Source organism: Lotus japonicus, chromosome 1 (genome assembly GCF_012489685.1).
Source record: "Lotus japonicus ecotype B-129 chromosome 1, LjGifu_v1.2".
NCBI classification, from domain to species: Eukaryota; Viridiplantae; Streptophyta; class Magnoliopsida; order Fabales; family Fabaceae; genus Lotus; species Lotus japonicus.
This window is the reverse complement of record NC_080041.1, coordinates 79,507,550-79,565,239: the sequence shown is the minus strand read 5'-3', so window position 1 is coordinate 79,565,239 and position 57,690 is coordinate 79,507,550. Positions and strand designations below refer to the sequence as shown.

The 57,690-nt window shown below is 36.4% G+C and overlaps 6 protein-coding genes and 1 long non-coding RNA gene across 13 annotated transcripts in view; 3 read left to right on the top strand and 4 right to left on the bottom strand.

The window, feature by feature from the left end:
• Positions 1-1,303: 1,303 nt before the first annotated feature.
• LOC130747526 (uncharacterized) lies at positions 1,304-2,902 on the bottom strand. The gene is made up of 2 exons (XM_057600496.1): positions 2,083-2,902; positions 1,304-1,959 (listed from the first exon to the last, which is right to left on the bottom strand). The coding sequence occupies exons 1-2, from the start codon at positions 2,900-2,902 to the stop codon at positions 1,304-1,306; spliced, it is 1,476 nt and encodes a 491-aa protein (XP_057456479.1).
• A 4,415-nt stretch (positions 2,903-7,317) lies between these two features.
• Positions 7,318-8,841, top strand: LOC130717303 (uncharacterized). The gene is made up of 2 exons (XR_009012299.1): positions 7,318-7,786; positions 8,557-8,841. It is a non-coding gene; the product is annotated as an uncharacterized LOC130717303 (long non-coding RNA).
• A 5,650-nt stretch (positions 8,842-14,491) lies between these two features.
• LOC130732089 (auxin-responsive protein SAUR32-like) lies at positions 14,492-16,141 on the bottom strand. The gene is made up of 2 exons (XM_057584211.1): positions 16,074-16,141; positions 14,492-15,126 (listed from the first exon to the last, which is right to left on the bottom strand). Exon 2 carries the CDS (start codon positions 15,107-15,109, stop codon positions 14,675-14,677), a length of 435 nt encoding a protein of 144 aa, XP_057440194.1. The 5' UTR covers positions 15,110-15,126; positions 16,074-16,141; the 3' UTR covers positions 14,492-14,674.
• Positions 16,142-18,626: 2,485 nt separating this feature from the next.
• On the bottom strand, positions 18,627-21,509 carry LOC130717267 (uncharacterized). Of its 5 annotated transcripts, XM_057567463.1 has the most exons (6): positions 21,334-21,509; positions 20,625-20,730; positions 20,190-20,275; positions 19,991-20,049; positions 19,690-19,725; positions 18,627-19,109 (listed from the first exon to the last, which is right to left on the bottom strand). In XM_057567463.1, the coding sequence occupies exons 1-5, from the start codon at positions 21,498-21,500 to the stop codon at positions 19,709-19,711; spliced, it is 435 nt and encodes a 144-aa protein (XP_057423446.1). In that variant the 5' UTR covers positions 21,501-21,509; the 3' UTR covers positions 18,627-19,109; positions 19,690-19,708. The 5 variants fall into 5 exon arrangements, 4 of the variants coding, with proteins under 4 accessions (XP_057423446.1, XP_057423442.1, XP_057423437.1 ...); XR_009012286.1 differs by having other exon boundaries at positions 19,690-20,049; XM_057567459.1 differs by having other exon boundaries at positions 18,627-19,725.
• A 12,992-nt stretch (positions 21,510-34,501) lies between these two features.
• LOC130717260 (protein TAPETUM DETERMINANT 1-like) lies at positions 34,502-36,724 on the top strand. Its single transcript, XM_057567430.1, has 4 exons — positions 34,502-34,966; positions 35,184-35,405; positions 35,519-35,617; positions 36,064-36,724. The coding sequence occupies exons 1-4, from the start codon at positions 34,933-34,935 to the stop codon at positions 36,414-36,416; spliced, it is 708 nt and encodes a 235-aa protein (XP_057423413.1). The 5' UTR covers positions 34,502-34,932; the 3' UTR covers positions 36,417-36,724.
• A 2,750-nt stretch (positions 36,725-39,474) lies between these two features.
• LOC130717242 (RNA pseudouridine synthase 7) lies at positions 39,475-49,422 on the top strand. 3 transcript variants are annotated; one of them, XR_009012285.1, is made up of 13 exons: positions 39,475-39,618; positions 39,701-39,744; positions 39,865-39,942; positions 40,333-40,433; positions 40,506-40,593; positions 40,939-41,017; positions 41,209-41,291; positions 42,206-42,271; positions 43,572-43,628; positions 44,991-45,101; positions 45,442-45,677; positions 46,456-46,659; positions 49,043-49,422. XR_009012285.1 is itself a non-coding variant. In XM_057567401.1 (12 exons), the coding sequence occupies exons 1-12, from the start codon at positions 39,519-39,521 to the stop codon at positions 46,556-46,558; spliced, it is 1,146 nt and encodes a 381-aa protein (XP_057423384.1). In that variant the 5' UTR covers positions 39,475-39,518; the 3' UTR covers positions 46,559-46,960. The 3 variants fall into 3 exon arrangements, 1 of the variants encoding a protein (XP_057423384.1); XR_009012284.1 differs by lacking the exon at positions 49,043-49,422 and adding an exon at positions 46,880-46,960; XM_057567401.1 differs by lacking the exon at positions 49,043-49,422 and having other exon boundaries at positions 46,456-46,960.
• A 7,586-nt stretch (positions 49,423-57,008) lies between these two features.
• LOC130717234 (bidirectional sugar transporter SWEET10-like) overlaps positions 57,009-57,690 on the bottom strand; it is a 2,283-nt gene continuing 1,601 nt past the window's right edge. Inside the window, exon 6 of the mRNA XM_057567390.1 lies at positions 57,009-57,569. Within this exon, the coding sequence (XP_057423373.1) occupies positions 57,333-57,569 (237 nt within the window). The 3' untranslated portion in view covers positions 57,009-57,332. The remainder of the gene's footprint in view (positions 57,570-57,690) is intronic.

Genomic DNA, 57,690 nt, shown 5'->3' with positions numbered 1-57,690 from the left:
GAAAAGAAAATAGGAAAGTGTGTGTTTTTCTACCATGTATTTTCCATTTTACTCCCTCCACTCTTAATTATAAGACCTCTTAAAAAAAATATTTGGTGTCCCTTAAAAGAAGACCAACTACTAATTTCAAAAAAAAGTTAGGCTTAATAGCACTTTTGGTCCTCCACTTATCACGATTTGACAGTTTTGGTCCCTCATAAAATTTATTAGCCTACAACGTCTCTCACGTTTACTAATTGTTGTAGTTTTGGTTTTCTGTCAACTTCTATCCAATATTTAACGGGTTTTGATTAAAAAATTAATTAAAAAAACCAAAAACAATTAAATTGTTAATCATAAAACATGAAACTGTTAAATATTGGATGAAAGTTAACGAAAAACTAAAACTCCAACAGTTAGTAAACGTGAGAGACATTGTAGACTAATAAATTTCTTGAGAGACTAAAACTGTTAAATCGTGATAAGTGAGGGACCAAAATTTTTTTTTGATCAACAAAAAGAAAGTATATTAATGTGAGAGGACTAGGTGTACTCCAAACCAACTTACAACAAAACCCGAGAAGTTGAAAGGAAAAAATATGTGCAAAAGACAGAGCTATTCACCTCTGTATGGACCAGACAATCCGAACCAAAAGAACAGCCTTGTAATATAACTAGCAATTCGACAATATTAGGCACAACTCATAAACAGTATACAATTCAGATCAGATTGAAATAACCTTCCAGTGCCTCTAAGAAGCCTACAATATTCACAAGATGCCTTAGCCCACCTGCGCCTCATCATGGTTCAAATATTCTCCAAACACATTCTTGGTTGAGAGAGCCATTCATAAAGTGAGTAAGTGAAACTATTGTTCCTCACCCTTAACCAGCTCCACGCTCTTAATTGGGCTATCTCTATTACCCTCCCTTCCTCCTTTTGCTCATTCTTGAAAAATATATTATTCCGGTGTAGCCACAATGACCAAGCTATAGCCAGCCACACTGTCTTCGCTGCCAGTTGTTGCTTCAGAGTTTTTTGATCACCTCCAAACTGCATAAAATGCATCTGTCCACAATCTGGAAGTGCTATAAGAATTCCTAACCATTTGTAACTCATTGCCCAGACCTTATGTGAAAAAGAGCAGTGAAACAGAAGATGATTTTGGCTTTCTTCTACCTCATTACAGAAAACACATGAAGTACTCTCCCGACTTTGAATGATACCCCTTTTAAACAAGTTTTCTCTAGTCTGCAACCTCCCCCAAAATAGTCGCCACCCGAATGCAAGTACATTTGATGGAGCTGCCCCTTGCCACAACATTTAGAAAACCGGAATTGGCTCCTCTAACTCAAGATTTTGCAACACAGAAAATGCAGACTTTACTGTGTACACTCCTTCATCTGCGTTCCACATCCATTTGTCCAATCTACCTTCCATTAGAGTTATATGAAGTAGGAAAGTGTGAAAATTCTGCAATGCTCCTTCCTCCCGTGGTAGGATTACCCTCCGCCATTGAAAATACCACTTCCAACTCCCATTATCCCAATACCCCATGTCAAAAACACTTGCTTGTTGCTGCATAGATAAATGATAGAATCTCACAAATTTGTCTTTGAGCCTCTCTTGCCCCACCCACACATCTTGCCAAAACTTCACTCTTCTTCTATCCCCTAATTTCAATCTCAGATTCTGGTCAAACCATGCCCCCTCGTTGTTTCCAAAGCTTGTTCGAAGGGCATCCTTCCACCACGAAGAAAACTTGCCCTCAAGACCCACCTCCTCAAGTGGTGCGGGAACAACATATTTTTCCCGTAGTACACGTACCCACAAGCACTCCGGCTCATTAAGGATCCTCCATCTCCATTTCCCTAATAGAGCTTTGTTAAACTCACCCCAATCCCTCAAACCCAATCCTCCAAGCTCCTTCGGTGTGCACACCGTCTTCCACTTAATCCAAGCAACTTTGTTTTCTCCCTCTGATCCCCCCAAAGAAAAGTCCTCATTATCTTCTTACACTTGTTTAGGACCCCTTGCGGCATCTTAAAGAAGGATAAGAAAAAAAGGGGTAAAGCGGACAAAACACTCATGATCAAAGTTACCCGGCCTCCAAAAGAGAGTCTTTTGCCTCCAAAGTGACAATCGACCTCTGAGCTTTGTGATCACTGGATCCCAGAAACTGATCCTTCTAGGGTTCCCTCCAACCGGCAATCCCAGATAAATGAATGGAATCTTCATGACCCTACAATTCAGGAATCCGGCTAATCTCCTAGTTTCATGCTTCGTAGTCTCAATGCCCACTAGCTTGCTTTTATGGAAGTTTATCTGTAGTCCCGACACCAATTCAAAACACCGTAGCGCACTCTTGATTGCCATAGCATTCTGAAAAGTCACTTCTCCTAAGAATAACGTATCATCCGCAAATTGTAAGATAGACACCCCCACTTCGTTTGAAGTTCCGAAGTTGTACCCCACAAACTGTTCAAGGCGGATTGCTTGTTGAAAAATGCCATTAAGACCTTTTGCAACTATGAGGAAAAGAAACGGAGAAAACAGATCTCCTTGTCTTAGACCCTTCTCCATAATGAATTCATCACTCGGGCTACCATTCACAAGAACTGAAACACTAGCCGATTTCAAGCAACTTTCTATCCACCCAATCCACTTATCATTGAAATTCATCCTCTTCATCATGTATGAGAGGAAGTCCCATTTCACGGAATCATAAGCTTTCTCGAAATCAACCTTAAAAATCATCGCTTTCTTCTTTTTACACTTTGCCTCATGGATCACCTCATTCGCCACTACTATGCTATCCATCATGCTTCTTCCTTCTAAAAATGCTGATTGCTCCTTACCAATTACAATTGGAAGGACCGCTCTAAGCCGGTTTGAAAGGATCTTTGCTACAATTTTATACATGCATCCCACTAGAGAAATCGGTCTATAATCATTAAGCCCTAACAGAGAGTCACACTTCGGAATTAGAGAAATAAAAGAGGAATTGCTCCCTCTAGGCCAAGTACCATGCCTAAAGAATTCCTCCACAACCCGGAAAACATCCTCTCTCCACAAGTGCTAGAAAGACTTGATAAACTGGAAATTGAAACCATCCGACCCTGGACTTTTGTCTCCATCACATTCCCATACGGCTGCTTTAACCTCCTCTAGATCCATGTTGGCACATAGCCAATCATTATCACTATTAGAGATAGTTCTAAAGGGGACACCATCAAGCTTCACCCTTGGACCTTCCACTCTCTTGAAACGTGACTCAAAGAAAGCTTTTACCTCTTGCTTCACTACAATTGGCCTTTCCTCCCAAAAACCATGAATAGAAAGACCCACCAAGTTATTTGTACGTCTACGCCAATTCACACACGAGTGAAAAAACTTGGTGTTCCTATCACCATCCTTCAACCACTTGAGCCTGGACTTTTGGTGAAGAATCGATTCATTGAGCCAAGACACTCTCCACAACTCGCCAAGCACCTCCTTTCTTTTTACACATTCCTCATCATTCAACCCAGTTTCTTCACTTCTTTTGTCAAGCATTGTCATCTCACCAATTAAAGCTTCCTTCTTCGTATTCACTTCCCCAAATGTCTCCTTATTCCACACTTTCAACTTCGCTTTCATGGCCTTTAATTTCTCTTGTAGCACATAAGCGCCCACCCTTGGAAATTCAATTCACCCCATTCTTTCTCAACATACCCTTTGAATCTAGAATCCAACAACCAGCAATTTAGTGTACGAAATGGTTTAGGGCCTCAATCTTTAACCACTATCGCAATAAGAGCGGGCAATGATCGGAGAAGGTGAGGGACCAAAATGCTATTAACTTATTACATATTTTCTTAATAAGCGTAATTGTCCCAAAGGGGTGTTATATTAGAATAGAGGAGTATCTATTTATCATTATCACATTTATTATTAAATATTTAAGGTAAAATTGTCATTTTACATAATAGCAATCCCCTATATTCATACCTTTTCTTTAACCAAACAAGCGGAAAAAGTGTCCGCATAGTTATTTCTGATCTCTTTATATCTTACCAAATAACCTATGAAATCTGTTATCTGTTTAATTTTTTTTTTCTAGCTACCCATTTTCTCTCTTCTCTCTTACTCTCATAACAATAAAACATAAATGATATGATAGATAATATAATATATAAGAAGGGAGACATAAACAAATAAAGTTAATGAAAATGAGATTGAAAAGAAGTTCAAGCAGGGACGAATATACTCTATAGAGTATGAGGGCATTTGACCCCACAAACATTTTCATATTTTCTTAATATGATGTGTTGTTTGTATTATTTGCTTTACAAAATTTTGATGTTCTTAATAATTTTTGTACTATTTTTCCCCATAACTTATTCATATATATGTGTGTTTGTATATTGTCCCCACAACTCAAGATATCTGGATCCGTCACTGAGTTGAAGTATTAATCAAAATATGCTTATAGTGGCCCTGCTACTCTTAATTTGTCCTTAATTCTTTATTTGGTTTAAGAGAGAATGAGAAACAATAATGATTCATAAACACATCAACCATCCATACATAAAAAAAAATTGTGACCTTCAACAAAAAGACATTTTTACATACAAAACAATTGTAACCTCATGAATGATTTTATATAATATTCTAACAAAAATACATTTTTATATACAAAACATTTGTGGCCTTCAACAGAGCAGCTTTTGGAATACCACCACTTTTAAGGACATGAAAGGAAAAAAGCAGGTGCAAGCTGTCTCAATTTATTTTGAAGTTGTTTTTTTTTTGGTCAGCAATATATTTTCAAGTTGTGAAGATTGCATAAAGGTGCCTGAAACAATCTTTGAACTCCCTTCTCTCTTCTCTGTATAAGTTTTCATTTACACTCTAGTAACACCTTCACCTAGAGAGTCAAGAAAGAAATAAGAAAGAAATGAGAGATAAAGTATGTGATGTGATAAAAAAATAAGAAAAGGAAAACAAAAAATAGAATACAAGTGAAAATGAGATAAAAAAAATAAGGTGTAAATGAATCAAATTCTCTTTTATAAGGTATTGACCAACCAAATGAGGTTACCCACTCCCCTCTCCCCACTTTCTCTCTCGCGAGTCCATCTGCTCAACCAAATTAATCTCATAGTAGTATAAACTTAAGTATAGAATTAATGTTTTATTTTTCTTAAATATTTTTAAAACTTCTTATACCGTACTTACCTATTGTATACTTAAAACAACTCTAAGAATAGAATTAGTAGTGGTCTTTTCTTTTTTGGTAGATGACAGCTTAAAGAAAGAAAAAAAGATAACAAAGCAAGAAACTAAGCTCTCAAGAAAGCAACACCCATATAATCAGCACCCAGCAAAGCACCAAGACCCTCCAAAGGAAGCTCATGCACCACTAGCTTCTGACCAGAACAAACACCCGCCTTATCCAGGAAATCAACCACTTGATTTCCCTCACGCAGAGTATGTTGTAGTGACACCAACCAATCCCGTCTCAGCCATCGTCGAATGGAAGCAATTATCGAGGCGTACCGGTGGAACATAGGCATGTCACCTTGCAAAAGCGCTAACGCTTGCAAGGAATCAGAGCGCACACTAACTCGACGGAAGCCGCGCTCCCAACACAACTCAAGCCCATGCAATAAGCCAAGCAGCTCGGCCTGTAAGATCTCAGAGACACCAATGAAACCAGAAAACCCGCAACACCACCCTCCAATATCGTTACGAATCACACCACCAAAACCCGTCGGACCTGGATTCCCACTCGAACTCCCATCTGCATTGAGCGCCACCCAACCCGCTGGAGGAGCAACCCAAGAAACCTGCCTCACGGTCCGAGCACCCTGCCCCCCATCCCCGGAGTCACACAAAACCGCCATCATCCCTTGGGCACGGTGGATCACAAGCTGCCACAACTCCTTCTGATCCTCAAACACACGAGCACATCGCCGACGCCACAGGAACCACAAATGGATTAAGGCTTCTGAAGCTCGATCACGAGGAATGACCTCCAGCAACCCAGCAAAATTCATGGCCGCCAACACGTCTGGCAACATCAACCCCATAGAGCTCCAAACCTGCAACGCACCCTCGCAATCCCGCACACAATGGATTTGCGTCTCAACATGACTCCCACAACACTTACAAATCAGCGGTAGACGCACCCCACGATGATGAAGCACAGCTGCCACCGGAAGGGACTCACGACAGCCCTGCCACGCAAAATCCTTCACTTTTTCTGGAACCACCAACTTCCAGATCCACACCCAAGGTACCATAGGATGAGGCAACACATCCTGCAGCAGCAACCAACTATACCCATCACGCGCTGTATGTAAGACCCAAATTTCAGAGGGATTTAAATAATTATTTTTAATTATTTTTCCAACCCAAGAGTAGAACCGGTTTAACCGTAAAAGGACCTTGTAAAGGAGAATGTTGTTTTGGATGACTTGATGAAGAATAACGTTCAGGAAATTGCTTGAGGATAGTACTGTGGTCAGTATAAGAGTTAGCACGAGCCATTTCCACACCCGACTAAGGTCGAGAGTGTCCGAAAAAGGCTATTTCCGCTCTTAAAGCACTGTTTAATCGAAATTCAAAATCCTTGGAAAAATAAGAAGTTCTCTTTATTTTCCCCTCGACCAGCGTTCCATTTCGGAACTCTAGACTGTACGCACAATAGGTTTCACTTCTCGGAAGTCCGACGACGCTAAATTCTATTCTCGAAGAACTTTAAATTTAAGCCCTGAATGAAGACTTTTTCCATTCGGAGCTTCTAACGAAGTTTCCATCCGCGTGCCTGATTTCTTTCGACGTTTCCAACCTTTCATCAGAAAGAAGTTTCTTCATCCGACGTCAAACGCAAAAAGTAGTTTTGCGGCGTATTTCGACCCATACTACGTTCAAGCTATTTTCTCACTTAAATGAACCACGAACAAGTATCGACATTTTATTGAGAGATACTTAACTCTGATGCATAATATGACAACTTCATATTTGTTCTAATCGTCTCACAAATATTCTTTAGCTCAGTTTTTACTCATTTTTTTGTCCATGGATCATTTTAATTTGCTCAAAGTGATCCAAACTTATATTTTATTATTTCATAAAGTTCCTCATAATTTTTAGGATAATAATATATCATTCTTATATTTTTCTCTTAACTCTATTAGCTAAATCATTCAGTGTCTAAATCAATCCGGTTTATGAAATATCTTCTCAAAATATCTTCTAAATATCTTCACCGGTCTTTCTCTCTCGGCACATCATCAGTTCATCACCACTCAACCTTGTTCACATAATTTATTTACTCACACAAAAAGAATCATTATCAACATTCATCATCTCAATTCTTCTTCACTGTCTCTCGACTCTCTGTTTCAAGAGACTCACAAACTCTCACCCTCGTTTCTTTCCCTCATCACCGACGATACACACACAAAATGAATATACTAAATTATCTCCACTATTTCTTCTTGCTTTAAGTACTGAAGAAAACAATCAACATTTTCTTTCAAACTCTTGTCACAAAATCAAATTCCATTCTCACTCTCTTTAACGTGTCTCTGTGGCAGCACCTACAAATTTCTCCATCAAATTTCTATTCCATATTACTTTCTCCTACCACTAGTGCAAGAGCCTTGTCTATTTAATTAAATCAAGAAGAATCAGATCTGATCTTTTTCACAATTGAAGAAGAGGGGCCGTGAGCAAGGAGGAAGTTGAGATTCCGGCACCGTTTCGTCGTTTCTTGACCGATTGTCGCACTGTCAGTTGCCACGCGTAGGAATCGAGGTATGAATACTATTTCTTACCTCTGATCGTAAATTCTGTCGCTTTTCTACATGTCTTTCTGTCCTCAAAGTTTTGAGCTTTTTGTAAAATTGTCCAAATAACTTGAATTCTCTGTCAAAACCTCTTCTCTACTAACCCAAGAGCATGATTATCCGATTATATTTCGCCGAATCGTCGCAGAGCTTCAATTCGGTGTAAATACCCATTTTCCGACTAAAGTTTCGCTCTTTTGATTAAAAACTCTCGACTGAGCTTAATGTCAGTAGGATTAGTTGTCATAAACGTCGTTAGGGACGACCCCATCCAATTTGTTTTTCAAAATTCCGACATTGAATTTCTAAGCTAAAAACCTTGACCAAATTACCCCTATTTCATTTTTCGACCCGATAATTTTTCCGAACTTAGTTTTACCCTAGTTATACCCTGAGATTGCCTAGGAATTAAATTAGATCGAAGGGAAAGTTCAGGAAATCCTGTTTCTAGTACTGGCCGAAAATTGTTGAAAATAGGACTGTGAGGAAACTTAAATCTGGGCAGTGTTGGCCCTAAGATAACTGTAGCCCTTCGAGTTGCCGAAATTTTGGTTTTGGTTTCGTGTCATTCCGAGTTCTTTAGCTCGAGTTATGCGCATTTTAGCGAACAAAGTTTATGTCGTCTATTCGTGCCTAAATGATGTACTCCGAAGCTTCTTAAGCTTTGTCTATCGTTAGTTAGTGTTTTTGTGACCGAATGGACTTGTTTTGAATGATTTTCGCTTTGTTTGCTCAAAGGTTTGTTTGGAGGATTGCTAGGCGTAGAAGGAGAAGAGTGTGAAGGAACTTTGCTGGAACACGTTGGAAGAGTTAGAGTTGTGGGCAACTTACTTTGCTAGCTAATGACTTAGGCGTCGATAACTTCGACTTGATTTATTGTTTATGCTTTTGTATGATTATGTGATATGGCAAATGTTTTCTAAGGCTTATGCCGTTGTTAATCAATAGAGACGTGTGTCTCCGATTTCTGGGGCTTCGGCCGACATATATGTTACTACTTGATTATAACTGTTGATTGATTCACATGCTACGTGCTAAGTGGTTAATCATAGGATGTGTTGATATATGTTTATGATTTGACTGTTGTTATGTTTGAATATTGAACTGAGCTATATGCCATTATTTCTGCTAAGTTTATGATGTTTTGTATATGCTCTATTGAATTGTACTGATTTGAGATAGTAGTTGATTATGTGATTTCGGAGTGTGGGAAAACGTGATGTTATGCCATGCTAATGACGAGGGTTGGGAAATGTAAGGCAGACTCTGACTTAAGGTCTAAGTCATTGCCATTTTAGGATTGAGACCTTCCCGGGGAATTACTTGGGATTATTGAGGATCTTTTGACTTATAGAGTTTTGGAACAAAAGAGAAACGAAACTTGACTTCATAAATGAAATTCATAATGCATTAACCAAAGATAGAACACCTTCAAATAGTAATAACAATCTCTTGGAAAAGACTTAGGATCCGAAATAAGTTTGAAAACGGGAAGTGTCGGCGATCCTAGCGTTGTGACTGGGACAGTCACTGAGTGCGGATGACACTCCTTGCTCCTTGAGCATTTGGTTCAGTCATCAAGAGGATGAGCTGTTGTGACGGGAAGTCACTGAATGCGAGCAGCATTCTCTCTAATCGTTGATCAGTCGTTTGGCCATCGAGATGGTGAGCCAGGGTAACTTGAAAGGTCACCGAGTGCGAGATGCATTCTTTTGCTCGTTGAGCAGTTTGGTTGGCCATCGAGACGGTGAGGCAAAGTGACTAGGAAAGTTACCAAGTGCGACTAGCACTTCTTTGTTTACCTTAGGGTATTGTAGAGACAATGTACTCTAGCTAGACACGCGTGCCTCGGTGAGGACGATTCGTTGTTTGGCTAACCATATTGCATCATGCATACATTTTCTGGGGAGCGCGAGGCTTTCCGAAGGACGATCTCAGATCGGACTTCATTGGAGCGAGATGTTTCACAGGAGCGAGATGCTTCACAGGAGCGTGCTGCTTCACATGAGCGAGATGCTTCATAAAAGCGAGATGCTTTAGCGGAGCGAGATGCTTGGCTCGTCCCATCCATCGAGATGGTGACATTTTATCCGGATCATCTTTTGAGCATGACATTGCATTGGCACGCCATGCACCTAACTATATTTGTTGATGTGTTGAAGATCCAATTGTCATTTGTGATTTGATGTTGATAAACATCGTTATATATCTTGATGATTTGATGTTGATAAATATGCTATGTATATACCTTAGGGTAGGCAATACATAAATTATGTGTATATATACAACATATATAGATACCCCCTTATTCTTCACATGTTGTTTGTATTATCTATTATATTCTGTGAGTTGACCCTCGCGCATCGGCTTTGTGTGTATGTTTGTGTTTGGGCGGTCGGCCTGCTGCCAGACGTCCAACAGATGATTTGAGATGATTCACCGCTCGGGGAGGACTCGGAGCGAAATGACTACTACTGAGCCTTCGACGTGGACCCGGACCCGGACCCGGACTTCGTGCAGGATCGGATGAGGGTCGATGTTAAGGGTGTAGTACATCGGGTGTCGTTGTCTTAGCTCTGATTTTCATTTCTTATTTTGGGGCAGGGTACGTCCCCGACTATTAGCTTGTTGTGTGGTTCTCTTCCATGAGGATCACAGGAAGTTTGTCGGACGTATGAGGTCTTTTGGAGGCCGTTTTGGGTTGACTTACTTTCTTGGAGGATTGTATTTATAAAACTTATGACCCTGACTATAGGTCGCACTTAATTGCCTGTGGGCACTACTTTCAGTTACTTGGTGATACTTTCCGTCACTTGAGGACACTCGTGACGATGTTTTTAGTTACAGCGATGACTGTACTTATATTGTATATTAGTCGCTGTTAATCGCGATTGAGTTGAGTCTTTATTTCGACAATCCTTTTTATTTAAACAAAACCAAAAAAAAATATACCTGCTTTTTCGCTTTATTTTATTTATGAGTTACTAAAGTGACACCCGGAAATCGGGGCGTTACACTGTATATCTCCCATGCAAACTCCCTCCCCACACTCTCAAGTCCTCCACGCTCTGATCAATCACATCAACGAAGTCCTACAACGCAGCTTGCACAACCGGCGTCAAAGGAGTGGCCAGCAGCCTCATATCACATGACCTTGAAGCAAAAACGTCCTTGACACATAACTTAGAATCTGAAATATGCACATGGGGCACAAGCAGGCCAAGGACACCAAGACCTCTCCAATCCTCAAACCAGAATGACATGTTGCCAGCACCAACTCTCCAAGCAAACCCCGCATCCAGCACCCTCCAAGCCTTAACAATTGCATTCCATATATGAGACCCACGCTTGGAACCAGGGCCGGCCCTGAGCCTGTGCAAGCAGGCCCACAGCCCAGGGCCTCCAAAGAGAGGGGGCCCAAAATTTTTTTTCCAAAGGCTACGGTTTCTAAACTGTTGCCTAAAATCTTTAGGCAACAGTTTAGAAACCGTAGCTTTTTATGAGATCTGGGTTCTACCACACTAAGAGGGAACCGTTGCCTTTTCAGACTTCTGGCCACAGTTTTTTGACTGGGGCACTGCGCCCGTGGCCTTTTCTCCAAAAACTACCCCACTTTGCTAAATAATTTTTTCCCACCCCTTTTTGCTAAATAAATATTTTTTTTACATTATTCAGAAAAAAAAAAACTTAAGTTTTCCCAAAAAAAAGTAGTTGCATTTAAGATCAGTTCTGTACTTCTCTGTTGAAGGTGTTCACAATTAATAAGAGAGAATTGCAGATACAAGTAACTTGATATTTGTTGGTCATATTTAAGAGCTTAATTAGCATTGGAACGTGAAGGTTTCATTGGGATCTTCTACCTTGTTCACTAGATAAGTGGATATGACGTTTTGTTTATGTTAGTCACATTTTTGAAGTTGTTAATTATATTTACAATTTAAATAGATAATGTTCTTTAAAAAAATATTGTTAGGGGTCTATTTTTATTATTTGCCCAGGGCCTCCAAAATGTCGGGACCGGCCCTGCTTGGAACATGCTTGCTTAAAATCCACCTGAGGAAGCCAATGCACCTGCATAGAATAAACTGGCAAAGCATTAAGAACAGACCGAGCCAATGTTACTTTCCCAACCTTATTTAAGAGCTTCCCTTTCCAAGAAGCCAATCTCCTAGCCAATCAATCCACCCTCTAATATACTAAAGTAACTAAGCTAAAAATGATTAAGTGTTCATAAACGTGTAATTCTTTAAAAACGTGGCATATCTACGTTTTATGAGATTTTGTTGTTTTAAGGCATGCACAGTCTAAAAATTCTTTAGTTGATGAGAAAAACTGATTGATGTATAAAATTTATAAAATATTTATGATAATTAAATAATAAAATAAGAAAAAAGTGAAGAGTTATGATTTGCAAAATATATTAGAGGGCGGATTGATATTTGATAAAATATTTCATCTGTGAATCGAGTTATATAATAATTAATTGAAAGAAATTAGGGTTTGTGGTTCTGCCATCCCCTTTAGATATGCCTATTTGTTGAAGGAGAAATGTGATTTGTTAGAGATTGCAGTGGCGATGGCGAGGGCGTTGCAGGGCAAAGCAGTGATGGGGAGCACAATGGAAACTAGGGGTGCACATGGGTTGGGTTGGATGGATTTTGGTCAAAATAAAATTTGAACCGATTAAAATTGGCTGGGTTGGGTTGGGTTGAATTTCACGAATTTCGTCTTCGGACCCGATCCGAATCAACCCGACGAAGTTTGGATTGGGTTGGATGGATTTATTGGGTCACTATATTAAAATAATAATATATCTGAAATATTAAAAAATCTTGCAAAAATTATTATAAATTCAGAAAAAGTTATAAAAAGTATTAAATATGTTATAATACTAAATAGCATGAAAAAGACACAAAAAGTTATAGAAATAATACCACATAAATGACATATAGCAAAATATCATGAAAACATAAAACTTCATTACCAAATGACATGAAACAATCTAATATAAATAGTATCTAAAAAGTGAAAAACAACACTAAATGTCATGTCATGACACTTAAAACTTAGATGTCTCCAACATGCTAAATAACTATATATAAACATGTAACAAATAACTACGAACAAATACTCTAAGTTCAAATATGACAAATAACTACAAATACTTAAGTCTCAGTTTCAAAAAGTCATCACTCCGACACTAGCACTTCAAGTATGAGTAAAATTATAAAAATTATTATTATATGTATGGATTCTGGGTTGGGTTGGATTGATTTGATCTGAATCCGAAATCCGATCCGAACTTGGTTGGGTTGTAGTAAAATCCATCCGGCTAACCCGATTGCCCGATCCAACCCGCATTTTTTCTATTGGATCGGATTGGGTTGGACGGGTTCATTGGATTTACCCGACCCATGTTCACCCCTAATGGAAACACAAAGCTTGACAACGACACAGAGCATGATAGCAATGTAGAGCGCAACTCAGTAGCATGCTTAGCTACAAAACACCCACCACCAGAAAAACAATGTTGTTGAGCACATAGTGTCAAGGAGGATGGTGGCAGATCCCAGTGGATACAGAGGAGGATGTGGGGGGAGGGGAAGGAGGGGACTTGTGAACCTTGACAACAACAAAGATCAAGAAGAAGGTGCATATAACATCATTTAAGGCAAAAGAATAGTCACTGCAACATGAAGCTTGTGCCTCTCTTTGCTGGTTATGGTTAGAGTTTTTGGGGTGGAGATTTAAGAGTCGGAGGAGGGAAGAAGGGATAGGAAATAGGAAATTAGGTTTAAGCACCCCTTGTACTTTTTGATCTGGGAATGTCGATCGAATCACCAGGGGAGGTGTTGATTGAGGAGGAAGCAGTGGAACTCTAACATAGAGGAGAGAGGGGTTGCGTCTGAAAGGAACCACGAAGGATCAAAAAGTCCGAGCACCTTTGATAAGCCCAGGAGGGGTTCCTGCAAGGCACTCCGATGCCTAAGTCAGTGGCTGAGCCATTCAAGGAAATCTCTAAGTTAAGTGGAATAGATAGTGTACTTGTACCCTTTGTGAGAGGGCCTTATATACCTGCTCGTAGGGTAGGGATAACTTCGGGGGGTGTCATGAGTGTCTAGGCTCTGGGGCCATCTGCATCGTTAGATCTCCTTGAGCCACCTGATGTATGCAGAGATCCTACGATTGAGGGTTCCTCGTTAGTGGGGACTAAATATCGAGCCTCGCACCCAACCTCTATCTGCAGCTAGCTCAGGGTCAGCGATGGGATGAGTGCAGTGATCAAGATCTCATCTCCCACTAGGGCCAGCCTGGCTTAGCCGTGTCATGCTAGGTGTAGTCGGTTGGCTTGGTCGGGCCCGAGGTCTAATGGGGGATGGCAGCTCGATAGTGGTCGGTCGGTTGTGGAGCCTCCCGAAACACTTTTGGCTTATAAAAAAAAGTAAAGAGGAGATGAGAGAGGAGGTGGCCGGGTGGCCACTTTGATGGAGTGAGAAGATGGAGGTTGGCGGCATATTCTAATCAAGGAGAGGCATAACAATGTGTGAAGAACGAGTTAGTGGCAAGTCTTGAGGTGAGCCGAAATTAAGGTGATTGAGGGTGTTGCCAGAAACATTGAAACCTGCTACCACAAGTTAAGTGAAATTTAGCGGTCTAAAGTTGCACGAAACTAGACAAATCTTAAAAATATATATGTTCCATGACCAGTATAATACTTTTTTTTACATAAGACATATATCCTCTGAAGAGACAATCTATTTCAGTCGTGAACATTCATGTTCTGATGTACCTAACTCTTCTAACAGTTTTTTTTATACAACAGACTATTGAACATATAACATTTAATTAAGTTTATTCACAGCATTTCCGAATCCATAACACTAGATGCACGATGATCCCTACTACTCATATAAGAAAGAAGACGAGCTGGGCTTTGAAGAAGAAAGAATAAAGAAGACGATCCCTTGGCCTTGGCAACAATGATAACCTTTTTGTCATATTCCTCATCAGCCAATATCTCAGCCAACACTTTGTAGAACAAATCCACGTTGCAAGGAAGCCAAATAGGACCATCACTATTAAACCCGTACTCTACTTCTGCTTCGTCCAACAACATCTTGAATAGTGGGTGGTTCACAAACTCTGTCTTCACAACAAACCTTTGTCTCTCAGCTCCAACATATACTGAAAAGCAACCATTAGGGACTCTTTGCCCTTTTGAACTAGCACCTTTCAACATCCAAGCCTTCAAAAACAAAATTTTCTTCCATTTTGTCTTCACTACACCCATTGTAATTCTGCTTAGTCCTGCAATACACAAAATTGGAACTAATTAGTGTATGTATACAGTGGCGGAACTTCAACAAAATTTATGGGGGAGCTCAAATAAATTTAAATATATAAATTTTGAAATATTTTACTAACACCAAAAAAATATTTCATAGAGAATTAAAAGTCATTAGTCTAAGTACATAAATATGTTAATTCATATATTGATATCATATACTAAAATCAAAATAACATAAAATGTTGCTAACAATAATGAAATAACTAAATTTCCTTACATAAAATATTAGTATTATATTTATTTTTATAAGCTTGTTTTGTTGGGTAAGTCCCTACTCTTTCTACTTTTTCTAGTACTGTGACTTTTTTTTAAAAAAAAAAATTGGTATTGTGACGCTGACATAAGTTTTATTAGTTTTATATTTTTTTTTGTACTAAATTGCTCTCACAATTTAAACCCTTGTGTGATGAAGGTTAAATATATTTTCAGAAATGAGGCTCCTGAGGATCAAACACTCAACATATAATTTAAACAACAACTTTTTATCATTGCAATTAACACTTGTTAGGTAATATATATGATTTTTACAGTATAATATATCCTATATACTAAAAGTTTTTTGGGCCAAATCTCTGAGGGAGCTACAGCTCCCCTATGTCCACCAAAAGGTCCGCCACTGTATGTATAGATGAATGTCCTGAGTTGGAAACTTATTTGGATTTCGATTTGATTTTCTAAATTGATTTCAATTGCTAAATGTAAGTTTTTAAGATAGGGTTAAATCACACTCACAGGTGATTTAGACAATTCATTAAATTACTAGCTAGGGCTAGAAACTCTCAAACACCAATGAGAAGATACTCTTACAAGTTTAAGGGAAAAGAAACTCATGTTTGAAGCATGTTATTCATCAAGATAGAAACTAACTAAGTGATATAAAATTCACGTTTGAAGTATGCTTGCATACCTGAAGATTTGGATTGGGGACCTTTATTAAATATGTAGATGAATATCAGACAGGACACCCAAACCCAATGTTGTGTTTTCTGAAATCTGAAGAGAACTATTTGAATTTATACTACATGCATGCCGGGATTATTCTCTGGTCTTGATGGCACGCAAGCATATAACACTCGTTTCTATTTTGGCATATATTGTCATTTGTCAGCCGCGCATTTGGAAAGAAAACTGAGACTTATTCCCTGGCCAAAGTCAATAAGTTTCTCTTTCAACCTTGTTAAATGTTCAAAGGGCTACACAAGATGCAATAATTGACTACTCCCAAAGGGCCAAAGTCAATAAGTTTCTCTTTCAACCTTGTTAAACATTCTTTTTTTATTTGAACAAGATTATAAAACATTCTTTAAGATTAAGAAAAGTAGTTATTTGTAATAAATTTGTAAAAAGTTTTATTAACTTTCCTAAATTATCCATGAATTTCTCCCTCCAATTTAAGAAATTTTCAAAATGACACTATCTCTTTCATATTAAATAATTAGAGTAAGTTTGGAAAAGAGTAATAAATTGTCATTCATATTATAAAGAGACTTATGTTTTGGGAAAAAAAATCTCCCAAAATATGACTTATAAATGAGGATGGAAGAAATATGATATATAGACCACTCTGTTCAGTGCAGACACGTTATGAAACAATTTTCCTTCTCTTTATATTTTTTTTCCGATCACATTATATATATTATATTTACTATTCATATTTTCTTTATTTCTATCTCTCTTCAGTGGTCTACACCAAAAAATTACATGCAATATTCGCATCTAATTTTAGGGCCATGCAGCATTTTTCTTAATTATAAGAGGATTGGATTTTTGAATTTCTTATTTCATTTTGTTAAATGTGAATCATAGGATTTTTGAATTTCTTATTTCATTTTGTTAAAACTTACAAGAGGGTATAGTAGTACGATAAGATGCTTGCACTTATTAGAGTTGCTATTTCGTATATAGTCCTTGAGGTGGAAAGGCAGTGTGATCGAATGCAATTTCTGGTTTCACATCTTATCCCGGAGGCGGAAATATGTGATGCAATTTGGTCTCAAATTTTTGCACGAATAGTCAAAGTTTGATAGCGAACGAGTGGGTTTGCACAAGTAGTGAGTTATTATTCATCCAAACTTCCAATTTATTTATATCTTATTTTTCTATCAATTTAATCACCTATCAAATTTTTTACTTTTTCTCTTATTTTCTTCATATCTCTCCAACTAAAATTCTCTCCAGATCAACTTGTTTTGTATTTAAGATAATATAACTAACTTCAATGTAAAACTTCTAGAAAAAAAATACCTCATCTGACAAACTAACATAGATAGTTACTTACACTAAAAAACACTATTAATTATCATTTGTTAGAAGTCGCTTGTAATCACGATAATTTAATAGCGGGATTGATGTTAAATTAGTGGAAGCTAATGTTTAGCATTGCACTTGTGGTCGACACAAAAGGTTAGTATTGACTTAGTCAACTCTAAATCAACGCTCCACAGTTGATAACATGACCAACACAATTGTTCTTCTGTTAGCATCGGTCGTATATGCCGACTCTAGTTGTAATGCGTTACATCAGACTCTAACAAGAAAAAAAGTTGTAAAAATAATCAAGTAACTATGCCACATAATTTCAAACAGATGAATTGAAATATTTATCGAAATTGTCTAACTGTTGGAAAGAGTGAAAAGACTCCTCAAAATAATTTCAAATGCATTTTCCCATGCAGAAAAAAAAAATTCAAATGCGATTGTTAATTAGGAACACAAACCTTAACAATTAGATTATTAGAATACTTTCCTAAAAAAACTCATGCTCCACCTAACTTTCAGTCATCATGAAATGCTCATGCGTGATTATAATCAACGTTTGTAATAATCATCTTATAACTCCTATTGCTAGTTTTTTATTACTTATTCACTTATTGTATGCAAATGTCGAGAATTATATTATTTGTGACTAACTATATTACAAACACTACAAGAAAAACTTATTTTAGCATAAACATTGGCATCGACCACAACATCAACGCTAATTTTCACCATTTTGTGTTAGCAAGCCAAGGCAAAACGTCAAATAAAAATATGGAGCTAATTTCAGATCCGCTAAAACCTGCCTCAGAGTGAAAGAATCTGGAGCCCGTGGACTTCCTCGCTAAAATACATCCATCTTCCATTATTTGATAGAGAGCACATACGTTGTTAATTGTCAAAGTCATGGAAAATATCCTGTTCTACAGTGTAATTTGAGTAAAGGTGCGAAGTAGTACTCCAAAAATCATCAGGTCACCGTGGGACTCCAATTTTATTTTTCTCAATAAGTTAAAATTTTCAAACATATATAGATGCCAACTTTTTATTTTCACATTATCACTTTAATTTATTACAAAGATGAATAACCTTTTAGATATTCTAGGAATTGTTTAGAAAAAATTCTTTTGGAAAGGTGACACTATAATAATATATCGAGATGACTAATGCAAGAGTTCACATTTAACAATTTTGAAGCACAAAGGAAAAGAAAAATAATCTCCACCACTTAAATCATATGGTTGACCATCAATGATAAGATTAGTATGTATTACAAAAGAGAGAATTCTCTCATGTGAATTTCCCTCATATTTTCTCATGTTAAAGTTTGAGTCTATCTCTCTCTTAATAAACATTCACATGGTTTCACTTATTTAACACTTATTTAAAACATTATACATATGAAGAGAGATAGATACAAATGAGAAACCATCACGGAATTTCAACTGAGAGGATCGTCCCCCCTATTACAAATAGTCACTACCAATGGAACAACTTTTTGCCAGCATATCACCTCTATTTCATTAGCAAATACAGCCTTCTGCTATTACCAGAGTACACAACATTATGGACAAAAGCAAAGCCTACAGCCAAATCATGAAAGGAATAAAATGCTTTCCGAAACTTGTTAACCATTGATTCTCAGGAGCTAGTGGTTTCTACAAATACTTGCGAGCAAGGGCACAGACTTTTGTGTCAAAATGTGATGACATGATCCGGGAGCCAGGCCAGTATAGGGGATTAAGAAGAGTCCGCAAATTCCCAAAAACCATGCAAATAAAATTACTTATGTCAACTTCTATAACTGATAGGAGTGTTGCCAATCATATTCTAGCACAGGAAAAATAAAAAAAATAGAATGGACTCCGCGAAACTTCTATTCACAATTTAAAACGCTTTTTTCATCATTTGAGTTGAAAATAATGTACCAGATAGTTAAGCATTCATGCAACTGAAATATTGAAAAGTAGAATATGGCAAATTCATCATCCAAAAAGTTAAGAATGGAATTCAGCAAATTAAGGAGGGAAACGTAGAACATGGTTATATAACAAAGATAGAACCAGATAAAAAAATTCCAACAGTAATTCATAATGCAGTCAGTAAAGCATGCTTTAAGAACTGGTAAAGATGAACTTTACAACAATCCCATTTCAAGAGAAGCATTCTATTGTAGAATAAGAAAAGACTACATTTGCAATTAACAAATAAAGTAAGAAAAGGCTAGATTTGAAACATGTTCTAGAGTGCGAGAAAACACAAATTACCTTTATGTAAGGCTCATGCTCATCTTGAAAGAAACTCTTAATACATCATCATTATGAAAGTCATGAAGCAACATAAATCCGGTATGTATGATAAGTCAAGGAAGATATCACAAAAAAACTAAAACACGTAAAGAAATATATGGGTTGTATGGTTAAAGAATTCTCCATAATTGACTCTTTCATTTTGTTCCCCTACCAGTGAATGGCAAGGGTGTTAAGGGAAGGGCAAGGAGAATGGTATAATCATACAATCAAATGAGCAAATTGAATCAAATGCTCCTTAAAGTTGGGGACTCAATACCAGCAGTGACATATACTGACACCATGAGTTCATGGAACCTATCTACCGATTTCAAGTACCTGCATAGAGAGTGTTAAGGAATAAGATGCTGAGAAAAAGAACAAAACAAATACAAAAAGCACAAAAATATGATAATGAGGCCAGAGTTTTATATTGAATTTTGAACTTGGAATATGTATCAAGCTAAAATGAAACTCACATAGAACTAGCAGTCCATGCAAGGTCCTGAACAACATCAAGAGCAGCATGCAAGATAAATTGGTGCAGCTGAGAAGCATCCTCCCTCTGTCACAGGGCAGCAGGAAATTGCAAAATGATGTAAATTTGACGGGTAAAACAAGAATTCCTTGTTTCCATAACCACACAAAACAAGGCAATGCAAGAGATTCAAATGAGCATTTACATGAATTAGGTGCACAAATTATAATATGTATCGAATTCCCCATAACATTTGTCAGACATCAATTAGCCAAAAATCACACAACCTACATTGATGCATGAGTGGTCAATCGATCTCAATAGTCAGAAAAACCAATATCTAGCACGAAGCAAGTTGAAATTCTAAAAAATATCCATAAATCAATAACCTTGAACTTTAAAGAACTAAACAAAATAACATAGAAAAGAATCATACTTTAGCAGCTACTTCAACTTCAGCTTCATGTATAGGAATATCATTTCTGCTAACAATGATGAAACAAGCAGTGGTTGCCATTATCGGGACCCTGCAAGAACTGCGCCTGCAAAACACAAAAGAAAACAGAAGTATGTGCATTACTACAATCAAAATCACAGAGAATAATGAGGATTTACAGGGGATTTAAACTCAAATAAAACATATAACACGAATCGAACCCTCTAATGAAAGTTGAATGCGATGAAGGGACGAGAAATCAAATAGTGTTGCCCAATACTGCAAATATCCTTTGATTTCACAAGTTAATGAAGGGAACCTGTGGAGGAACAGCGATCTTGTGGTGAATAGTTGATTAAAGTGAACCACTGGTTTTCCAAAAATATGAATAATTGGATCTAGCATGCAAGGTCACCGATGAGTTTGAATCCACAAACACAAACAGGAATCAAAGAACACGAAGATGGTTTAACGTAGGCATAAACTCCTCACATATATGATGCTTTATTATTTCAGGTGATTGAATTCAGCCACTCAAAGAATTCTTGCAACTAAAATGGGGGGCTAACAGGCATTACAATACAGTTTAAAATTTCAGATGATAAACATTGAAACATATAACTACCACATGATTATTTAGATTTATCAAGTATGGATGGGAAAATGAATCTTCTCAAACTGCAACCTTCTGAAACTACATTCAACTTACTTCACTCTGTAATAGGAATTCCTTGAATCTTCTTGAAGACTATTTTTACCTAGAATATCTGCGCTATTTATTGAGCTCTGCTCTCTAGAAGTGTTATCAAATATCCACCATGGCGGGTTTTTGGCTTTTCCGTAATCCGCTATGTTAGAAATATAATATAAAAACATTCATGTGGCTCTTACCCAATAGTTTAAGTTTTTGAGGTAATTGACTGTTTGACATCTAACACGCTATAGTCCGCCATCTGCCATCATTATTTGTCAAATATGGCAGGTCTTTGGTTTACCACCATAGTCCACCATCGGCCATTAACAACACTGGTCAATAGAATATCAACCATAGGCTGACCAGCTTTGGGGTCTTTATGCAGCAACTTGTGGAACATGTCCTAATCAATTCAACATGTTAAATGTGAAACCAAGAGTCAACGTATGATCACCTCTTCGTCAAGCAAGGAAAGTCAACAAAATTTAAACAAGCCCAATTTCTATATCAAAAGTTGACACTGCCAATAAATCTACTAGAGGCTACAATAGCACATAGAGACACAATCAGAATGGAACGGCGAAGAGTAGACGAAGATGAAACGGCGAAATTACCTCGGTGGCTGTTGGAAAGTGTCGTGTCGCAGGAAGGAGAAGACGAAGTTGAGATGAGAACAGCTTGACTTGAGATGGCAGACTCGCTGGACAGTGACACGATTAGGGGCAAAGTTATTTCACTATTAGGGTGTGTTTGGATTGCAATAATTATTTATTCACACCTCAAAATGAGGTGGAATGAGGTGGAGGAAGAGAGAGATAGAAAGAAAAGAAAAAGTAAGAGTGAGAAAGTATAAGATGTGATAGATGATAAAAGGAGAGAGATACAAATAAAAATATGTGGAAATAAAGTGTATAAAATAAGAGGTGTGTATATATCATTACCCGTTTGGATTGAGATGAATTCATCCAAAAGCACATTTTAATTGAAATTAACATAAATCTACCGTGATTTTAGGCCACACAAGAAATCATGTTTGATCATGTTTGGATGATTTTAATTAAGGGTTGTCTAAATGATCAATGATAAAGTTTTAGGTAAATAACTCATCATTTAATAACATTCTTCAATATGATTGAATGATAATTCTAACTCACTTATCTCTAATGTGATTTTAGACCACACAAGAAATCATGTTTGATCATGTTTGGATGATTTTAATCAAGGGTTGTCTAAATGATCAATGAGAAAGTTTTAGGTAAATAACTCATCATTTAATAACATTCTCCAATATGATTGGATGATAATTCCAACTCACTTATCTCCAATGTGATTGGATGATGAGTTATTTAACCCAAACTTTCTCATGGGTCATTTAGATACCCTTCTTCGTCAAACTGGAACTATAATTTTTTTTATAACCACTACATAAATTTCATTAATAAGTGGAATAAGCATCTACAAAGATAGCTTTTGCAACCTGGCGAGGGGGATTATCCCACCACACATTAGAGGGGAAATCACTCGCTAATGCAGCTAGAGCATGGGCTGAGTTATTAGCGTTTCTGTTTACATGGGAAAAAGAAAAGGAAAAACTTAGGTACAGTACACTACCTCCTGTTCATACTGTTCTCCAACCAAATTATAACACCTGGAATATATTTTTCCACATAATTTTTTTTTTACATCCTCCTCTGTTTTTAGGTTGCAGCAGCGTTCGTCCCTTCCATGGCTGTGACTTCGAGTTCCGCCGCAAGACCCCATAAGAGGTGAACTTGCTCCACACCGCCACCTTAACCGTTGTCTGAATGGCCGAAAACTCGTGAACAACCCACGACCACCACGTCGTCGTGCCACACGCACCCAGTGTCGTTGCAAGCGCCAGATCTCCGCCATGACAGCAGGATCATTGTTCCCCCTCTGCTTCTTTTCCTTCTTTCTCTCATTCCTTTTTCTTCTTCTCCTTTTATTATTAACCATGTTCTCCCCTTCCTCTTATCTTCTGTAAATTTTGTAGCATTTTACTGTTGGAGCGTTTGATTTTCATCTCTAAGAAAACCCAATTTCTCGCCTCACGCGGCTGCCGCAACGCACACCCACTCATATTTGATTGCAGTACGTCGGTACCCACCATGGAGTGTGGCCCCGAGAATTCCAATTCTGCAGCAGTCGACACTCTCTCTCACAAGCATAGTGCAGGAGTTACTAGTAGTTTTTTTTTTGGTAACACGAGTTACCAGTAGTTTACAGAGAAGAAGATGGGTTGGATGATGTGTAAAAATATATTCCAGGTGTTATAATTTGGTTGGAGAACAGTATGAACATGAGGTAGTGTATTGTACCTAAGTTTTCCCCAAAAAGAAATCCTAGTGAACATGGAAGCTCAAAATTTGCAGTCTTGTATAATTAACTCAATGTCTGGTTTACAACGAGACTCCATCATAGCCTTGTAGAGACTACCACGTCTTCCATGCTTAGCTCTTCAATTAAATTCAAGTTCCATCTCAATGCTAGTGCATCTGCCATAGTTGGGTCAAAACGAGAGGGTTCCATGTGGGAAGCAGCTGCCATCATCCTTGAGTTATGGTTGCGCACTACTAAGCCAAAACCTGTAGCCAAGTTGCCAGTCCATCCCGTGTCTATGTTAACCTTTAATGAGGTCATTGGCGGTTGCTTCCAGATTCTATTTGTGCTTTGTTCATTAGTTCTCTGTGGCTTCCCATGTGCTTCCATCCATTCCATCCAATTTGCCAATGCTTTATGAATAGTAATTGCAGGGCATGCAGACAGTTAGTAAATAGGTTCTCATTCCTTGCCTTCCATATAGCCCATAAGGCTTGAGCCAGTGTCGGCATCTCCTCTGGTTTGTAAGTTAGAAATCATGACTTAATCCAACTGGAAAATCCTTCCTCAATTGTGTCTGATCATAGCCCCATAGGATGAGATAACCATGCTACTCGAGTCCAGGAACAACCCAGGAAAAGATGGGTTAGAGATTTAGTCTTTTGCTCTCCACATAAAGCACATTCTTCCTCAGTTTTTATGCCACGTTTCATGAGGCTTTCCCTGCATGGAAGAGTACTATTGACTGCTCTATACATAAAGTGTTTCACCTTGGCGGATGTGGGTATGGACCAGAGCTTTTTCCACGGGAAATTCTGCACTGAGCTGCTTGGGAGGTGGTTTAGTCTAGTATGTTGAAGTGGATAGTATGATGATCTCACCGAGAAAGAGCCATCCATGCTCCCTGACCAATAGAAAAAATCATATATTTGTCTCCAGCTGAGAGGGATTGCTCGTACTGCACTCGCTTCTGTTGGAGAAAAAATCTCATTCATGAGTTGCAGGTTCCATCTCCTACTTTCTGGCAATATCAAGTCTACAACGAGTTGTGCACGCGGGTCAACAGGAGAAATAATCATTCCATTTCCTTGCACAGGGAGCCAACTATTTTTCCATATCCTGATTTTTCTTCCGTCTCCGACTCTCCACCTTAGGCCACTCTTCACAAGCTCTATAGAATTCCACACACTCCTCCAAGCAAAGCTTGGTTGGTGTCCTACCTTGGCCTCTAACACTGAGCATTTGGGGAAGTATTTTGCTTTCGAAATCTTGTAAAGTAGGAAATTTTCAACCGTAAGCAACCTCCAAACTTGTTTGGCTAATAGAGCTTTGTTAAAATCTTCAAGCTTTCTGAAACCAACCCCTCCTTTATCCTTCAATCTGCATAAATTGTTCCAACTAGTCCAGTGTAGTTTCTTCTCATTGCCTTTTTGACCCCACTAGAAATTTGCCATGTATAGTACCTTTCTCTATTTTGTTGCAAGTGACACTAGGAAGCTTGAAGCAACTCATCACATAGTTGGGTATAGCTTGAGCTACTGATTTCAATAAGATTTCCTCGCCTGCCCTTAATAGTGCTATTTCCTTCCACCCTTGTAACTTTCTCCATACTCTCTCTTAGATCTTGGCAAAAATATGCTTCTTCGAACTATAATTTAAAAAAAAAAGTAAAAAACACATTATCCTTATGCATTGGGTTGAATTAAAGACATTGATCCAACTCAAAATTAACAAATCAACGTGTGTATTAGGTTGAATAAAAAAAAGGAAGACGTCGAAAAAAATAAAATTAAAAAGCAACATGTATACAAATAGACATAAAAAAAATTAATAAAATGTTGGCCTAATGATAAGCAATCTAAATCTTGTAAGAATATAACATAAGTTTGAATATGCCGGCTATGATTTAATTTTAAGGGTGCTACATTCAAAAAAATAAATATGAAATATTTTTGTTGGGAGGGACATGCAACATACGACTACATGAAAAAAAGACATAAAATACGAATGGAAAATGAACAAAGAAAGGACAATCAATAGGGCAAAAAGACGAACCAATGGACGACAAAGTGTGAACGACATGGCACCGTGCACCCTCGCTAGTAAGACAATCTTTTGGGCCATTCGCCTCACGGGGGCAATGTCTCAAAAGGATTTCCCACCTCCGACAAAGAAGGAAGTGAAGGTCTTGAAGCTCATTAGCTAAGATATGGCAGCCATGCCTTCCTCCCTTAAGTGTCTTCGCTAGGTCCATACTATCGGACTCGCAATAAGCCCTCTTCATGTTTTTGTTCCATAAGAGCTGGAGTCTCATCTTCATAGCCATAATTTCAGCAGTTAAGGGATCACCACCTTGAAGACCTGCGTAGAAACCAAACACCCAAGAGCCCCGAGTGTTGCAGACCACTCTTCTCATCCCCATATGGTGGTGGGCATGTCTGTAAGCTCCATCAACTGTCAGAGACCAGAACCCGTTAGGTGGATGACTCCATCGTTGAGCAAGCAAATCTCCATAAGAATCCCCCTCACCAGCATCCAGCAAATTACAGTAGTCCATCTCCTCATGCCTTATCCAATAAAAAAAGATATTAGGCATTAATTTTTACTTCGTATTTAAATTAAAAAAATTCAGAAAAAATTCCCTATGCAGCACGGGTATGGATGTCAATGGGTACGGGTGGACATGGATAGTATATACCCACCACCCGCTCCACATGTGAAAATTTATACCCGTACCCGCTCCATACCCACATGGATATCCATTAAGTGGGTTTTAACTGAATTTTAAAATATCCGTGGATATTCATGGGCATCCGACACCCATGAATGTAAATGAATTCACATATATTTATTCAAAAGAATATTATATTATAAATAAAATTTAAGATTGAACTTTACAGTCAATCAATGTGTTGAGGAGAATACTTATTTTCTACCCTTTTTTGGGTCTAAGGGCTTCTTTTTATCATTACCATTATAAAAGTTTACTTGAAAGAGAACTATAACTCAAACACAAATTTATTAGATATTTAATATACATTTATGTATATACATATATCGGGTGGGTATCCATAGGTATGGATACATCAATATCCGTACCCACCCCATTAATAAATGGATAATGGAAATATCCATTAAATAAATCCGTGGATACCCATGAGCGTGTGTAATTTTACCCATAATGGATTTTTATCCGCAGATATCCACGGGTGTAGGTAATTTTGACATCCCTAAGCACGGGTCAATCACACTAGTTTCCGTTTTTTTTTTTTGTTAGTGAGGGAGTTTGAGATTAATTGATACTATCTTCAACTATTCCACCATAACTTTAGGTCATGTATACAACTATTCCGCCATAATTTTGGTCACGTATCACTTGCTATTGCTATTCTAGGATTTATCGGGGTTGGAGGAGGAGTTGGAGGATTATTTTCATATATCACTTGCTACATTTTTCAATTGAAGTATAGATGAAGAATCCACTAAAAATTCAATGCAAATGTAAATTATCTTCAAAAAGGATTTGCTGGTTGTGTTTGCACTTTGCACGAATGTCAATAAAGGCAAAAGGACACTCCAATTTTTTTTATTGAATAAAAAGACACTCCATTGTAATCAATTGTTTAGAAAAAGCGTATTCTTGTTGCCATTTTTCTTGATTGTATTGTATGTGGTATGCAACAGGGCCCTGAGGATTTTAATTGAGGTTCGCTATGTCACTTGAATTGGAAGCAGTGTATTGTGGAGGTCACTTTCATGTCTTCTATCAGGTTTCAGGATTTGTAAGGTGTTACCCAAGGGCCACAAATACAAATGAGATTTTTACACAGATGCAGAGTATTTACCAATTACCAGAGAGCCATAAGAGTTACCCAAGAGCCAAAATTCTAAATGAAAATTTTGGGTTCATTTAGTGTACACAAGAAAATCCTTGTGTAAGGTTGCACCACCCTAAATTTACCTGTTGTAGTAGGTTACTTTTCAGGTTAATTTTTTTTTTTAATTTTTAACTGATTATTGAATCTGGTTTAACATTATCTAATTTAGTTTCACCAAAAAACAAAAAAAAACCACCACCACCTTCTTACGATTCTTACTGGAGAGAGGAGAGGAGGAGGAGAAAGTGGCGGCCCCGGCGGTAGGAGGAGAGGCTGCGGTGGCACTTGGAGCGAGGCTCTGGTCTGAGGACCTTGCACTAGTCCTTCCTCCACCACTCCCTTCGTTCTTCTCTATCATTGTCATCATCGAAGCTTCACATCTCGCCGTACCCGCTCCGCTGATCTCTCCTTCCGCCGATCATCATCGAAGCTCTACCTTCCGTCACAAAAGCCACCACCTTTCTTCTTCAGATTTGGGTTCTTAATAACAAAGTCACCACCTTTCTTTCTTTGATTATGTTGTTGAGGGAGGAGGAGGGTTTTGCAGTGGAACAGGTGGAGAGAAAGTGGTCGGCGATGGCTTCAATGAGTTCTTCTCCGATTTTCCTCTCTCTCTCTCTCTAACTAAGTCTTTCTCTGATTCTGTTGTTGAGGGAGAAGGTATTGGGGTTGGGTCTTATCTGGGTTCGTTCTACTCTTGAGGGAGGAGAAGAATTTCTGGTCTTTATCACAGAAGCAGGAGAAAATGAAGTTTTTCAAATTGAGAAAAACTTTGCGTCAAGCTGTTCCAAAAGAGAGGAAGCATTCAATTGGTATGAGCACCCCCAATAATTCAAATCAGTTTCGTCATCATAATCTTCCAAACTCAACAACTTTTGGGTTACAGTTACACTCATTGCAAGCCACAATCAATGTTGTGCTATAGAAATAATTCACTGATTCGAAAAGGAGAATATGGGTATGATTGAAAAGCAGCAAAGATTCAAACTTGGTAAAAAAATTGAAATGGGTCGTACCAAAAAGCATAGAATTGGAAAGGTGAATAATGAGGAAGAGAGGCAGAGATTAATTTCTGGTTATTTGTTTCTTGAATTTTTTGGTTCTAGTGATGATGTTTCTGGGTATTTTTTGTGGGGATCATACAATATTCCTTGTTTGTTGTTGGGTTCTAGATGAAGGATGAAGAATGGGAAGAGAAGAACAGGGTGGAGTTGGTGGTGATTGGTGGGGGAGGGAGGAGAACATCCGATGGTGGTGGTGGCGGTGGCAAATGGGGTGGAGCCGTGGAAGTTGAGGGAAGGAAGGGTGGTGGAGATGAGAGGAAATTAACATATGAATTTGAAAATTAAAGAAATATAAGTAACTTGGAAACTTACAATAACAGGTAAAAATGAGACTTGTGCAACCTTACACAAGGATTTTCTTGTGAACACTAAATGATTGCAATTTTTTCAACACAATTTTTTTTAACATTTGACCATCAGGCCAATATCCCTAGCCTGGATAGTCCAAGAGACTAACAACCAAGTAAATGTTGTGTTGGTTGGCCAGAAGACCAAAACAAAATTTATCTCTTCCAACAGTAAATTTAGGAAAACAAAGCTGACACGATCATTGAGTGATTAAAGGTTGTCCATGCATAACTAACTATTTCAGAAGTACTCTTCCATAAAGGTTTCATTAAGGTCCAACACCGCAATTACAAGTCATAGTGTTTTATAAATACATGTTCGATAGTTTAATTACTAAGCATCATTGTGTCTTTGCAGGTACTTTCCTGAAAACTCGTCATCCCCCACCCCTCAATCAACACTTTCTATGGGGCATAAGAACAAATCTCAATTAATCAATGTAAACCTTAGAAATGCCTACATTTGGGGTAGGGGAGGGTTTTTCAACCTCTAATTGTTTGTGGAAAATTATTTCCTTAAATATGCGGCTATTTTCCTAGCCAGTTAATTTACGTAGAGTTGGGCCCCGCCCCGCACAAGTCCGCCCCCTGTAGGCCCGTAATTTAGCGGTTCTTTATTTTCCGGACTATAGCCTGCACTAGTCTGTGGTCTTGCGGGCAGGTTCGCGGACTTCAACCCGCTTACCAAGCTCTAAATTTGAGGGACAAAAGAAGAAATTAAATCTCAATTAGTCATGGTAAAGCTTAGAAATGGTTGCATTTAAGGGACAAAATGGAATTTTTTCTTATGAAGTGGATTAGAGACAGTGGCGGACCTATGTTGCTTTCAGGGGTTCCTCTCACTCTATCAGGTTTCTTATGAAGAGGAACCCCCTGTACAAAAAGAAAAGTTGCACCTACCCGCTATATAATTTTTTTTATATAATTTTTTTTTGAACCCCCTGAAAATTTTAAATTATACTAGTAGACCAAGTTTTGCACTTATTTGCACCAAAGACTCACACTCACTTATTCCTCTCACTCTATCACTTTGTCTCTCTTTCTCTCGTGTACAGTGTACCCTAAGTCTTTCACAGGCTCCCACCCAACTACCCAAGCACCCACCAAGCCACCAAACCAGTCCATTGCGCCTCCCTCCTCGTCCTCGCCCATCACGCCGCGCCTCCCACTCTCCTTGCTCGTCGATTTTCACGGGTTGTTGTGCACTGTATGTATAATCTGCCCCAATTTTTCATACCAACACCCCTTTGACTTGTTTTTCCTTTTTTCATTCTCAAAATCGGTTTTTTTTTTATCTCTTTCACAGTTTTCGCCTTCTGGGTTTTGATCTGAATATTGAGTGATTAAAACTATGGAAGCTGTGAAATAAATTGAGTTCTTAATTAATTGGATATTAATTGACCAATATGAAGTTATATGATAGTATTAGACTATTAGTTTGTTGGATTTGGTATTTGATTTTTGACAAATTGGTGATTGTGATTGGTTTTATGCGCATTGAATTCATCATTTGCTTGCTTTTTACTATTTTGGGCTATATTCCTGATATAATTTATGCCCTGTATGCCATTAACTTTGTTGATCGTGATTAGTATGCACTAGCACAACAGTACTAAGTGTCTTGTTACCTCCTTAATCAGTCGTCAACCTGGAAAATAAGTAGCAACTGCTATGAATATTGTGAAGAATAGGCTTCGTGACCGAATTGGAGATACATTGATGAACAATTGTTTAGTTACTTCCATTAAGAGTGATGTATTCAATAACAATGACTCTTGGCTTAATGTTCAACGATTTCAGAATATCAAATCACGTAGAGAAAAACTATGACTTGTATAATTTCTGATGTATAAACTAGTTGTTTTTAATTATATTTTTACGAATGTGTTCATTTGAAAAATTTGAACCCCTTAACCTTAGACCATTTACAATGGTTAAACCCCTTCAACACCAATTTTTCTCTTTCCAACACTCCACATCATTTTCTCTCTCCAATTCAACACTCATTCAACTTTTGCCCACTCCAATGGTTTTTCATTCAACACCCTACCCCACCATTTTTTTATTTCATATTTTTATTTAATTTTATATTTTTGTTTTTATGATTTACATAAAATTACAATTATCGATTTAAATTAAATTAAAACAATAAACACTTAACAATTTTTTTTTAAAATATAGACAATAATTTATTTTAGGGTTAATGGTCAATTTGGTCCCTGTGTTTGTAGTGACTTTTAATTTTAGTCCCTCCCCAAAAAAAACTAGCCGATATCTCCCTGCGGTTGTCAGCATTTTGGTTCTAGTCCTCGCCGGAGGGCATAGCTCCGACGAGAGTGCTGAGTGGCAGACCTGGGCTGACGTGGCATGCCACATATAATCTTCAATTAAAATTTTAATTCCACATGTGTAATTAATAATTAAAATTCTTTATTTTGAAATTCACAAAAATTTCTTAAACCAAATTATTGAAACTAATTTAATTTCTAAAGTAACTAAATAAATTCATTCTCTTCATTTTTTTTTTCTTCTTCCAAGAGAAAGATTCAAATCGACATTGTAGAAAGAAACCACATTGAAAAAAAAAAACCAGATAGTGAAAACTGCACCAAATCTCTTCATCTTCACACTCACTACTCTCTTCATCAAAATCTTCCTCTTCACTCCTCAAACCCACTCAACATCACACTCACTACTCTCTTCATCTTCTGCTTCTTCACATTCTCCTCCTCCCACGATGAGGCCCAGATATGTTCCGTCCACCAAGTTCCTCTCCGCCTTCACCTTCAAATGCCCCTAGATGTGGTCCTTCAGATCTGATTCGGTGATGGGTAGATGTGGTTGTAGGTGTGGGTAATTTCCTAGCCGGATTTCTTCATCGCGACGTAGAGGCTTGCAGGTTGGTCAGTTCGATCCGATTCGGAGAACGGAGCCTTCTCGTTGAGGCCGTAGACGGAGCTTGACGAGGCCCAAAGAACGGCATGTTGCGAGTTCGCATATTTCCGTCCGTGAGCGTGACGAGGGCGACGATGTTGCTGTGGACGTGGGAATGGGGATTTTCCATGGCGTACCTCACGTCGGCCTGCACGACAAGGTGCTTCAAGTGCGTGAACTCGATCTGGTTCATTGGCCTGCCATGGTAATGAAGAAATCAGACCTCTTTGTTCTGGGTTTGTAGTTTTTGGGCATGGGGTTTCTTAACTGGGGAAGGGGAAATGAGAGTGGGGAAGGTGGGAGAATGGAAAAGGGGGAAAAAGGGGGAGGGGAGTGTGTTAGAAGATGAAGAAGATGATGGATTAGTGAGTCAAGGCATGTTGGATTTATGTTTCTGAGAAGAAAATTATCAGAGTTTTCTTTAAATTCAACGAAAGTTCTGTTCCTGTTTTTACAAGGCATTGTTTGGATTTTCTCTTGTGAAAGATGGAGTTATAACTACTTGATTGTATTGGGTTTATTTCAATCTTGGTTTTTTGTTTAGTTACTTTAGAAATTAAATTAGTTTCATTAACTTGGTTTAAGAAATTTTTCTGAATTTCAAAAATAATAATAATTATTATGAATTACACACATGGAATAAAAATTTTAATTAAAAATTATATGTGGAATGTCACTTCAACCCTGGTCTGCCACTCAGCACTCTCGCCAGAGTTCCGCTCTCCGGCGAGGACTAGAACCAAAATGCTTGCAACTGCAGGGAGATATCTGCTAGTTTTTTCCGGGGAGGGACTAAATCAAAAGTCACTACAAACACATGGACCAATTTTACCATTAACCCTTTATTTTATTTCCTTAACTTAAAATGGTAATTGTTGGGTTCTATTTCAAAATAAAGGTTAATAGAAAGATAATAATAATAGTGAAAAACTTGGTTTTTTTTTTCTGTGTCTAAATCAAACGAACCAAGTCTCTATTAATAGAGGAAAAAAATTATGAATTTTGGTTAAAATATTTTTTCCAGAATTTTTTTTTTTCAATGAAATACTATTTGAGTTCAAAAGATTTAGATGAAAAAAATCCTGACAGCCAATCAAAAACTGACACCCGTCCCTATCCATTTCTGGTCAGATTTTTCTCTCTCCCCTTTCTGTCCCTCACGCGCCTTGTCTGCGCGCGTGTTACACGCAGGGCCGGTCCCGACATTTTGGAGGCCCTGGACAAATAATAAAAATTGACCCCTAATAAAGAGAAATATCTCTTGGAGACACAACTACCAGATACTATTATATATTTAACGTTCGAAATTTCATCAAAACCATTATGTTGGTTCGTTTGGCAACTGACCTCTTGCAACCCGCCCAGGGGTCGCGTTTTTGAATCCAAGCAACGCGACCGACTAGACCAGCTAAAGTCATTAATAACATTTTTAACATTAATTATTATAACTAAATTGTTTTGGAAAAAATTTAATGTGAATTTTTTTTGGGGCCCCTTCATTTTGGAGGCCCTGGGCTGTGGGCATGCTTGCACAGGCCCAGAGCCGGCCCTGGTTACACGCGTCTGACGCAACCAATAAAACCGCGCCACGTGGTGATTCAGAATCAGTTTCAACATGTTGAGCTCTCTCAACACCCCTCTCCTCCACATCATCTTCAACAAAACTCAACAAACCACTACACTATAACATTACCATTGTAAATGGTCTTAGGATTTTGGATCCGCCACTCATGAGAGACCGTTTGAAAGAGATGTTAAAAAGTAAAGAGTCTTTACCAGCAACCATGATAATTGATAATTTATCAATAAGACAAAGTTCGGTTTTCATACTACCGTGCAGGCTGGTTCCTTTATACTACAATAAAAATCGACAAAACTGATGAATGCGCGAACGAAATGGTAATGTACCAGAACTCGGACCCATTTGTATTGTACTGTACGTGCACAGAAACAACAGAATGTGCCCCTCCTTTGCTTGCTTGCGTCCCTTAAAAGCACACACGACTCTTGGATTAATTGACTGGAATCCGAATGGCTCACTCACCTCCATTCTGGTTGGACCGCGTGACCTCCACTCTCCTTTCAAATACTAGCACTAATTTTCATCATTCATTCTAGGATGATAGCATCCATAATTGTAGATTTTAACCCATTCTAATCAATAATCATGAATTAGCACATCAATTAATAATCATGTAGGATAATATGAATTTAATTGAGATGAGACAAGAATAGTTTTTTCCCACTTCAATCATGTAGAACAATTAGAACTAGAAATTTGTCACACCGTAAAACATGAAGAATCATTGAGATGGTCCCGGGTGGGCATGTGGGATCATTTGAATCATTGAAGCAGCACCTGAAAATGGAAGAAAGGCATTTTTTCCCACTTTTCTCAAAGCCATTTACCACTAATCATTAACAACCATAAAGAATGTGAAGTTAGAGAAATAGAGAATCATATTGAAAATAATGAATAATAATCATTCATTCATTCATTCATATCCGTCCGTTGATTCCCCACACGGCCACGATTAACAACCCCACGTGCAGTCCCAAATCCTATTCCAATTCCAATCCCAATCAAAAACAAAACCCCTCCAATTTCCATTTTTCTTTTTTAATTCAAAAAAGCAAGCACACTGCACACACTGGTACAAAACCAAAACCTCTCCCGACACTGCAACTGCAAAAAGCAAAACCCAGCGTCTCCAATTCGAGTCTTCTCATATTTCCAACACCAACCAACCAAAAGAGTGACCAAAACCAAAACCCACACTACACACAAAATTGGAAGGTAAAACCTGTGAAATTGTGTCATGTGACCATGGTCTGGCTTATATAGGGAAAACACCAAACGCCATTGCACTATCGCAGTATTACCTCATTAATGCGATTCGCTTTTCCCCTCCTTATACGACGCAGTTTTGTCCCACTCTGATCCACCCTGTCATCTTGGTCGCTAATACTACTGCTACACTCGCCGCTTCAAAACCACCACCACCACGACACGATTCTCGGAGAGAATACAGAAAATGCATGGAGCAATGAATGTCGTTTCAGTCTCTGTGTTGTTTCTTTGTTGGTTGGTTGACTCCGAATGAATGAATGCTTCATTTTCCCCTTTTTAGCTCTCGATTTCACATCACCATAGCCCCGTGAACCCACCCTCACTTTCTGCTTTTTTCCTTTTCACGAATCGACGGCTATTCGTGTTTGTTTTCATGTCTGTTTTCTCTCTGCGCTTCACACGATGATGTGATGTTGTATATATAACCCTTCCTTTTCTCCTTCTTCTGCAGATCTATCTTCATTCTTCAACCTCTCTCTCTCTCTCTTCACTCTTCATGCTGCTGCTGCTCCTCCACACTCTCCGCCAATAGCCAGTTCCAACCACCGCCTCCTCCTCCTTCCTCGCCGCGTTTTCTGTTGTTTCATGGAACCGCAACCGCTTCAACGCGTCGTCGCCGCCGTTATCGTAACCGCCTTACTCTTCTCCGTCGTTCTCCTCGCCCTTCTCGCAGGTGCGTTTCACTCGTAACAGAATTTTCCGTCACCGTCACCGTTTCCGCGGTGGTGCTAGTTAGTTACACTGTTTTTAATTTATTTATTGAATCGTTTCTGAACTCCGATGCAGATTCGCGCGGCGGCGCTCTCGCCGGAATCCTATCCCGGCGGTTAACGGAACGAAGCAACGAAACGCTCCATTCTCAGCATCGGAAACTTCTTCGCAGTGGTAATAATTAATAATTATTTTTCATTTTTATTAAATAGTTCTTCACCTTTTGACTAGTTTTCCATTGTGATAACGATTTTCTGTTGCTATTTTGGGTTTCAATTTGTCTTGTTTGATCAAAGATATTCTCTGTTTGGATCTATCTGTGATATTTTTGTCTGATTCGGAAATGGACCATTCATGAAGCTTGTTCAAGACGTTTGAATAATCAATTAATTAATTCTTCTGAACCCTAGTGAAGTTCAAATTTGTTTTAGGTTCTGTTTGGATTAATTGCCTTTTTTCCTGATTTCCATTTTGATGAATAGCCACAGCAGTAGAATTTGTCGCGGCGTGTTCTTGTTCATTGATGATGCTGCACTGTACATGTAGCAGTAGTACTGTTTACTGTGCCCACTTTTGATGGAAAATGGAAAGGGCCTTTTTTGAATTATTCAATTGTGCAGGGACTGAAATGGTGGAACCGGAGAGAATATGGGGTGACAACAAGTGTGGCAAGTCTGATATTGTGATCAACCAGGGCCCCACGGCGCCGCTACCGAGTGGGATTCCGACGTACACGGTGGAGATTATGAACATGTGTGTCAGTGGATGTGACATCTCCTCCATTCACCTTAGCTGTGGCTGGTTCAGCTCTGCACGGCTCATCAACCCCAAGGTGTTCAAGCGCCTCCGCTTCAATGACTGCCTTGTCAATGATGGCAGACCCTTGATCAATGGTGGCACCATTTCTTTTCAGTATGCTAATACCTTCCTATATCCTCTATCTGTTTCCTCTGTTGCCTGTGAGTCTGATTGATTGATTTGAGTTGACCCTTCCATTTGAAATCAGCAGCTAGTTAGCTCAGGCCTTTTGACATGACACTAGAACCATAGGGGAATTCATGGTTCCTTGGGAAGGTTATAGGTATAGGCCATGGTGGATTTTGGTTGGATTTTGACGAGATTGATTTTTGATCTCTCTTGTACATACACATATATAGGGTAATATAGGGTATTGGAGATGTCACTTAAATGTGCCACGTGATTGGTCTTTGAAATGTGATCATTAGGGGAATGAATATGAATATGTGCTTACAATTTTTTGATAGATAAGGAATTGGGTCATTTTGGGTGAGGATTTAACATAGGATAAAGTTCTTGAGACCCAATCTGTGTTACCTTTTTTTGGGTATGAAATGATGAGAATGATATGATTTCAGCTATTTTGTTATTTCTGTGCATCCGTTAATAGAACTGTGCAAGCAGCATTGAGTAAATGTTGATTGCATCTATTACATTCAAGGGAAACAGCTATTTCCCACCAACATTTTTTACAAAAGGTGGGAAAAGACACAAGGACGGGTCATCTCTTTTCATTCTTTGTGTCTCTGATGAGAGGTAGGGAAGGTTGTACTCCTATTATGTTTGTTGTATGCATTGAATGTTGAGGGTGCGAGGCCTCATGAGGCCCGTGATTTCTTTGTCATGATGTCAACCACCGAAATTAAGATTCATTTCTTTACTGGGAACATTAATTTCATTCACGATTGCTCCAAAGGTTAAGGTGGTGTGGATTGGGTCTTTTTTTAATTATTAATGAGTTTCTTTTGGTTTAAGATAACGACGTTGCGATAATGAAGTATGATAAATTATTAACAGAAAAGTTGTTTTTGTATAATGATTTGAAATTTAATCATGATGTAGTAAAATTAAGAAATTTAACTGAATGCTGTGTAAAAGAATAATGTATATAAATTTGTGCTTTGTAGCTAATTGGAAAAGAGACATGTAAAATTTGTGCTTTATAGCCGAAATGGATTCGACGCTAATATACCAGCAAAATCAAAATGCGATTAAGTGTTAGTGTTGAAATGGCTCACATCGGCATGTAGAGTTTAAGTGAGGAACAAAGATGTTAGTTTTACGGTCTAAAGGACTGGTGGAGTCCATTTGGTACTGAAGATTTAAGGATTAATGTAATTTTCAAAACTCAAAAATGACTCACCGCAATACGAAAAGTAAAGCAATATTGATAAATAACATGAAAGAAAAGATTTGCGTTTTAAAAAAATCTTAAACATGGATGTCGAAAACACATAATTTCGGTATAAACCCAACTGATATAGCCGAATAGTTTCCAACTATTTGATAATGTGAGATCGGATGAGCGAATCTTCCATAATAAATATTCACGTTTTTGGAGAAAAACGCGTTGCAATACACCATTTAGTTACAACTTGAATTATGCACTAATAATGTGGTAATTACCATCACAATCGTCGGGTGTACAAAATAGAGCTTAGAAAGTGTTCCTCAAAAAATAAAGAGTGGTGGTGCATGATGGTGGTTGAGACATAGAGTGCAGATCTACGATGAGGATGTACATACAAAGACACTTCGACGCTTAAGTCAATTCAAAATCACAAGAGGATTATTCACACTTAAAGGATGTATGACTGTAGTTACCTTGTAAGACAAAAGTGAAGAAAATCTAAAAGACAAACAAAGAGAAAAGAAGAGAATTAAGGAGCATTTGAGAGAGAAATAAGCGTGTGATACAAAAAAAGAAGTAATTGTTGTTGGGCCTTGGGATGCTCAGTTGCTCACTTGAAATTAGGGGTGTTTGCGGATTGGATTGGATCGGTTTTGAGGAGATAAATCATCCGATCCGATCTCATCGGTTTTATGATTTTGTCATCCAATGGATTTTTTATTAAATTCAAATCCGAACCAATCCGATCTAATCTATAGCGGTTTGGATTGGATTGGATTGTTCGGTTTTTGTTTCACTTTTTTATACTTTGAAATTGTGTTGTATAAATTTTAAAAATATATAATATATGATAAATACAATGATAAATAATTTATAACATTAATATAACATTCATAAATTATAACATAGTCAACATATTTTAAAATTATGATTATAATTGTTTACTTTGATGCATGTATATAGTAAACTTTGATGCATGTGTGATATAATCAATATATATACAATAAATATGTACTATGTAAGTGTAAATGGAATGATACATGTATAACTAAAAGTATACATATTTGTTAATGTTCGGTTTGGATTGGATTGGTTCGGTTTTGGAAATTAAATCCGAAATCCGATCCGATCCAATAAATAATTTCGGTTTTTTCAATTTCCAGTCCGTTCGGTTTTCGGTTTGATTGGATTTCGGTTTTTTTATCGGTTTGTCGATTTTGTTTGGATTGATTCGGTTATGAACACCCCTACTTGAAATACAAAGTGGTTTCTCTTTCTTGTTTGCAAGAAACAACTCCCCGTGCATGCAATACAAAATAGCTTTAGTAGCGAGTCAACAATTGTGTAGCAATAGCAGTACAGCACCATACTAATATGCATTAGACTGTGGATTTGTGATGAGTCAGTGAATTGCAATTTTTCTATCGAGTGTTGTAATTGCATGCATGCGTTGAGATAACTTATACATCTCAATCCAAATTTATCAACTTATATAGTTTTATTTAACCTACTGTTTAGAAACAGAATTTTTTTTCTCTGTTAGCGTTAACCTAATAGAATATCACTGCTCGAATAAGTTGTTTTATAGTGTATTTAGAATTTCTTTTACTATTGATTCAAAAGTCAAAAAAATTCTACAAATAGTTATTTTTTTTTTGAAACAACAAATAGTTGCTGTGTATAGTTTCTGGATGCCAAAATTCAATCTAAGAAAAAATAAGATGATACAATCATAGCAATATCTTGTTTTTATTTATTTTTTAAGTGAGCAACTAGGCAACTCACTGGGCATGTGTCTGGCCCAGCCCAAAATAACGTTGTTGACCAATAAAAAAAATACAAAACGACGTTATGGATAGTGTCGTTTACTAGCACACTACCTTCCAATTTGCAACTTGCACTCTGTACTGAAAAAGGCGCGGAGAGATGAAGAGGAAGAGAGAAGCCAACAAGGAAGAAGCCATGGATATCGTGTGGCAAACCCCAGCGAATCCACCACTACCGCAAGATTACATATTCCGAAACGGTAACATCAAATCTCGTTGAACTTCCACACTAACAAGTTCCCCATTTTCACGATGACCAATTTCTTGTTCGAATTTTCGCAGGGTTTCGATTTGTTAGACCTTACTACTTCGAATTCATTGCTCATGTTAGTTCCATTTTCTTAATCTTGTTCAATTTTTCTTCAATCTCACTTTTGATTACATTACTGTGTTTAAAGTTTAAACCCTAGCTAAACACTGAAAAATGGTCAAATTGTTGTTACCAGGTCAAAAATCGTTGGGCTGGGAAAACCATTGTTGATTTGTTCGCTGAGGAGTTCAAAGGTCGACCTTATGAATATTATGTAAGAACCATGCCTATAATGGTTTCTAATTGTATGTTTATCGAGTTTAAATTCAATCCATTATTAAAACTAGAGCATTTTACTCAATTTAAGTGTTACATCATTGTAGTTGGAGTTTCTGTTATAGCTTAGTATGTATGTGGTAACCATGTTGAGTTGTTGCAGATTATTTATTGAATGTTGATTTCATCATATATGTTTGAATACTAAAGTATGGTTGCTGACCAGGCAAATGCTTGATGAGTACCATACCTAAAACCATGATGGGTATCAGGATGATGCTGATTATCGTTTTCCGTAAACTGCGGACTCACATTCTTCTTGAGTTAAACTTAGTGGACATGATGTTGCATTGGAGCGTTAGTTGATTGTTTGTGTTGAAAATTGTAGGTTAGTGCAGTGAAATGCGGAAGGATTCAAGTTGATGGGGAGATGGTACCGGTTTCATACGTGGTTAAATCATCTCAAAAGATAAGCCACTTTTTGCACAGGTTTGTGTTTGTTGTTGATGCTTTGTTTCTTAGGGTGTGATTGAATTTGAACTGAAGCCTCTATGATTTTAGGCATGAACCACCTGTGATGGCTGGCGGTGTTTCTATTCTTCAAAACGAACCGGATGTGCTAACTGTTTGTAAACCGGCATCTGTCCCGGTAAGTTTGCATAACAATTTGATTAGTGAAGTGCCCGTGTTATAATGCTATGATGTTATGTAATTCATATGAGAAAATGAGCTCACCAATTTGAGTTGGGTTTTCAATTACTTTAGTATCTGTGGATGTCTTAAATTATGACTCTAGTTATATCTTTCATTAGAGTTTGATTCATTGATTTTAACCTATGATGCTTTTATGTCACTGATATTATTTCCTTCAGTCCCACAGAGTTCTCCTCATTTTGGAAGGTTTTTTTATTCATTATTAGTTACCATGGGTGAGCTTTATGGGTTTCTTTGTACTTCATATATGCTAAAGCTGTGAATTTTAGCTGTTACATAGGTGCATCCATGTGGTCAATATCGTAAGAACACTGTTGTTGGCATCCTCCAAGCAGAGCATGGATTGGCACCTCTATTTCGTATCCAAAAATGCCTGTAGGAAGTATATTATGTGATAGTTATAAAGATAAGTGTTACATGCTAATAAGGTTTTGATTTTCCAATCAGTATAAAATATAACTTCTCTTAAGCTCCATATTTTAGCATACCCACATCTTTCAGAGTCTATCCATTTTATACTTGCATTTTCCCCTTAACATGATTATCTCAGCTATTCATCGACTGGATCGCCTTGTCTCAGGACTTCTTATTTTAGCCAGAAATGCTACAAAAGCTGACAATTTTAGGCAACAGGTAAATTTAGGCAGGGACTTCTCTTTGATTCTTCATTCTTTTTCTTCAATTAGATTCTTAAATCTTAAATAAAGGTGGAATTGTTTAATTTTAATTGAAAAATTTAATGAGCAGCGTAGTTCACTTTGCTTAAGGAATTGAGTTGTTAGCCCGTTGAGATCTTAACTATAAATGTTAAATGCTCTGACTAAATATAGGAGATTCCATTATTTGTTTATGAAAATATGGCAGATATTTTGCAAAAATTAAAAAATAGGTATATTTAGATGGTACTTTACATTACCTACTTATTGCTATGAATTTGTGAAAGATAATTTATTTACTCAGTCTGTGATAAAATTATTTGGTTTTACTTGCATGTTAATCTTTTCAATGTTCTTAACATGAACTTGCATATACTGAACATAACTAGCAAAATATGCCTGAATTTAAGAGGACTAATAATACATTGCAAATGTTCATGCAAGAGGTGCTTGGTTTACCTCTTAAATTCAGTTGTTGCATTACAAAATGTGCTTTTTCACATTCACATGAAGTTTAGACATGAGCAGAATAGATGTGCGGGGTTTTGCACTTGAGCTAGGTTTGAAATGACAATGAGTATTGAAATTTGTATGATGAGCCATTTAATTTCAAATAATGGTCTTGTACATTAGTTCCAAAATCAATTATCATGCAAAGATCAATTGACAACTTTTGCCTGCAATATTGAAGTGTCTGTGAGTGAGAAATATACCTACCTTTACCAAAATAGTGGTAAGGTTTGTTTTGGAAGAAAAAGAAACAAAACAAAAGTTCAGTTTCTAGTGTTGTGTTATATATCTTGATGAGTTCATATAAAAAACATAATCTATTTTGTTTGATTTACAATGAATATGTCTACATTTATAATATGTATACTTTGATTGTTACAGATTGAAGCTGGCTTAGTCCAGAAACAGTATATAGCGAAAGTCATTGGAGAATTTCCGAAGGATGAGGTATTCTTCTATTTGGGCTAGATAATTTATGATAGATATTGTCATACTTGATATTATGTTGAAGAAATGAAACCTGCAAGTATTTAACATATGATAATAATATGACCTCATTTTCTTTCTTTCTCTCTTTCTTTTGTTAACATTGTGTGGCATCATCAGGATTATTTATTGATTATATCATATGATTATATGTATTATCCTTTTATTGGGGAAACTCAGCATGATAAAAGTGACAGGGACAGAAGTTTTAGGATGGGGAAAATATGGAGGGTGTACAGTAGAAAAACAAAATCGACAGTTAGTAGTTATGACTTAGGAGTGAAGTTGGAAGTTAGAAGGGTTGTTAGGGGAAGATGTTGAATAGCAGAATTGTAGAAGGACTAATGATCTTTTGGGAGAATTTGTTTGTGCCCACTGCCCAGCTCTTGGGAGGATAAGGATAGCTATATTTCAACCTTGACGACAAGGTCGCTTTTGTACCAGGAGAGGCATTGATCGTTAAACTCTTTTGGGACTGTTGAGGGGGATGGCCCAAGGTCGTTGAAGGTTTATGTTACAAAAAGGAGACAGGCTTGATTTGTTCATTTCACATACACAGTTTTATTTTTTGTATGAGAAAGTAATGTTTATATGTGTGGTTGATAGGGGTCTGGATGAACAGCAGCGCACATGAACAGTGCGCGTGAACAGTAATTTGCAGTGGGTAGTTACAGAGTTGGTTATTTTGTAGTTGTGTCAGTTATACTTTAGGAAAACTGCTGATAGGTAGTTATTACTTATAAATATAGAATACAACAGTCTATTACTCTTTCATTTTTCAGAAATTGGGTGGTTGTCTTAGGGAGAGACTGGACTCTCAAAATTCCAGAATCTGTAGGAGAGAACTGGCTCTCGAACACCAGTATTTCCATAATTATTCTGTAATAAATTCTGTTCCTATCAGTGGTAGTTATGCATGATATTAGTAGGGTGTAGGTCTATGTTCTATAATGAGTTATAGGGGTGTGGCTTGTTTTTATTAAAGGAGACTCAGTGTTAGCGGGGAAACCTTGTGTTTGTTGGTGTTACACTTACACTCAATTTGGCCAGTAAACCAGGTTATATCAATGATATATGATATATTTAAAGTTCTGTGTATTTATTTCTTGGGTCATACACAAACTGGCCCTGATTAACTGAAACTTCAATCCAAGATATTTAGTTATTTATACTTCAGTAGTTCAGTGAACTTCTTTAGTGTTGTTCAGTCAGTTAAGATTGAGATACTTTTCTCCTCATTTGACTAATTTTTACTTTTCAGCTAATTGTTGATGCCAACATAGACTATAATGCTCGAGAAGGAAGGAGCACAGCAGAGGTAAGACCTGTGGTTCTATATAGTTTACAGTTAGAGAATTTAGGGTATCATTCATAATTTCATTCGAGAAAGTAGTTTCTTTTTCATTTATTTCCAGTTATAGTTACAAAAAGGCCCCGTTTGGAAACACAACTTAATTAAGCACTTATGGTCATAAGAGCTTATTAATAAGCTATTTTAATTTTTTTATTGAAATAAATCGAAAATAAGCTATATATAAGCATAAGCTCTTTTTCATAAGCTATCCTGAGTAGCTTATGAAAATAAGCTCAAAAACCACAAGCTGTTTTCATACTTATGCTATCAGATAATCTCAAATAAGCTCTTCCAAATGGGGCCAAATTGCAATCCTATTTTCACTTTATTTTGTGTTTTCTAACGTTTGTATGGGAATTTGTGAAAACAATAGTTTGTTACACCTTTAAAACAGGAAATGAAGTGAAAAATTTAGCATTTTTGTAATTACTAGTGAACTAGAAAAACCCGCTTTCATATTATAGCTGTTTTGGGAAAATAATTTTCTTGCTTATGAGAGAAACAGTTTTTGTTTGTTTTTTTCCCTCAAAAGTTTTTTTTTATAAGCAAATTCTGTTAAGAAGGAATACTTTCCCTCAAAAGTTTATCTAGTTATTATATCATTTTCTGAACATACTTTCTTAGAATAGTACTTTTCTTAAAAATAAAGCATATGAACCCTCTAAAATTTTCCCCATCACTCTATCCAAATGATTAACAACTATTTAGGACTGATATATCGTCCTTCACTAGGAGTTTTGGGGGCCGTTTCAAGCCATAAGATCAGGAATTGAATCAGTTTACACTTGCACTCATTTACCTTGTACGATAAAAAGTTTAGAAAAGAAAACCATTAATTATATGTATGAAATTTTAACTTGAGTTCAGTTGAAATAAATTGTCACCTTTTAATATCAGTGTCTAGAATTTCGCATAATCGTGCCTAATATTGATTGTCACAATTAAAAAAAAAAATCTAACAAATGAACAATGCCTTGTGGCTTTAAAGCTCCCATGTTTGGTCATTGGACGACTGTTACAATTTGATTGGTTGTTACTTTTTCATTGTGTTTTCGACTTTTTCGTTTTGAAACTCCACCATCTAAGTTCAAGAGAATTATACTTTCCAACTCAACTTTGATCTTGGTTCTATGTGTATCTCATGGCACAAATCTTGTGTTGGTAAACATAAGTCAACTGCTGCTATGGTAGTGTAATGCTTCAGTAACAAGTGATAGCTGACATTGTTGGAATAAAAAATTAATTGATGCATAATAAACTACAAGTAGGTAAAGACATGAACTTATCTTGTGTGATAAATCTGAATGAATATATCTGTCATTGAAGGCCAGAGAGTCTGCAAAGGGGAAGACTGCCTCTACAAAATTTACTCGGATTAGTACCAATGGTACTCAAAGTATTGTTTTATGTGAACCAGTCACTGGCCGTACACATCAGGTACGAAAAGTGTGGGCAGATATAAATTGATATTTTCATACCACTCAACATTTAGCTGCATATTTGAATATGCTTTCTTTTCCTCAGGTGCAAATGATGCTTTTGATCTTTCATAGGGTGCTATAGATGTAATTCCATTTATGTCTCTCACATCTCGAGTTTGAACATCACTATCTTGTGTATAAAAATTGAAATATAGGAAATGGAATGAGAAACACGGATACAATAGAAAATTTGAAATGTTAAGGTTGACAAGGGACTAAAGTTATGCTGTATTTCATCTTGTCCAGCTTATTACTAATATAAAATATGTGCTAACGAGTACACACCTCTGGTGTAGATACGTGTTCATTTACAGTATTCGGGACATCCAATAGCCAATGACATGCTATACATTTCAGAGCAACCTATTGACCGACATATTAAAGGCTCAGGTGCCGATAGATCAGCTCGTTTATCTAATGCTTCTCTAACATCAAATTTTGATGAAGTGCTCAATGAATTTGAAGAAAATTCCAACGGGGATTTTGGTGTTGATTCCATGTGTACAAACTGTCCAAATTTGGCACCCAAAGGGTAAGAAAATCCTCTATCTTTTGAGAAAGCAAAATTGCTACTTGTTTTGTATTGTGAATTGCAAGAGAAGAGATGCATGACTAACTTTTAATGTTAAAAAGTATACTCTCTGTCTCTGGTGATCAAGCCTTATCCAGTTGTTGGTTGTGATTAGTGAGGGTAGACTTTTTTCTAGTGGTCAAGTAGTTTTTATGATATAATGCTGCATACAAATAATACCAGTTTTTACATTTGATCTGGTGTGATAAATGTTTTATGATCTAAGGACAAGCTGAACTTGGGATTAGGTTAAATATTTGCTTAACAAGCTAGAAGGTTAAAGTTGTGGGTTGTTAGTCATATGTGTTTACTTCTTATGTTGTGTTTGTGTAGCAAAAAACTGTTTCTGCATGTATTTGACTGTGCAGCTGATGCCTCTGTTGATCCAGTTAAATATTTAATCTGTTTTATGTCTTTACCTAAAGCATACACGTCTTATTTTCTGCTGATGCAGAAACATAATAAATGCATACACAGATGAGTATACACATTTTATGTTTATTGCTTTTTTTTCTTCTTCATGTTTTCTTGTTTTGTTTGGCTTTCTTTTTTGTTCTGTATTTGGTATATTTGGAAGCTTACTTGAATTCTTCATTTGTTTTATAGCAAGCATCTAGTAACTTCATTTTATAATTTTGAGAATTCTATTTTGACTAGTGAGCAGTGACTTTCCTTATGTTTATGAATCTCAGTCAGCTTGATCACTAAGTTTGTTTTTCGGTCACTTCCATCATTTCAGGTATGACGGCGATGAAGAAGGTCTGTGGCTACATTGTTATCGGTACTCTGGACCGGGATGGACGTATGAATGCCCGTATCCTGATTGGGCGAAGCTTAGCTAGACAACTTTCATGGGACACTTCAAACAAAAATATTTACAACAGCACTTTATCTGACCATCAAACCTAATGCCCAATGGGAGTTTTTCGTGTGAGTTCTGCAGGTAAGTTAGTGAGTAGTTATTTAATCTTAATGTTATTGGGGTAGATTGGGGAAGGAATAGAATGATCATAATCATAGTCATTAATTTATTTTTGATTATCATCACATGTTTTCCATTTGAAAAGGAGCACTTTTTATAGTGCATTTGTACTATTAAGTTTTTCTTTTCAATCCGTGTCGTATTAAACGTGAATGCTTTGCATTGTTGACTTGTTGGGTAGAACACGAAAGCCAAGTTATTTAGCCATTTGTGGCAACAGCTGTCTGCAGTATCCGAGCATGGAGAATTTTGAGAAACAAAAGGTGCAGTATTTAAGGGGTTGTTACATTTTATTTTTGTTTATTTAATTGTCGTCTTTGCCTTTATGTTTTCAAGCGTGTAACGTAATTTTGACGAATGAATGTAGGGTTAGATATTTAGCTAGTAGTGGGAAAAATTAAATTTATTGATATTGCATGGATTTGTTAAGATGTACACTAAACTTTTCTATCACGGTTTGATATGCTTTATTTTTGGCTCTAGAATGAATTACTTTACTTAGGAGAATCAAATAGTACGAATGTCTTTTATTTTGTTCACAATGATAACGTGCATCATGGTTGCACCCTCCACCTCCCACATCCATCCTCAAATCACGTTTTAGTGAGAAGCTATATTGTCTTTGATTTGCGGCTGCGTGTTGGAGTGCGTGGAAGCAAACATACATTTGAGTCCCTGCACAATTTTGACAACTTTCTTGTACTCGGTTTGCTGTTTCAAATAAATTTGGTTTGGTTGTTTGTCAAATGACTAGAGTCACTGCAAAACTAGACGTATAACATATGGGCCCATGATCTTTCCTTAATGCATACTCATTTGAGCCATCTCATTATAATGATGATACCTGACCGTTTGTGGTTAGCTTGTTATTCATTATTTTTTCAAAAAAAATAAAATAGAATTAACTGTCATTAAACATACTTGCATAGTTGCATTCCATTGCAAATTATTTCAACTTAAGTCAAAGGTATAATTGGCAAAATATGATTAATACTACCTTGAAATTTTAAAAGTGACAAATGATAAATAGAAATAAAATCTCAGGTTTGGACCGATAAAGAATGTGGGGAGTATTACATGAAGGGAGAGTGCTGCACATGCAAAACTGAAATTAATTCAAGAGTAAGAGTGGAAGTTTGTTTTTTTTTAAATGAGTTTCCATTAAATTTAACCAAAGGAGGCATAATTTAGTGGATTCACATGAATTTTAAGCAATAAAGAACAATGATGAAGATTTATTACCCGTTTATTCCAAAAGTAGAGGTAAAACTATTAGGTAGACTCTGAGGTACCCTGAAATTCTTTTGGGTACGGTGCCCCGACTAGATGAAATTGTGAAATTGAAGGGCAGAGAAAGAGAGAAGATTTTAACTTTTGTTGGAATCTTAAACGTTATGCCGGTTGTTGCAGCTCTTTTTAAGTCAGAATCTAGTGGTGGAAGCGGAAATGTACGTGATGTAATAACAAGAGAGTTATTGACCACAATAATGTTGAGATATGAAAATTGGTGTCGAACGACAAGATAATGCGATAATCTACTAAAATGCTCATGAATGATGGTGCTAGAGGCTTTTAGAAGTAAAAAAAATTGGAGATAAAGAGGGGCATTAGTTTTAACACCCCCTCAGTTAATCCCACACCCTCCCTCACCCTCTATTTTTTAAAAAAATTCCTTTAATACCCTCTTATATAACCTAAAATCCTAACCCTAACAGCCTCTCTCTCACTCACTCTTCTCTGAAGTCTCTCAAGCTCTCACCCACAACCTCTGAATTCTCTCACGCTCTCACCCACAACCCACGACGCCGCCACCCACAACGCTGCCACCGACGACGCCGCCACCCACGAACCCACTCGAGCAACCACGTTCTTTCTCCCATAGCCACGAGTTGAGGCAACACGCTGCCACCCACCACACCGCCGACCCACCACGCCGCCAGAAACCCACTCAACCACTCGATTCCACGCTAAGGTACACCACCACGCAGATCTGTTTTCATGTGCTGTTTTTCTTTGTTGGTTTTGTGTTTCTCTGTGTATGTGTTTCCCTGTTTCCTTGGGCATTTCTTGTGCAGTTTTTATACCTCAATATATGTTTCCTTTGCTGTTTTTCTTCTCTACCTTTCATTGTATTTATAGCTTTGTATTGGGTGGGCCAAAAAATTGTACAATTGTTTATTATGGTTGGTGAGAGAGAAATTTGGATTTTGCTGCAATGGGATGCTCATTGCAATTGTTTATTGCCCTTGTTTATGTTTGTGATATTTGTTGATTAGAATAGCATGATTTAAATTTTGTAGGAGCTCATTTTGTGACTGAATGCAACCTGTTTTCTCATGTTCAGGGGAAGTTTCGTTTACTTAAGGGGTAGCTGGAACGTGCAATGAATACTGTTGTGAGTGGGGCACCCCCTATGGAATCTGAGGTCTACAAAGAACTCCAATATATGCTGTCTATAGTGGAGCAGAGCTTGCATGGTGATCTCGTTTACCGGAGATCAACAAGGAGGGGTGGATAGATATGCAGTCTAGCTCAATGTCATAGTCGTGATTGTCATGTTATGTTTGGATAGATATTATGTATTTTGTTAGGGCGCCCATTTTGTTAGTTTGGATATGTTTTAAGTATGTTATGCTCTTCCGTTGGATGTTGGAAATGGATATTATGTTAGTTTGTAACCAGATATTGATCAGTTGGTTATGTATTGCTTATTATGTTGCCCAGTTACTTGTGTACAGTACTGTGAAACGTTTTCAAATTTCACACTCAAGAGTCTGAAATATGTTTATAGTTTCATTTCACACTCAAGAGTGTGAAAAATTGAACTGTTAATAATTTTATTTTAAAAACTAATTTTTCGCTTTTTTATAGTTTCATTTCACACTCAAGAGTGTGAAACATTTTCAAAATTCATACTCAAGAGTGTGAACAATTGAACTGTTAATTATTTTATTTTAAAATATATTTTTTTCGTTTTTTTATAGTTTCATTTCACACTCAAGAGTGTGAAACATTTTCAAAATTCATACTCAAGAGTGTGAAAAATTGAACTGTTAATAATTTTATTTTAAAAACTAATTTTTCATTTTTTTATAGTTTCATTTCACACTCAAGAGTGTGAAACATTTTCAAAATTCATACTCAAGAGTGTGGAAAATTGATCTGTTAATAATTTTATTTTAAAATCTATTTTTTTCGTTTTTTTATAGTTTCATTTCACACTCAAGAGTGTGAAACATTTTCAAAATTCATACTCAAGAGTGTGAAAAATTGAACTGTTAATAATTTTATTTTAAAAACTATTTTTTTTCGTTTTTTTATAGTTTCATTTCACACTCAAGAGTGTGAAACATTTTCAAAACTCATACTCAAGAGTGTGAAAAATTGAACTGTTAATAATTTTATTTTAAAAACTATTTTTTGTCGTTTTTTTATAGTTTCATTTCACACTCAAGAGTGTGAAACATTTTCAAAATTCATACTCAAGAGTGTGAACAATTTAACTGTTAATTATTTTATTTTAAAATCTATTTTTTTTCGTTTTTTTATAGTTTCATTTCACACTCAAGAGTGTGGAACATTTTCAAAATTCACACACTCAAGAGTGTGGAACATTTTCAAAATTCATATGGTAAGAAAATGGATATGTTTGGAATGAAATTAATTTTTAAGGGTATTTAAGACATTTAGGTGCATAAAGTAGGGTGTGGGATTAATTGGGGGGGTGTTAAAACTAATGCCCGATAAAGAGGTTTCACATCATTTAAGGTACCGTATCCTCATTTAAATTAAGGTACCACAACAAGCACAAAACTATTAAATTGAAAGTAAAACTCACGATTTAGTTGAACTCAAGATTTTGTGGGTGGAGGAAAAATGTTGAAGAGTTTGTTTGGGAGTATTACCATTTTTAGTGGGCAAAACGTACAAGTAATTTTTTTTATTACATTAGAGTTTTAATACTTAAAGAACTAAAGGTGTTTGCATTGTTTATGTAAACAGATTTTTACAGTTAATTAATTGAATTTCGCATCATTATAAAATATATTTTTATTTAATTAAAATTTAAATCGAAAGTCATTATTCATCCTACATGACCTGTATGATGTGTTTGATTGTTAGTGAAAAACTGTTTTACACTGATAATTCATATCCATTAAACTCATATTTAAGTAATGAAATAAATGTATAAAGTAAGTTTTTTTTTTGATAGGATGTATAAAGTAAGTTATAAAGTTAAAGATGCGATGACATAATCATATCTCATTTCCTTATGTGAAATGTATTTTTTATCAGCAAAATACTTGAGACCAAATTATCATTTGATTACTTAATTAATCTTTTCCCCCCTTAAATCTTGAAGCTCAATAAAGTATAAACGTTCAATAGTCATGAAGGAGCGACGTTAGTGCGTTCTGTTTATATCTGCATATCTAATCTTGGTTGATACGGTAGGCCTTGTGCATGCAGATGATATCTCAGAAATTAACAAGTGATTAAGGTTTCATTTAGATTGATTCAAAGCACTTAAGACAATCGAGTCAGCACACGGCTTCTCTACCACATTGATTCATTTAACATGAGCCAACAAATTATTAAGGACATAAAATTTTTAATCCTTAAATCTGTCACAAAGTGATAGGGTTGATTGTAACATGTAAGATGATTTTCCTCCACCAAACTGTGTACGGAGGAATGGAAGCGTTTGAAGTAGGGAAATGAAATGAAATCAAACAGAAAAAGACAATAAGGTAGGAGAGGAAATAGCAAGATATGATTGAATTAAAGTGCATGAGCTAAGCATGACACATGGTGTAACGCCGATCACTGAAAAATCACATTAATCATAACCATGTTAATATGATGATTACAAGACAGCATTATGAGGCAATCATTGGTATAAAGGGTCGAGGTTAGCCACTAGAATTAATACATTAAAAGCAAAAAATATTAAAAATAGAAAAATATCATATCTAATGCCTAAGTGGCAGCCCCATGCAATTTAATCAATGAAGAAAATGTATCACTTCATTGACGTATGAGAATATACATAGAAACAGATTAGAAGATAGATTTGATATTATGACATATAAGGTAATGGCGGGTTTTGAGGAGCTTTAAAGTGGTCCAAACAAGTGGTTTATTACATCACCCCTTATCTCTCTGCATGCTGGCACCTCTACTAGCTTGTAAGGGTGTACCAACCCGGTCTATTAACCATGTGCAATTCATTAGGTTATTTTGGATCTAGGAATAGATTCGGGTTTTAAAAAGTTGGTTTGATCAATATTCATAGTTGAGTAGTCGATCCGTGAACACTCATATAAGAAATGCATCTCACTGTATGATATATCATAGATATAACACTTCTTATACATAGACTTGTGCCACTGTTAACACAATTGGCATTCAAATCTGTGGCGGTCCAAAACCACCACAACGCACTAAGTTATTAAAAAAATGTAAAAACACATTTCTAGCTGTTACTAAGGCAATCCCAAACTGCAAAAAGTGTATAGGTCCAAAGTGGCTAACACTATACATATGTACATAAATCATTTTGGTAGATTGAAACCTTGTGTCGTGTAATATTTGATATACTAGCAATGTAGTTTGTTTTATAATTCATAATATATATGATTGTAATTTTTTTTCAGAGTGGAAAGTTTTTGTAATTATTTGATGTTAGACATTTTATATCTCCGCCAGGATAATCTGAACATGTTCTTTTGTGGTCCGCTCTTTATTACACTTACATCTCATCGAATTTCTTCGGTCTAAAAATGAGTTCAAGTTTAAAAATGAATTCAACTTTAGAGTTAGGTGAGAGGCAAACACAATTCATCCACAAACCCTAGTATATACGCTTGTACGAAGGTGCACGGGAACCACACCTAACAAACCAAGGACATAATTGTGTTGGGTGCATGGCATTGTTTGTTTATCATCTTTCAACACAATCATAGGAAACTTTTAGAATTACTCAATTGCGTAAAGCCCTCAAATGCTTATCTTGAGATCCATGCATGAGTCACTTTTCTAGCATTATAATCTGTGTGGCCCATTCTTTTGTTTCACGTTTGGTTAGTGCTTCTCATTCTTGCATTTTCCTCCGCGCCTACCGTTCATTTTAATTGGGATCATGATTCCCACTCCAATGTTATGACAACATTTGGAACAAACTCCTTCATATATTTATTTCATATCTTGATCAATCTCTTTCCCACTGAGATCATCTCATAGAGAGAACGAAAAGAGGGGAAAAAAATCAAAATTGTCTTCATCTGTTCACATAACTTTTAGTTACTTTGAGATGTTAACACTATGCCTACCCTGTATAGAGGCTATAGCTACCACAAAGCATTATATGGGGGTCCAATATTATAAATCGTGCGGTTCTCCTCATTTGAAATTATTGACAAGTATGTATCATATGAATTAAACATTTTAAGAAAATATTCAATGATCCGTTCATTTTGGTTACATTTGCATGGTGTGTGAATAATAATATATATGTCAATTGTGTATGGTGTACGCATGCACCTAATTAACACAAAACAGGGGTGTCAAAATCGGAAAATGATGAGTGTGCAATTATATTCATTAGCTGGATACATGGCCTGCTTTCAAGTGAGAAATGTGATTGAAATTTGGATGAAAAAAAAAAGTGAGTGTTGAAATATAAATAAATAATTAATCGTAAATATAAGTATCCAAGCAAGCTAAGCTAAGATTAAGGCTTGCCATTTTGCCTAGGCCTTGAAATACCCTGCACTCTGTTTATTTTTTTAAATTAATGTGAAAATGAAGAAACGACTAGTTTTTTTTTTTTTTTGAAAAGAAGAAACGACAAGTTAAAAGGAGGGGATTCGTGAAGGAAAAAAGGAAAAAAGAGGGTGGTTATTGGTTAATTAAATTTTAAAGTCGGACAACTAGACTAGTAGATATTCCTATAGGCCTTACTTTTCATGAGCACCGGTACTAGTTAGCGGATCTTTATTTAAACAATAATGAATACTATAGCAATACACTTTTTCTGGACATTTATCAGCACTATTTTTATGATTGATTATTTTTTAGTTTTTAAATGTCAATACACTTATCTATTAAATTAGTTATTTTTTAAAATAATCTACGGACTTAACTAGCTTTTCTTATTCATCGCAAAATCAGTGGAGGTATGTAGGGCTGTCTAAAAACAAATCATTATCGACCGAAACTCAACTCACTTGATAAAACCGTTATACGAGAAATTGAATTCGAACAACCTGTAGCCACTAATCAGTCCGTGACGGGTCTGGTGTTTTGATGTTTTTCACCCGACAAAACGAGCCCGACCGAAACCAACCGATTACCATCTCTTCCCTCAAACCCATCTAAATGGTTCACAACTTCACATTACCCCAACCACTAACTTTGTTGATGCCTAACTTAAATGGTTCTCAAACCTTTCTCTTCTCTTTAACAATCATAAATCTGAATGAGTCCTTAAAGGTTAGTGATGTTTTCTCTAAGAGTTCCTTCATTTAGATAAGTGAGATCTATCTAAGTAGCGAGAGTTTCATTCTATGTCAGCGTCATGGACCGTCAAGGCGGAGCCAACTTCAAGTGTCATTTTTTTATGAAATGTTTTTAGGTTTAACAACCCGTATGAACCCAGCCCACAAAACTGTGACCCGTGCAAACAGAACCCGGACCCGAACAGCCTACAACTACTAATCAGTCGGTGGCGGGTCTAGTATTTTGATGTTTCTCACTTGATGAACTGACTATTTTGGCCCAAATCCGTCCAAAATCGACTGATGGACAACTATTTTTTGTTGGATTTAGCGTTCGCGTAATAATTAATGTCATTTTTTATGATTCTCCTTGGTGTTTTGATGCTATATTAAATCATATTTCTTCTACGGTGAAGGATGCGATACCCTTCTAGCTAGATAACAGTTCTGTTACTCCTCCTAGTCAACAGTCCCACCACAAGATTCTTATGTTAAGCTTGACGTTGATGGTCGTGTTCGACTTAGTAGCAACTTATTAGGTCCTGATGGCTGTATTTGAAATTCATCCTCTGAGCGGTTAGCAAAGTAGAACAAGTAAAAAAAAAACAAAAAATAGTAAAAAAATTGAAAACCCTAGATTTCTAATGGACCAGTTCGATTTTTGGTTCTAGTACTCAAAACTGAACCGCTCCAAACATAATTTAAATTAATTACATATATGTAAGAATATCATGTTGAAATTAATTAAAGCTAGTTAATTACACCATGTTGTGGAGGTCCTGGAGGATACCTTTAGAATTGGAGAAAAAGAGTTGTAGAGTATACATTTTTATTTGAAGTGGGAAAACATCTACTATACGAGATAAGAATTTTTCTTCTTCTTATTTTAGCAGTATAAAGCCATATGGTTATTTGTTGGAAACTTTTAGTGATAGACTTTACTTTTTTTATTCAAATTCTAATTCTTTAGGCTTGTAATGTGATATTATGTAGTACAAATTATTTTTTATTTCTTTATTAATTTTTGATATTTACGACTTCTGAAATCCAACCTACTTCAAACTGATAAAAATTGGATCAGATTGATACAAATTAAAGAAAAAACAGATGAATTAAGTAATAAAACCAAAATTATTGGATCAAATAATTTTTCTCCCCAAAACCAAATCAATTCAAATCCCAACACCCTACTCTCATATGAGATGTGATAGATGATAAGAGAAGAGAGATAGAAATAAAAAAAAAGATAAAAATAAAATGTTTAAAAAATGATGTGTATATATCATTATTGACATTTAATTATTAGATATCTTTTACATGAGAGTGTATAAATATTAAACTCTTTAAATTGGTGACCCCTAATGTGAACCACTTTTAAAGTGGTATAATTTTAGACCACTTTTTTTAACCTACTATAACAGGTCAACACATCTTTTTTTAAAGATATTTAATATATGACAAATTTTTAATAATATTTTTTTCTTCAAAAATATAATGTATTGACCTGCTATACCAAGTTAAAACCTAAAAATGGTGCATATTAGGTTCTCCCCATTAAATTAAATTAAGCTTTGCTCATCAGGATATTTACACTTTCACTTTTTAGGATGTCACTTTCTATCTGCCCCCCTTGTCGATGACATCACAAAAGAGAAGGAATCTCCACTCTCAACGTATCTCGATTAATTTAGAATTTAATCATGACAATGATAATGATCTATCAAAAGCAAGTTACAATTCAACATAATTAATTAACATACTGTGAAGTAATTAATTGTCTCAAAAATTTAAACCGTCAAATTTTTTTTATATGCCAAATGAAATATATTAAAGTGTACTAGTATAGTATAAGAAATACTTTAACCCAATATAATTAGGAAGTGATAAAAAAGAAAAACTAAAAGTAGTAACTTTTACAAGATAACATCAATGAACCTTCTACTAGTAAAAAAAACACTGTTGAGTATTGATTACATAAATTGTTTAATATTAATATTTTTAAACGCAAAGATTCACTTACTATATGTTTTAAACTTTTTTATTAGAAGAATTTGGACGTCAATGATCGAACTTTAGATTACTTAGTTATAGAAGTCTGATACAATGTTAAACAAGTAATTAAATCAAAAGTTTAAGTTGTTGGGTAAATGTCACATGAATAATTTTATATTATTATTTCTAACAAATATAACAATGACTTATAAAAATATAAGATAATGATGATTGAAATTTGTTCAAGATGAGAGACTTAGGTTATAAATGCATAATTTGGATGAGATTTCATCACGAGAGTGATCTACTTCATCACATGTGATCTACTTCATTATATGGATGTTTTATTCCATCGTGTGGCTTTCAGGAGACCTCTTTTGGCTTCCATTCATAAGGGGCAGTTATTTACTAAGCCAGCTCTGTTATTATCTACTCCTTAAATTTTAAAATGTTTGTTGCAACTTTTCACATATTTTTTAACTTTTTAATTTTTTTAAAAATTTAAGACCATTTATCCCATTATCTTCTATTTGTCATTAGTTTTCTTATCTCTTACTTACTACATTCTCGATCATTTCACCTATTACAATTATCATCAATTTCTAGTCCAATTATAACTATGATTCCGTCTCTTAACATAACTTAAAAAATTATAACTCATTTTAAAAATTATACATTGATTAATGTGCTTTTAATTTTTTTTATAGAGTGAATTGTAACTAATGATGTTTATGTAAATAGGAACATATAAAAAAAGGGTTGAAGTTTCCTGCTCTCCATTAATATTACTTGACTTATAAAAAAAAGTCAAAGATTGCAAACCAAGTAAAATAATTAATTCCCATCACTTGATCATAGATTACGAATACAACAAAAAGAGAATTGACGAGTTTGACTTAATTAGTTAAACACTGAGAGAAGAGAATGAAGAAAGATATTAATATTATTACATAGTACATTATTACTACAAAGTGATAGTGATGGATGAGGCCGAATTAATTAAGAAACTTCTCATGCAACATACTCCCATGATATGAATGAGGTTGAGATTTGGCCCCACTTAGCAAAGTGAATAAACTCTTAGATTTTTCTTTTTGATCCCTTGCTTTCATTATCCCACTTTTTGTTCTTCTATTTACCATTTTACCCTTTGGTTTCTTGTTTTCCATTTGGATCACTTTGGACTACAATATGGGTCGGGTCGGAGGGCACCATGTTACTCAGCTTCACAATGTCAATAACATCAATAACATGGCCATTAAGTTCTTGAACCTTCATCACAGGGTCTTCTTTTAGTTCCACTGGTGGGGTGGCGTTTCTATAAATCAAATACATCACCATCTGAATTATGCCAAATACAAACCCAAGCGTGTTCGGGAGCTGCATCATCCAAATATTGCAAACATTAAATCATTTGTTTTAATTATCACATGCACATAAGATAAGGTTTCTTTAACTAAATAAGAATGCACTTTATAATACGGGCCCCATGTTGGTGTTT

Excerpts from the sequence above, each read along its gene's own strand:
- LOC130747526 (XM_057600496.1), bottom strand. The coding sequence starts at position 2,902 with ATGTATAAAATTGTAGCAAAGATCCTTTCAAACCGGCTTAGAGCGGTC. Across the intron at positions 1,960-2,082 it reads GACTCTCTTTTGGAGGCCGG|AGGGAGAAAACAAAGTTGCT; the intron begins GTAACTTTGATC and ends TGGGGGGATCAG.
- LOC130732089 (XM_057584211.1), bottom strand. The coding sequence starts at position 15,109 with ATGGGTGTAGTGAAGACAAAATGGAAGAAAATTTTGTTTTTGAAGGCT.
- LOC130717267 (XM_057567443.1), bottom strand. The coding sequence starts at position 21,500 with ATGTTTTTATATTATATTTCTAACATAGCGGATTACGGAAAAGCCAAA. Across the intron at positions 20,731-21,333 it reads AATTCCTATTACAGAGTGAA|GCGCAGTTCTTGCAGGGTCC; the intron begins GTAAGTTGAATG and ends TGTGTTTTGCAG. Across the intron at positions 20,276-20,624 it reads AAGTTGAAGTAGCTGCTAAA|AGGGAGGATGCTTCTCAGCT; the intron begins GTATGATTCTTT and ends GCCCTGTGACAG.
- LOC130717260 (XM_057567430.1), top strand. The coding sequence starts at position 34,933 with ATGTCGTTTCAGTCTCTGTGTTGTTTCTTTGTTG. Across the intron at positions 34,967-35,183 it reads TCTGTGTTGTTTCTTTGTTG|ATCTATCTTCATTCTTCAAC; the intron begins GTTGGTTGACTC and ends CTTCTTCTGCAG. Across the intron at positions 35,406-35,518 it reads TCTCCTCGCCCTTCTCGCAG|ATTCGCGCGGCGGCGCTCTC; the intron begins GTGCGTTTCACT and ends ACTCCGATGCAG.
- LOC130717242 (XM_057567401.1), top strand. The coding sequence starts at position 39,519 with ATGAAGAGGAAGAGAGAAGCCAACAAGGAAGAAGCCATGGATATCGTG. Across the intron at positions 40,434-40,505 it reads ATAAGCCACTTTTTGCACAG|GCATGAACCACCTGTGATGG; the intron begins GTTTGTGTTTGT and ends CTATGATTTTAG. Across the intron at positions 41,018-41,208 it reads TGGATTGGCACCTCTATTTC|CTATTCATCGACTGGATCGC; the intron begins GTATCCAAAAAT and ends TGATTATCTCAG.